The following is a 70,000-nucleotide window of genomic DNA, read 5'->3' as shown; positions in this document are numbered from 1 at the left end:
ATCTGCGGCAGGTGAGGTAGGGATGCTGCGGCAGGTGAGGTAGGGAAGCTGCGGCAGGTGAGGTAAGGAAGCTGCGGCAGGTGAGGTATAAGGAAGCTGCGGCAGGTGAGGTAAGGAAGCTGCGGCAGGTGAGGTAAGGAAGCTGCGGCAGGTGAGGTAAGGAGGCTGCGGCAGGTGAGGTATAAGGAGGCTGCGGCAGGTGAGGTATAAGGAAGCTGCGGCAGGTGAGGTAAGGAAGCTGCGGCAGGTGAGGTAAGGAGGCTGTGGCAGGTGAGGTATAAGGAGGCTGCGGCAGGTGAGGTATAAGGAAGCTGCGGCAGGGGAGGTAAGGAAGCTGCGGCAGGTGAGGTAAGGAAGCTGCGGCAGGTGAGGTAAGGAAGATGCGGCAGGTGAGGTAAGGAAGCTGCGGCAGGTGAGGTAGGGAAGCTGCGGCAGGTGAGGTAAGGAAGCTGCGGCAGGTGAGGTAGGGAAGCTGCGGCAGGTGAGGTAAGGAAGCTGCGGCAGGTGAGATGCTGCACTCATCTACTACAACTTCCACTCTACCTCCACTTACACTACCAGACGCTACCAACTAGGGTAACTGGTAGTGTATTGAACTGGGGGAGAGAATACCTGTCCATTAGTGAGCAGAGAGTCGCAGCAAGATGGGTGAGATGAGAAAGGAGTACAGTAACAAGTGGAGTACCACCGCTACCACAACTAGCTACCATACTGTTGGTAATGTTACTGTACTCCAGTACTGATGGAGAAACGGGCAAGAGTAACTTGTAAGGGGGCTCCAATGGGTAAGGGAGTACCTAAACAACAGGAAGCAGAGAGTTACTGTGAGGGGCGAGACCTCAGACTGGCGTAATGCTACTAGGAGAGTCCCCACAAGGTTCTGTACCCGGACTCAAGATCATCTGCAAGATGACCTGGACAAACTGAAGGAATAGTTCAACAAAAGGCTACAATAGTCGATACATAGAGAATAAAATCAGCGTAAAGTAATTAAAAAAGAGGTGCAGGAAGGAGGAGGCCGGACACAAGGTACCAATTGGGAGATGAAATCCTCTCAAGAGTCACGGAGAGAGGAAGATATCATGTTGATATGACACCGAATCTGTTCCCTGAAACCCACGTCAAAACGGTATCATCAGCAGCATATGCAAGGAGGGCCAACATAAAAAGAATTTTTGGAGTCTTTTGTAAGGAATCCTTTAGAACCTAGAACAGCAAATGTCAAACCATTCCTAGAGTATGCGGCTCCAGCCTGGAGTTCATATGTTGTCACAAGACGAAATTAGAGAAAGTTCAGAGGTATGACTAGTCCCGGAGCTGAGCTACGAGAAAAGGCTCCAAGAATTTAATCTTATTAGAGTTTCAGTGTCAGAGTAGTTAACAGATGGATTGCATTAGGCAGTGATGTGGTGGAGGCTGACTCCATACACAGTTTCAAATGTAGATATGATAGAGCCTAATAGGCTCAGGAATTTATACACCAGTTGATTGACAGTTGAGAGGCGGGACCAAAGAACCAGAGCTCAACCCCCGCAAGCACAACTAGGTGAGTACACGCACGCGCGCGCGCGCGCACACACACACACACACACACACACACACACACACACACACACACACACACACTCACACTCACACTCACACTCACACTCACACTCACACTCACACTCACACAAAGACAAAAGAGCCAAAGCTCAACACCCGCAAGCACAAATAGGTGAGTACACAGCGGGGAAGTAAGGAAGTGTTTACTAGAGTTGGATGTGACAATGGCTATAGGCCCAGATGGAATCTCCCCTTGGATACTAAAGGAAGGAGCAGAAGAACTGTGCCTACCACTCTCCATAGTGTATAACAAATCACTGGCAACAGGGAAACTGCCAGAAATTTGGAAAGCACCTAACGTAGTCCTGATATACAAGAAAGGGGATAGACAGGAGGCACTGAACTACAGGCCTGTGTCCCTAACCTGCATACCATGCAAGCTGATGGAGAAGATTGTGCGAAGAAAGCTAGTGGAGCAACTGGAGCGAAAGAACTTTGTAACACAGCATCAACATGGGTTCAGGGATGACAGGTCCTGCCTCACAAGGTTACTTGAATTCTACGACCAGGCAACAAAAATAATGCAAGAAAGAGAAGGGTGGGCAGATTGCATATTTTTGGATTGTCAGAAAGCCTTTGACACATTGCCACACAAGAGGCTAGTGAAAAAGCTGGAGATGCAGGCTGGAGTGAAAGGGAAGATACTCCATTGGAAAAAGGAGTACCTAAGCAACAGGAGACAACGAGTCTGTGTGAGGGGTGAGGTCTCAGATTGGCGAGACGTCACAAGTGGAGCATCGCAGTGGTCAGTCCTTGGACCTATACTGTTTCTGGTATATGTAAACGATCTCCCAGAGGGTATTGACTCATTTCTCTCAATGTTTGCTGATGATGCAAAAATTATGAGGAGGATTGAAACAGAGGATGATAGTAGGAGGCTACAAGATGACCTAGACAGACTGAATGGTCCAACAAATGGCTGTTGAAGTTCAACCCGAATAAATGCAAAGTAATGAAACTAGGCAGTGGAAACAGGAGGCCAGACACAGGATACCGAATGGGAGATAAAGTCCTATCTGAAACGGGCAGAGGGAAAGATCTAGGAGTTGATATCACACCAAACCTGTCTCCTGAAGCTCACATAAAAAGAATAACGTCTGCGGCATATGCGAGGCTGGCTAACATCAGAACGGCGTTCAAGAACCTGTGTAAGGAATCATTCAGAATCTTGTACACCACATATGTAAGACCAATCCTGGAGTATGCGGCCCCAGCATGGAGCCCGTACCTTGTCAAGCACAAGACGAAGTTGCAAAAAGTCCAAAGGTATGCCACTAGACTAGTCCCAGAACTACGAGGCATGCGTTACGAGGAAAGGCTGCGGGAAATGCGCCTTACGACACTGGTAGACAGAAGAGTAAGGGGAGACATGATTACAACCTACAAAATCCTCAGGGGAATCGACCGGGTAAACAAGGATAAACTATTCAACAATGGTGAGACGCGAACAAGGGGACACAGGTGGAAACTGAGTACCCACATGAGCCACAGAGACGTTAGAAGGAACTTTTTCAGTGTCAGAGTAGTTAACGGATGGAATGCATTAGGCAGTGATGTGGTGGAGGCTGACTCCATACACAGTTTCAAATGTAGATATGATAGATCCCAGTAGGCTCAGGAATCAGTACACCAGTTGATTGACAGTTGAGAGGCGGGACCAAAGAGCCAAAGCTCAACCCCCGCAAGCACAAATAGGTGAGTAAATAGGTGAGTACACACACACACACTGTATTTAATTTCTAATGGAGTGTGTACTCACTAAGTTGTGAGTACAACTAGGTGAGAACAACTAGGTGTGTGTGTGTGTGTGTGTGTGTGTGTGTGTGTGTGTGTGTGTGTGTGTGTGTGTGTGTGTGTGTGAGAGAGAGAGAGTGGATGCATGAGTGTGTGTACTCACCTAGTTGTGTTTGCGGGGGTTGAGCTTCGGCTCTTTGGTTCCGCCTCTTAACTGTCAATCAACCGGTGTACAAATTCCTGACGTGTGCGTGCGTGTGTGCGCGTTGGTGTGTGCCCGGGAGTGTAGGTGCAAAGTGTGGGGTGAGTATTGAATACACTTTCTTTACTGCCTCTCTCTATTGAATACTCCGTCGACTTTACTGCATCCCCCTTTTGAATACCCCTTTTTACTGCCTTCCTCTTACTTTTACTGCTTCCCCCTTCCCCTCTCTGCCTGCCGCTACCCCTTCCTGCTTACCCCTTACCCTTACTGCCTACCCCCCTACCCTCTCACTCCTACTGCCTTTTCCTTACCATCACTGCCTTCCCCTTCACATTACTGCTTCTCCCTACCCCATTAAGGCTCCTACCACATAAAGCCTCCCCCTACCACATAAAGCCTCCCCCTACCACATAAAGCCTCCCCCTACCACATAAAGCCTCCCCCCTACACCATAAAGCCTCCCCCTACACCATAAAGCCTCCCCCTACACCATAAAGCCTCCCCCTACACCATAAAGCCTCCCCCTACACCATAAAGCCTCCCCCTACACCATAAAGCCTCCCCCTACACCATAAAGCCTCCCCCTACACCATAAAGCCTCCCCCTACCACATGAAGCCTCCCCCCTACACCATAAAGCCTCCCCTACACCATAAAGCCTCCCCCTACACCATAAAGCCTCCCCCTACACCATAAAGCCTCCCCCTACACCATAAAGCCTCCCCCTACACCATAAAGCCTCCCTCTACACCATAAAGCCTCCCCCTACACCATAAAGCCTCCCCCTACACCATAAAGCCTCCCTCTACACCATAAAGCCTCCCCCTACACCATAAAGCCTCCCCCCAACACCATAAAGCCTCCTCCTACACCATAAGCCTCCCCCTACACCATAAAGCCTCCCCCTACACCATAAAGCCTCCCTCTACACCATAAAGCCTCCCTCTACACCATAAAGCCTCCCCCTACACCCTAAAGCCTCCCCCCTACACCCTAAAGCCTCCCCCCTACACCATAAAGCCTCCCCCTACACCATAAAGCCTCCCCCTACACCATAAAGCCTCCCCCTACACCATAAAGCCTCCCCCTACACCATAAAGCCTCCCCCCTACACCATAAAGCCTCCCCCTACACCATAAAGCCTCCCCCCTACACCATAAAGCCTCCCCCTACACCATAAAGCCTCCCCCTACACCATAAAGCCTCCCCCTACACCATAAAGCCTCCCCTACACCATAAAGCCTCCCCCTGCACCATAAAGCCTCCCCCCCTACACCATAAAGCCTCCCTCAACACCATAAAGCCTCCCCCCTACACCATAAAGCCTCCCCTACACCATAAAGCCTCCCCCTACACCATAAAGCCTCCCCCCTACACCATAAAGCCTCCCCTCTACACCATAAAGCCTCCCTCTACACCATAAAGCCTCCCCCCTACACCGTAAAGCCTCCCCCTACACCATAAAGCCTCCCCCCACACCATAAAGGCTCCTCCTACACCATAAAGCCTCCCCCTACACCATCACAGTACACCTGCTCTATTCCTTCCACTAATCAATAAGGCAGGAGAGGTATCGGGGTCATTAATTCAGCGTCGGTTAGGATGTAAGGAGGTGGGAAGGTGTTAGTCAATAATGTGTGTGTACTCACCTAGGTGTACTTGCCTTTTGAGCTCTGGCTCTTTGGTTCCGCCTCTCAACAGTCAATCAACTGGTGTACAGATTCCTGAGTCTACTGGGCTCTATCATATCTACATTTGAAACTGTGTAGGGAGTCAGCAATCAACACGTGGATCAAAGTAATCAACACGTGGATCAAAGTAATCAACACGTGGATCAAAGTAATCAACACGTGGATCAAAGTAATCAACACGTGGATCAAAGTAATCAACACGTGGGTCAAAGTAATCAACACGTGGGTCAAAGTAATCAACACTTGGATCGAACTCAAGGCATTTGGTGGAGGAAATCGCCTTTGGTCACAGCTTCAAGAGCAAGTGGAGCATGAAAGTGGAAGATTCGGACAATTTCTTTATAAATGATATCCAAACACCTGTAAATATAACTGATATCAACACGAGAGTAGCAGATTTTGAAAGAGAAATTGACAATATGCCCATGCACTCGGCCCCGAATCCAGACTCATGGAATTCAATATTTATAAAGAAATGCAAAGTGCCAGTAGCACAGGCACTCAGTATAGTGTGGAGGAAGAGCTTGGACACAGGGAAGATACCAGATGCTCTTAAAGCAGCAGACATAGCCCCTCTACACAAGGATGGTAGCAAAGCATTGGCAAAGAATTATAGACCAGTTGCGCTAACGTCCCACATAATAAAAGTATTTGAGAGAGTGATCAGGAGTCAGGTCACTAGATGTATGGAAACCAATGACCTCCACAATCCAGGCCAACATGGATTTAGAGCAGGAAGATCATGCCTCTTACAGCTACTTGACCACTATGACAAAATCACTGAGGCATTAGAAGAAAAACATAATGCAGATGTCGTATACACAGATTTTGCAAAGGCATTCGACAAATGTGACCATGGAGTGATTGCACACAAAATGAGGTCAATGGGTATTACTGGTAAAGTAGGACGCTGGATAATCAATTTCCTATCGAACAGTACACAAAGAGTAACAGTCAATCAAGTAAAATCGAGTCTGAGCGCAGTTAAAAGCTCTGTACCTCAGGGTACAGTCCTTGCACCACTGCTGTTCCTTATTCTCATATCAGATATAGACAAAAACACAAGTCACAGCTTCGTGTCATCCTTTGCAGATGATTAAAAAATCAGCATGAAAATTACCTCTGCGGAAGACATTGATAAACTACAAACAGATATTAACAATGTTTTCGATTGGGCAGCAGAAAATAACATGATGTTTAACGGTGATAAATTCCAGGTACTCAGATACGGTAAAAATGAGGATCTTAAACATAATACAGGGTACAAAACACAATCAAATCTGCCCATAGTAGGAAAGCAACATGTCAAGGATTTGGGAATAATGATGTCCGACGACCTAACGTTTAGGGAGCATACCCAAGCAAATATTGCGACAGCCAGAAAAATGATAGGATGGATTACGAGAACTTTCAAATCCAGGGATCCCCTCACAATGGTTGTGCTCTTCAAGTCACTTGTGTTGTCCCGTCTTGAGTACTGCTCAGTACTCACTTCCCCCTTCAGAGCAGGAGAGATTGCTGAAATAGAGAGAATACAGAGAACATATACGGCACGCATAGACGAGATAAAGCACCTAAATTATTGGGATCGTCTCAAAGCTCTCCAAATGTACTCACTAGAAAGGAGACGAGAGTAATACCAATTAATATACACCTGGAAGATACTGGAGGGCCAGGTCCCTAATCTACACAGTAAAATTACAACCTACTGGAGTGAACGATATGGAAGAAAATGCTGAATAGAACAAGTGAAGAACAGAGGTGCCATAGGCACAATCAGAGAACACTGTATAAACATCAGAGGTCCGCGGCTGTTCAACGTCCTCCCAGCGAGCATAAGAAATATTGCAGGAACAACCGTGGACATCTTCAAGAGGAAACTAGATTGTTTTCTTCAAGGAGTGCCGGACCAACCGGGCTGTGGTGGGTATGTGGGCCTGAGGGCCGCTACAAGCAACAGCCTGGTGGACCAAACTCTCACAAGTCAAGTCTGGCCCCGGGCCGGGCTTGGGGAGTAGAAGAACTCCCAGAACCCCATCAACCAGGTAAGTATGACAGAGTGGCAGTTGGACAATATTCCAGACACAATAGCTAGGAGGTTGGGTTATGTGGTAGATCTCCTCCGTAGCTAAACTCTGCTAGGAAAGCGCGCACAAACTCCAGAGGCCATTAGTAACAGGTAAAAATGCCGAGCCCATCCCGGAAAAATAGTAATAACCAACTTGGAGCTGTGCGCAGGAGGCGCGAACACACAGCTTAATGGATCAAGCTAATATCTCAGTCGTGCACCACATCCACCCAGACAGTTAAGCCAGGGTCAGCAGTCACATCCCGTCATCAGTCACATCCCACCCAGACAGTTAAGCCAAAGTCACCAGTCACACCCCACCCAGGCAGTTAAGCCAAGGTCACCAGTCACATCCCACCCAGACAGTTAAGCCAAGGTCAAGAGTCACATCTTACCCAGACAGTTAAGCCAAGGTCAGCAGTCACATCCCGTCATCAGTCACATTCCACCCAGACAGTTAAGCCAAGGTCAGCAGTCACATCCCGTCATCAGTCACATTCCACCCAGACAGTTAAGCCAAGGTCAGCAGTCACATCCCACCCAGACAGTTAAGCCAAGGTCAACAGTCACATCCCACCCAGACAGTTAAGCCAAGGTAAGCAGTCACATCCCACCCAGACAGTTAAGCCAAGGTCAACAGTCACATCCCACCCAGACAGTTAAGCCAAGGTCAGCAGTCACATCCCGTCAGCAGTCACATCCCACCAAGACAGTTAAGCCAAGGTCAGCAGTCACATCCCGTCAGCAGTCACATCCCACCAAGACAGTTAAGCCAAGGTCAGCAGTCACATCCCGTCAGCAGTCACACCCACCCAGCCAAGGTCAACAGTCACATCCCACCCAGACAGTTAAGCCAAGGTCAACAGTCACATCCCACCCAGACAGTTAAGCCAAGGTCAACAGTCACATCCCACCCAGACAGTTAAGCCAAGGTCAGCAGTCACATCCCGTCAGCAGTCACACCCACCCAGACAGTTAAGCCAAGGTCAGCAGTCACATCCCGTCAGCAGTCACACCCACCCAGACAGTTAAGCCAAGGTCAGCAGTCACATCCCACCCAGACAGTTAAGTCAAGGTCAGCAGTCACATCCCACCCAGACAGTTAAGCCAAGGTCACCAGTCACATCTTACCCAGACAGTTAAGCCAAGGTCAGCAGTCACATCCCACCCAGCCAAGGTCAACAGTCACATCCCACCCAGACAGTTAAGCCAAGGTCAGCAGTCACATCCCACCCAGACAGTTAAGCCAAGGTCACCAGTCACATCCCACCCAGACAGTTAAGCCAAGGTCAGCAGTCACACCCCACCCAGACAGTTAAGCCAAGGTCAGCAAGGACCGCTGGCGGGGGTCAGCCCCGACCCGCCTCCACGGAGCCAGACTGACGACTAAGACAATCGAGCCACTGAGGAACGGTCAGTTACGTTACATTTTGAAGTTATATTTATATTCCACAAGTTATAATAACTTTCTCCACATTATCGTTGTGTTTACAGCTGTTTAATATATTAAATAAGAACAGCTGGGATGTTCTTGTATTTTGTTTAATCAAAATCTTGTATTTTGATGATTGTTTGATCTTGTATTTTGTTTATATACTGTATAGTGTGTTTATAAAGTGCCTCACATAAGTCAACACTGTTCATACATCACTGATGATGACACACTGTTTAATGTGATGAGGTTAAAGTTTATGGTGCACTCTTGATGAATTTGTATGAGCGCTGTAGCTCTTGTTTTGATCTGTAAACTGCCTCCAGGCTTTTAGAGCTGGGAGCTACTAGATATCACAAAGTACTGGAAATGTTCGACCTCATAAGATAGCTCATAAACAAATATGTATCTGCAAAATGGATTTAGCTCTATATACTGTATATAGATATATACATATACAATATAGCTGTATAGAACAATATAACACAAGAGTTTGCAAAAGCTATCTTTAGGGTATCTTGAAATGATTTCGGGGGCTTAGCGTCCCCGCGGCCCGGTCCTCGACCAGGGCCTCCTTTTTGTTACACACCCCCAGGAAGCAGCCCGTAGCAGCTGTCTAACTCCCCGGTACCTATTTACTGCTAGGTAAACAGGTACATCAGAGTGAAAGAAGCTACCCATATGTGCCCGCTACCGCCGGGGATCGAACCCGGAACCTTAGGACTTCGAATCCCGAGCGATATCCACTCAGCCGTCAGGATAGGTGCTAGACTATGAACATCTAGCCCAAATGGTGGCGGTGCTTCCCCTTCTCACATAAAGTAAATATATTCATGGGCAAACGTAGAGCAGAGACTGCCAGGCAGGACAGAAGATAACATTTAATAGGTTCCCGGTAGTACACACGGGTTCGTTCATGTCTCACAATCGAGAATTCAGGGTTCGAATCCCGGGCGGGATGGAAATTGGTCCATCCCGGGATGGAAATGGATGGAAAGTGGTCCACCCATCACCAAATGCACCTGTTCACCCAGAAGTTAGCTTCTTGTGGAGTTGCATCCTGGGGGTGGGTCAGTAATTCCACCCTGGGAGAAGGGTGGGGGGGGGGGGGGGACGTTGATATGTGTTGATATTGATATAAGAAATATGATATTTGTTCAAAATCATTTCAACAAACATTTCATCATTAACCTGATGAACTAGGCCTCATCAGGCGATCAGTCATCCTTGCCGCTCTTTCAGATCAGTTAACAACTGTGTGTTGCACACTGTCTGATCCTCATAAACAAGGAGTCATTACAGGCTGTGAAAGTTGCAAACCAGCCTGTAAAATCCTCTCGCAAAATACTTGTTGTATATGTAAATTTAAATGTAATTTTTACTGTGCACAATTACATAATAACAATGGTGTTAGGTGAGGTCATTATCATAAGTTGTGCATGAGAGACAAACCTGTTTGGAACAGCTTTACAAATCAATTAGATACCGTACCTCACCACCGTCAATTGATCTTCATGAAGAATGGAGAAATAATAATATGAATAATTATTCAAGAGGCTCTTGCAAGAAGTGCCGGACCAACCGGGCTGTGGTGGGTATGTGGGCCTGCGGGCCGCGCCAAGCAACAGCCTGTTAGACCAAGTTATTACAAGTCAAGCCAGGCCTCAGGCCTCAGGCTCGGGGAGTAGAAGAACTCCCAGATCCCTCTCAGGCATGCTCCAGGCATGCTCCAGGCTTGCTCTAGGTATACTAAAATAATTTCAGACGCTCAGATGCTCCCAGAGCTCAATGCTGCAAAGAATAGCATCATCCGGTAAAATTATAGTGTGGTTAGTTGGACTTTTAAAACAGAGCTGCCACACCAGTGATGGGAATTTTCAAAGCACCGGTGCACCCTCGTGAGAAATATTCTTAGGTACTTACATTCCCCTTCAAGACGAATGAGAAATGTGAACTGTTATTTATGAGATCTTTATTGGCCGCAAATAATTTGTAAAGAAGTTAAATTCCTTGGATCGTCTCCGAGAAGAGATTATATACACGTGTAAAATACTTGAAGGTCAGGTTCCAAACTTCATCCTCATACTGCCAAGAGTGTGACTCATCCTCATACTGCCAAGAGTGTGATTCATCCTCATACTGCCAAGAGTGTGACTCATCCTCATACTGCCAAGAGTGTGATTCATCCTCATACTGCCAAGAGTGTGACTCATCCTCATACTGCCAAGAGTGTGACTCCTCCTCATACTGCCAAGAGTGTGACTCATCCTCATACTGCTGAGAGTGTGACTCATCCTCATACTGCCAAGAGTGTGACTCATCCTCATACTGCCAAGAGTGTGACTCATCCTCATACTGCCAAGAGTGTGACTCATCCTCATACTGCCAAGAGTGTGACTCATCCTCATACTGCCAAGAGTGTGACTCATCCTCATACTGCCAAGAGTGTGACTCATCCTCATACTGCCAAGAGTGTGACTCATCCTCATACTGCCAAGAGTGTGACTCATCCTCATACTACCAAGAGTGTGACTCATCCTCATACTGCCAAGAGTGTGACTCATCCTCATGCTGCCAAGAGTGTGACTCATCCTCATACTGCCAAGAGTGTGACTCATCCTCATACTGCCAAGAGTGTGACTCATCCTCATACTGCCAAGAGTGTGACTCATCCTCATACTGCCAAGAGTGTGACTCATCCTCATACTGCCAAGAGTGTGACTCATCCTCATACTGCCAAGATTGACTCATCCTCATACTGCCAAGAGTGTGTCACCTCAATCAGCTAAGAGCGTTTCTCACCATTCTCATAATCATAGCCAAGAGAGTATCTCATCATCATTTTCACACTTACAACCAAGACTGTCTCATCATCCTCATACTCTCAAATGTGTGTCTGTTCCTCATACACACAGTTAAGAGTGTGTCTCATCATCTTATTCACCCTTAAAAATCTACCATCATCCTCATACTCACAGCCAAGAGAGCCCCTTCATCATTCTCGACTCTGGTGATAACTCATCAACTCATGCCTCATTGTTCGCGAGTGACGGTGAGGAAAACGTGCTCAATGGGCTAATTTCCTCCTGGCAATGAGGACGTGATGGGTGAGGGCCGAGGCTGTGAGGCGAGTTAATGAGGTGAACCAGCAGGTGTTTATGGCAGCCTACACCTGCTGGGATATTAGGTGTCCAGGCTCCCTCCCTGCCTACACCTGCTGGGATGTTAGGTGTCCAGGCTCCCTCCCTGCCTACACCTGCTGGGATGTTAGGTGTCCAGGCTCCCTCCCTGCCTACACCTGCTGGGATGTTAGGTGGCCAGGCTCCCTCCCTGCCTACACCTGCTGGGATGTTAGGTGGCCAGGCTCCCTCCCTGCCTACACCTGCTGGGATGTTAGGTGGCCAAGCTCCCTCCCTGCCTACACCTGCTGGGATGTTAGGTGGCCAGGCTCCCTCCCTGCCTACACCTGCTGGGATGTTAGGTGGCCAGGCTCCCTCCCTGCCTACACCTGCTGGGATGTTAGGTGGCCAGGCTCCCTCCCTGCCTACACCTGCTGGGTTGTAAGATAGCCAGGCTCCCTCCCTGCCTATACCTGCTGGGATGTTAGGTGGCCAGGCTCCCTCCCTGCCTACACCTGCTGGGATGTTAGATAGCCAGGCTCCCTCCCTGCCTACACCTGCTGGGTTGTAAGATAGCCAGGCTCCCTCCCTGCCTACACCTGCTGGGTTGTAAGATAGCCAGGCTCCCTCCCTGCCTACACCTGCTGGGATGTTAGATAGCCAGGCTCCCTCCCTGCCTACACCTGCTGGGTTGTAAGATAGCCAGGCTCCCTCCCTGCCTACACCTGCTGGGTTGTAAGATAGCCAGGCTCCCTCCCTGCCTACACCTGCTGGGATTCAAAAGAAGAAGATTATGTATGAGATAGAGCTGAGGGCAACATATGACTGTAATTAGAAAATTATCTATAGAAAACACACTACATGTACATTGTGATGGGTCAGTAGCTAGGGATGTACAGGCAGGCTAGGGAGTACACTGACATCGGCACTGTAGATACTGTTATTGGACGCCGCTTAACTGACAATGTCTCTTCAACGCAGGTTGGACTTCAATCGGTATTAGCAGGATTACAGAAAGTAGTCATATGTGATACAAATGTGGATTTTATTGATAGTAGAGGAGCGTTGGAGTCTTTAAATAGCAGGTAACAAGTATATCAGCATATTGTGATTGAGTGTAGAAAGAATTTTAAGACACAAAGTGGCTATAAAGTAAGATTGATGTGGGTTCCTTCACATGTGGAAATATTGTTGAATGAGGCAATTAATGAGATAGCGAAGAGAGTCACGGAAATAAAATTGTCGATGTTGTATAAAAAAAAAAATGAAACAAATAAAGACAAGAATCAAGATGGTCCAAGAGGATGAAGAAAGAGCTAAGGGAACGGTAATGGTGGACAACTCGTCCTTCACTTATGGTAGAGGAAAGTCTACATGGAAGGACTCGGTTTACATGAGATTAAGAGTAGGATTACAAATATTTCTGGCAGTACGGTGTTGATGTCACTGAATGAGTGTCACTGATGATGTCACTGATGAGTGTAAATTAAGTAGTATGCCGCACGCCCACACCCTAGATCATTGTGTATCATTGTAAACTTATTGATAACTGTAGTAATAAGGATATATCTTGAGGTTATCTTGAGATGATTTCGGGGCTTTAGTGTCCCCGCGGCCCGGTCCTCGACCAGGCCTTCACCCCTAGGAAGCAGCCCGTGACAGCTGACTAACACCCAGGTACCTATTTTACTGCTAGGTAACAGGGGCATAGGGTGAAAGAAACTCTACCCATTGTTTCTCGCCGGCACCTGGGATCGAACCCAGGACCACAGGATCACAAGTCCAGTGTGCTGTCCGCTCGGCCGACCGGCTCGGATATGAGAAGTGTACCACATCAAATTGTTTGGATGTGTGATAATGGTATGATAGCCAGAATACCTGGGAGGTACACGCACTTGGCTCCAAGAGTGTAACACTTAACGCTGTGTTGACTGTTTTAACGTCTAGTGTAACATATGAGTTGTAGACTGTGATTTGTGGATTTGTACTCACTGGATTTGTGCGCCTCTTGAGGCCCCTGAAGTAGAGGAGGGTAGAAATAGCCTATCTTGAGGTTATCTTGAGATGATTTCGAGGCTTAGCATCCCCGCGGCCCGGTCCTCGACCAGGCCTCCTTTTTGTTACTACACATCCCCAAGCAGCAGCCCGTAGCAGCTGTCTAACTCCCAGGTACCTATTTTCTGTTAGTGAACAGGTGTATCAGGGTGAAAGAAACGCGGCCCATTTGTTTCCGCCTCCACCGGGGATGGAACCCGGAACCTCAGGACTACGAATCCGAAGCGCTGTCCACTCAGCTGTCAGGCCATAATCAACTTTATTCTTAAATGTCTCGATAAACGTTCTTGAACTTGAATCTCATTAGTGTGAGACACCTCAGAGTTCCTCCATTAGTCTGCGTAGAAGGACGTACTAGGATTTGCTCCCAAATTTTTGTAGAAATTCGTCGACACTCACGAAGTCGAGCCTATGTCGAGAATCGAGGGCTTAGGGAAGATGCAAGGAGAAGCCTAGTGAGCCTTTGGGAGGTGTTTTATGTCAGGGGTTTCGTAGAACTTCTCTACAGCCGACTACTGCAAGCATTACCACGACGACGACGACGGCAGTCCCGATCGGAAGGGCCAGAAGAAAATGTGAAGTCAGAACAGTACAGGAAAGCAGTGTGAGTAACTGTGAAACTCTTCACCAGCGAGACAATGTATTGAACAGCGAAGTGCTAAGTCTGCAGTGCTGATTGGTAACTTTAGGAATTGCCATTTCCGGCAGTGCAGTGACCCAGTTACAGTCAACTCCGCTGCAGAGACAGTTTGCAGTGAAATTTAGGTGAAGTGGCAGTCTGAAGCTAGAGCCACTGGATACCAGTAACAGGTGGTGACTGAGTGGAAGAGCCACACAGTCTGCAGAGACACAGTACTAGAGAGGATGAAGAGTCCTCGTCTCCACACAGCTCCTCCACAGCTCGTCTCCTCGTCTACTACAGCTGTCGCCAGGTAAATCATCCCCTGGAATAGACGGTAGATCATACCGTCTCACCCTGTGTGATGAGACGGTACCAGATCCTCACAGTTACCTCCCCCCATTGTCCCCCATATTATCAGGTTGCCAAGAAAAAGTTGTGGCTGGGATTCTTTGGACCAGGCGAGGATACAGGGACAAAGAGTCATGACGGCAGTACAAGGAGTAAAGGAAGAGGTGGCGAACACCCCCCCCCCCACACCAAGCCACTACAAGGAGCAAGGGAGTCACAAGTTACTGTTCCTGCCCCGCTACCGTGCAAGGACTCCGGGAGTCAGTGCATCGTCGTCAACACCGAACTGGAGCAAAGTAACTTCCTTCCCCTTACCCTTGAGTTAGCTTGGGTCACAGCAACCATATTAGGCTCTGCTTGTATTTGTTTACACTGTGCTAATATTTCTATGATTCATTTTCCAGTTGCATTATACACGACATTATTCACGTTTAGTGAAATTCAAATTTGATTGTAAATTTGTGTTGTCCTAGTGTGGTCTTAAGATTTCTAGTTGTGCTTTCGCCAAGTGTGTGAGCTCACTGAGGTACTGCTAGGCATGTACATAGTAATAATAATAATAATTAATAATAATAATTTATTGTGTACGCTTATATGTAGCCTAACATGGGTTAAGTTCCCTCCCCCGTCCCCAGGGCTGAACTACTGACTCTTCACAGGATGCACCCCACAACAGTCTGACTAACCCCTGGGTACCAATTTGCTGTTAGGTGTAGAGAGGTAATAGGAAACGCACACAACCATTTCTGTCCTGCTTGGAATTCGAACCCAGAATTCCTGATCGTGAGTCGAGAATGAACCCGACTGCACTACCAGGACCTTGTCTGTACCGCTGGGTGTACACATGACTGTCTGCTGCTAAGAACCTCCCAAAAAAACAGATAGTGATTTTCCTTTTAAGATGGTGTGTCTGGAGTCTCTGGTGTAATCTTTCTGTATCTGTAAAATAGAATGTGTCTCTACCCGTGTTTGTCTGTCCAAAGTAGGAGGCCAGAAGCTTGGGGATATCCTCACCTAGCTTTCCATGATGGCACATGGTGGGTATGGTAGTTTCATAGGCCAGCTGGGATCTAGCCATTTAATTGTCATCATTTAAAAAGTATGGGCTTCCTGCATTTTTCATAAACTCTGAAATTGTGGACGGGGAAAATTTCCATAGAGTTTCAGTAGCCTTTTCTGATGCGTTCCAAACACTCGGGTCCAATAGGAGAGGGGAAGGGAACTATCAGGAGAAAGCGCCAAACCATTACGACTATATAGCACTTGAAAGTGGTTTATAAGGGATTCTCTCCAATAGAAAAGAAATTACTGACTCCCAACGGCCTGAAAGCTACGATTTATTCAGATCCGAAATCTATGTACCGGGCATCCCAAAACGTCCACTAGACTGTGCGACACAGTGGTTGCAAGGATCAGGTTGGGTTACCGTTACCTGTGGCAGGTGGCTGCAGGTGACGGATCTCCCAATCCTGAGCACTCCAGGTGCAAACTCTGTGAGCAGGAACTGCGGCATGATCTCTGACTCTACATCACTGAATGCCCAGTTATCAGATCATTCAGACCTGTTGGCTTGAGGTATCTGACTTTATTAACTCTCGTGTTTTTGATGATAACCTCGTGATGTGTCCAGAGTTTGCCAGTGAAGACTACTGAACACATGGCCCTGTATGACTTATCATCCTGTGTGATGGGCATGTTTAACATTACGTAGCTAGTTCTTGACACACTCTATGTTCCCCCTTCATATAGTCTAGGGCGGCTGCATAAATGCAGATGTACCTAAATGTGTTAAGAAAGAAAATCATAATGTATGTTCTGAGAGAGAGAGAGAGAGAGAGAGAGAGAGAGAGAGAGGGCAGGAGGGAGGAGGTGGGGATATAGACCCGGGCACAGCCGGATGTCCCATTTAGTATACAACAATAAAGTATTAGCGATACTGACACCAGCTGGATAAGAACCTATTCCTAACGTAAGAAAACAAACAGTAATGTTAATGGTAGTTGGAAGTTACGGTCTCGTTCGATGAGTAAAATGACATATTACAGGTTCGCCTCTGGATGCAAGACTGTGCATTCAGTATATGATGAATAAATCCTTTATTCATTGCATGAGTCGCCCTATATTCCGTCTGAAAAGTTTAGAATTTTTGAAACAGAAGACATGTCGCTTTAATTATTTTTGTGAATATAACGTCTTGTCTGTCCAAGAAATTCCCAATCGATTTGATGTACATGTGCTGGTAGCTGAGAGGAACATCAAAGGCCTTTCTCGAGTATGAATCATGGATAGCTTTGCGTGTAGCTGTGTAGTGTTGTATGAGAAGTGTTAGAGGGAGGGTATTCTTACCTTTGGCTGGTTTTAAGAGTTCGTCTTCCGCAGTCCGCCCCAAGGCCAGGTTTCGCTGATAATAACTTGATCACGTAGCGTGTTACTGGCAGAGGACCTCAGACCTCGACTGATTCGGCAGAGCTTGTAGGAACATGTTCACAGCTTGTAGGAACATGTTCACAGCTTGTAGGAACATGTTCACATCTTGTAGGAACATGTTCACATCTTGTAGGAACAGGTTCACTTCCCTCGTGAAGACTTCAACTTTTGTTCTGGTAAGTTGTCTTATATTTCCTGGTAGAAGATGAATTGTTGTTGCCCACTGGTGTTAATAATAAAGTGCTTTTATTGTGGTGATGGAACCTCCTCTCGGTACAGTGTCCTCCAACCACTTGGGCTGGACGGTAGAGCGACGGTCTCGGTTGGGCAACATTTCTTTCCCTCCCCGTCCCATATAGTCGTAATGGCTTGGTTCTTTCCTCCCTGATTTCGGTACAGTGTCTGCATTTCCTGCATGTCTCCTACACTGGTTATAGTTACCTGTGCATATTACTAACTTGATCATTAGTGTTGTTGCTTTATAGAGCGTGAGTGCTTTAAGATGTTTCCAGGTACTTTAGGTGTAGTGCATCTTTCCGGGCAGTGTAGGATATCTTTACGCCTGCTGTTTCGGATATCTCGCCTGCCTCAGGAGGGGTTGGTAAGTACAGAGCGAGACGGCATCACCGCGGGCGTGGTACTGGCTCTAATCCTTCACCTTGTATCATTCTCCTGGCTGATGTTAGGGGTTTGCTGTGTTGTACTGGATAAGCTTTGGGGATCTTAGTGTTACATCGCCAGATCATTCTTAGATCTTTAACATGTTGTTTGTGTTGAACAGGGAGATCTGAACGAGTCTTGTATTCGGTGCAAACTTTGGATTAATTCTTTGATTAATTCCCTACAAAATTGAGAGACTCAAATCTTTTCTAAGGTCATTGGTTGCTTCACATTCCAGGAGATAGTGAAGTAGTTGCCTTTCTGTGGTTGTTTGGCAGAAGATGCATTTCCAATCACTGGGTTCACCAATCTCCCAGTTGCATCTGTAACCTAGACGTAGCCTATATAACCGAACTGCTATTTCCCTGTGGATTCCAATCGGGATATTTAGCCTGTATAACTTGGTGGCCTGAAGATACCATATTGCAGAAGGCGAACTTTCTGCTACTCTCTCTGGTGTAGATGGGCTGTGTTGAGGTGTGACAGTTTTTGGCGATGGTGTTTTTTATGTACTCTAGGCTGGGTTGGATTGTTTTGTGGATCAGTGGATGACGAGTTCCTAATTTAGCAGTTTCATCGGCTCTCATTTAATGAGATTCCAAAGTGGGATGGGATCCAGTTTAGGGTTATGTTGAGTCCCTTGCCTTTAGCTACTGCTCCTAGAACCAAAATGGTGGTAATTATTTCGATGTTGTCTTTCCACTGCTTTTTTCCTAAGTTTTGAAATGCAACTTTTGAGTCTGTGTTTATGATTGCATTTTGAGTGTTTTGTGCAATCACATACACGAATGCCTGTTATGTGGCAAACAGCTCAGTTTGGGTTGATGATACTGGTCCTCCCAGTCTCCAATATGCCTGTTCGTTGTCCGTACAAAGAGCAGCGCCAGCACACTCATATTCTGTGTCAACCGATCCGTCTGTGAAGATGTGGGTGGCTGCTGCTACTGCAATGTTGCTCATTTGCTTTTCTATGATGCGGCTGACGATGAACCACAATCTGTTAGGAGTGTGTTAATACCTGGTGATTGGAGAGGTGTGGTGGGGGTGTGACTCTAGTTCCCCCTCACCACGCCACACCTCCCTTCCACCTTATCCCACAACCTATCCCACAATCCATCCCTCCACATTGTTAATAACGCAACAGGGCGTACCTGCAACAATCACCAGACACCATTCCAGGTAAATTGAATCTGCAAATTGTCACAAATTACATCTCTCATACGAGTAAGTGGTTGTTTGGTGCTTAACAGTCCTGCTCCTGTGGTTAGACTAGTGTGATGGTGCCTGGTGTTGGGGGTGATGGTGCCTGGTGTTGGGGGGTGATGGTGCCTGGTGTTGGGGGGTGATGGTGCCTGGTGTTGGGGGGTGATGGTGCCTGGTGTTGGTGGTGATGGTGCCTGGTGTTGGGGGGTGATGGTGCCTGGTGTTGGGGGGTGATGGTGCCTGGTGTTGGGGGGTGATGGTGCCTGGTGTTGGGGGTGATGGTGCCTGGTGTTGGGGGTGATGGTGCCTGGTGTTGGGGGGTGATGGTGTCTGGTATTGGGGGTGATGGTGCCTGGTGTTGGGGGTGATGGTGCCTGGTGTTGGGGGGTGATGGTGCCTGGTGTTGGGGGTGATGGTGCATGGTGTTGGGGGTGATGGTGCCTGGTGTTGGGGGGTGATGGTGCCTGGTGTTGGGGGTGATGGTGCCTGGTGTTGGGGGGTGATGGTGCCTGGTGTTGGGGGTGATGGTGCATGGTGTTGGGGGTGATGGTGCCTGGTGTTGGTGGTGGTGTAACCTGGTGTTGAGGGTGGTGTAACCTGGTGTTGGGGGGTGGTGTAACCTGGTGTTGGGGGTGGTGTAACCTGGTGTTGGGGGGTGGTGTAACCTGGTGTTGGGGGTGGTGTAACCTGGTGTTGGGACTTACACAGACTGAACGGTGTTATTCCGTACACTGTGTGGTCCCTGGCAAGGTGTGGTCCTGGCTGAGGTCCCAGCTGGTAGCACCTGCTACCATTATAACCCCTCCCTGATACCCCTCTACCACTGTAGGTTTACCCTCTGGTGCTCTTATATATATTTCCGTAAACAGTCTACACAATATTTACACTTGAGGGTAACCTGGTGCAACTGATCTCTCACAGAACCAATGGTATGGTCAAGGAAATGATTAATCTCAATGAACTGATCTCTCACAGAACCAATGGTATGGTCAAGGACATGATTAATCTCAATGAACTGATCTCTCACAGAACCAATGGTATGGTCAAGGACATGATTAATCTCAATGAACTGATCTCTCACAGAACCAATGGTATGGTCAAGGACATGATTAATCTCAATGAACTGATCTCTCACAGAACCAATGGTATGGTCAAGGAAATGATTAATCTCAATGAACTGATCTCTCACAGAACCAATGGTATGGTCAAGGAAATGATTAATCTCAATGAACTGATCTCTCACAGAACCAATGGTATGGTCAAGGACATGATTAATCTCAATGAACTGATCTCTCACAGAACCAATGGTATGGTCAAGGACATGATTAATCTCAATGAACTGATCTCTCACAGAACCAATGGTATGGTCAAGGACATGATTAATCTCAATGAAAAAAAGGAGAAAAAATGGCTGGCATCTCCCCATTATATTCACTACTAAAAGAGTATTGATAATTACTCATTAGGTTTGATCGCCAGTGGTTCATGGGGTGGATACTATCTCGTCCTCTTGACTTGAATTATTACTGAGAAATTTCTTGTTTTGATGACATTTATGTTTAACAATTTAATACTGGAGAATTTGGGAGGTTCACACAAGGATGTTCAGCGGCCTTGATGACACTGGCACTGGCACACTGGCACTGGCACACTGGCAATGGCAAACTGGCATTTTTCCTACACTGGCAAAAATGGTAAGTAATTTAGACAATGAAAATACATTAGCGATATCACCCGTTTCCATTGACCTCGGCCTCTAAAAGCTGGAAACCCTTGGGGCCAGATTAACGAAGCAGTTACGCAAGCACTTACGAACGTGTACACCTTTCCTCAATCTTTGACGGCTTTGGTTACATTTATTAAACAGTTTGCAAGCATGAAAACTTCCCAATCAACTGTTGTTATTGTTATAAATGGCCTCCTGGTGCTTCGGAGCTCATTAACTATTTAATAATTGTGAACAAAACCGCCAAAGGTTGAGAAAAGATGTACAGGATCGTAAGTGCTTGCGTAACTGCTTCGTGAATCTGGTCTTTGGGGCTCCCACCTGGCTCTGATGACACAGCCCTTCTATCGTCGATGTTCTCACGGTACACTGAGCTCTGTCCCCCATACACAGGTTGCCTCTTGAAAACCTCACACTCAGCATTATATAAGAATTTTTAATTAAAGCTGTTTGACAAAAGTTATCCCAAACTGATCTGATTTTCACCCATCAAACTGATGGGTGAAAATACACTTGTTAATTTGATGCAAAACAACATCCTTCAGGAATTTCCTTGGGACAGTTTCGCCAGGACAGGTGGACAGAGGGGGGGGGGGGGAATTAGGAAGGGTGAGAAAAGGAGAGAGAGAGAGAGAGAGAGAGAGAGAGAGAGAGAGAGAGAGAGAGAGACGGGGAAAATTTTCCTGATTGTTACAAGGTTGCCTGTCATTCCCTGCAGTGAGCCCCCTGGTGATGCATGTTGCTCCGCCCCGCCCACTGGCGTCCTATCCCAGAGTCCTATCCCCAGACTGGGCTCTATCCCAGAGTCCAGCACCGCTCTGCGGGTCTTGTGCCGGCGGTCCTCTCTTGATGAGTGCCCCCTTTACTCCTCCTCCTGTCGCTATGTAACTGTTTAATACATATTTCCCAAGTAACGTGTAACCGGTTGGGAACGACTGTGCATTTTCCAGTTCTGTGTTGCTCCAGTCCTCACCGCACTATATTACAACATCGTCTGGAGCTTGCCAAGACACCAGTGCACAATAGTGGGAAAGAATATATAATATATATATATATATATATATATATATATATATATATATATATATATATATATATATATATATATATATATATATAATGTCTGATAATTATGTTCTTCTTTAACTCACAGGTCTGATAGTTATGCTCCTATTTAGAGCGAGTTTATTGAAGAGTTTGGGGACTTTACTGTCTATAGAATTGAATATATCCACATTGCATCCCTGCTTTTTTTGTAGAGCTATTTTGCACTAAAAATATATAAAAGGAGGCATTTATATATCTCGCCTTTTTTAATGTGATGGACTACAGATGAACAGTTGAGGTTACGTTAACAGTGACGGTCACCTCACACTCCAGTGAAGGTGACCTCACTGGAGGGTGACCTCACTGGAGGGTGACCTCACTGGAGGGTGACCTCACTGGCTCCGGAGCCCCTTAAAGCTGTTTATTGTGGCCTTCAACGCGTTCTGACAGTTACAGCGACAGCGCTGGAACCAATCATATTGGCGTTTGCCTTTCGATTGGAGACTTTCGGTGCCGTGGTGAGGGGGAGAGACCTGCTGCATGGGTAACAGCTTCTCCCTCTGTATCAACCTACCCTGGCTTTGCGCCCTGGAGAGGCCACTCCAGACCGACAACCAGAGCGCAACTCCATAGTCTCCTGAGACTGATGGACGCCTACTACTCACCAATGGCACGAGTAAACACTGGCTTAGTTCCTGAAATACAGGTCTTTCACTGCTTTGTAACCTGCTGGAGACGCTGGGAGACTGCCTTGGTACAGGTGTCATAACACCTGTGAAGCTCCATATGACACTACCTTTGTACGGGTGTTTATATACACAAATACGTTGGGGATATACACAAATATGAAGTAGCGTTACAGCTGCTGTGGCAAGCAACATATAGAATATGTAACTTGTAACATATAGAATATGTAACTTGTAACATATAGAATATGTAACTTGTAACATATAGAATATGTAACTTGTAACATGACTGAGAGTGACAAGATCAACGTCTTCAACTATCTAATGACAGTTCAATGACAGAAAATTATAACTTGCTATTAACAGTGGTCTGTGGTAAAAAAATTTAACATCATAATATTGATTATATTACTAGGGGGGGCCCTGACGGCTGAGTGGACAGCGCTTGGGATTCGTAGTCCTAAGGTTCCGGGTTCGATCCTCGGAGGAGGCGGAAACAAATAGGCAGAGTTTCTTTACCAATGATGCACCTGTTCACCTAGCAGTAAACAGGTACCTGGGAGTTAGACAGCTGCTACGAGCTATTTCCTGGAGATGTGTAACTGATAGGGAGGCCTGGTCGAGGACCGAGCCGCGGGGACGCTAAGCCCCGAAATTATCTCACGATAACCTCAAGATAGGAAGATAACCATTATAGTTGGTCGTATTGTTTTTTCAGGAAATCTTCACAGGCAGCTCCACCTGCACATGAGACTGAGTGAATGACGTCCAAAGAATTACGTCCTAAGAATTACGTCTTAAGAATTACGTCTTAAGAATTACGTCTTAAGAATTACGTCCTAAGAATTACGTCTTAAGAATTACGTCCTAAGAATTACGTCTTAAGAATTACGTCCTAAGAATTACGTCTTAAGAATTACGTCCTAAGTAGACAGCTTCGTGTGGACCTTTGCTGGTCTTTTTCGACAGCTTTCCACCGCGTTACTGCCACAAGAATCAAGATGCCTACTGTGTTGTCTTCTCTGATTTAATTTTCTCGTGTCTGCTATTTTTGCTTTTGCTATTGCACGTCTTGGGAATTTGAAGAGAACATTGTTGATCGCCACCTTGGGTTGTGATCTTGGGGGGTGATAACCCCTTGGTCTCCACTTAGATGAGTCACATGAGATAACATCTGTAGCTCTTTTCTGAATCCCACGTTGTGATCTTGGGGGGTGATAACCCCTTGGTCTCCACTTAGATGAGTCACATGAGATAAAATCTGTAGCTCTTTTCTGAATCCCAAGTTATTCTGTGGCTTTTGTGTTCAACCCTTTTCTCTCAACAATAACCCTGGAAACACAAACCGAAACTGTCTCTATTTTTCGCTTGTTACAACTTGTAATAAAGTTGTTACATCTTGGCTTAACGTGTTTATTACGTATTAGAACGTTGTTACAACTTACTATATTGGTTGTTATAACTGGTTAGGAGGTGTTAAAACTTGTTCGAACGTTGTACCAACGTCGTAGATTCGGTGTGTGTTTGGCGGGAAACGCATCAGTATATATCCGCCAGGGACACGAGTGCAGGAAAAAAGATAGAAATTTTAATGATTTATCTAAGATTTATACGGCGTTTGACAAAGCTGGACCGAAGGGCATGGTGTGAAATGGTCTGAAAGGCTGTTAAGTTCATCAAACATTCAGGGTTAATTGGTGCATTTTTTACCCAGAACTTAAGTGCTTTTTTTGTCAATCAAGAAACATATTACGCGGAGGATCTCATTAGAAACTATGAGACCAGGAATTAATAGAAGTAAATTAAATGTTTATTGCCTTGGAAATTAAAGAGAAAGTTGTCGAAAGGTGGGCTGAGGGGAGTGGTACTGGAGGGTGGGCTGAGGGGAGTGGTACTGGAGGGTGGGCTGTGGGAGTGGTACTGGAGGGTGGGCTGAGGGGAGTGGTACTGGAGGGTGGGCTGAGGGGAGTGGTACTGGAGGGTGGGCTGTGGGAGTGGTACTGGAGGGTGGGCTGAGGGGAGTGGTACTGGAGGGTGGGCTGAGGGGAGTGGTACTGGAGGGTGGGCTGTGGGAGTGGTACTGGAGGGTGGGCTGAGGGGAGTGGTACTGGAGGGTGGGCTGTGGGAGTGGTACTGGAGGGTGGGCTGAGGGGAGTGGTACTGGAGGGTGGGCTGAGGGGAGTGGTACTGGAGGGTGGGCTGTGGGAGTGGTACTGGAGGGTGGGCTGTGGGGAGTGGTACTGGAGGGTGGGCTGTGGGAGTGGTACTGGAGGGTGGGCTGTGGGAGTGGTACTGGAGGGTGGGCTGTGGGAGTGGTACTGGAGGGTGGGCTGTGGGAGTGGTACTGGAGGGTGGGCTGTGGGAGTGGTACTGGAGGGTGGGCTGTGGGAGTGGTACTGGAGGGTGGGCTGTGGGAGTGGTACTGGAGGGTGGGCTGTGGGAGTGGTACTGGAGGGTGGGCTGTGGGGAGTGGTACTGGAGGGTGGGCTGAGGGGAGTGGTACTGGAGGGTGGGCTGTGGGAGTGGTACTGGAGGGTGGGCTGTGGGAGTGGTACTGGAGGGTGGGCTGTGGGAGTGGTACTGGAGGGTGGGCTGTGGGGAGTGACGCTGGAGGGTGGGCTGTGGGAGTGGTACTGGAGGGTGGGCTGTGGGGAGTGGTACTGGAGGGTGGGCTGTGGGAGTGGTACTGGAGGGTGGGCTGTGGGAGTGGTACTGGAGGGTGGGCTGTGGGAGTGGTACTGGAGGGTGGGCTGTGGGGAGTGGTACTGGAGGGTGGGCTGTGGGAGTGGTACTGGAGGGTGGGCTGTGGGAGTGGTACTGGAGGGTGGGCTGTGGGAGTGACACTGGAGGGTGGGCTGTGGGAGTGGTACTGGAGGGTGGGCTGTGGGAGTGGTACTGGAGGGTGGGCTGTGGGAGTGGTACTGGAGGGTGGGCTGTGGGAGTGGTACTGGAGGGTGGGCTGTGGGAGTGGTACTGGAGGGTGGGCTGTGGGAGTGGTACTGGAGGGTGGGCTGTGGGGAGTGACACTGGAGGGTGGGCTGTGGGAGTGACACTGGAGGGTGGGCTGTGGGGAGTGACACTGGAGGGTGGGCTGTGGGAGTGGTACTGGAGGGTGGGCTGTGGGAGTGACACTGGAGGGTGGGCTGTGGGGAGTGACACTGGAGGGTGGGCTGTGGGAGTGGTACTGGAGGGTGGGCTGTGGGGAGTGACACTGGAGGGTGGGCTGTGGGGAGTGACACTGGAGGGTGGGCTGTGGGAGTGGTACTGGAGGGTGGGCTGTGGGAGTGGTACTGGAGGGTGGGCTGTGGGAGTGGTACTGGAGGGTGGGCTGTGGGAGTGGTACTGGAGGGTGGGCTGTGGGGAGTGGTACTGGAGGGTGGGCTGTGGGAGTGGTACTGGAGGGTGGGCTGTGGGGAGTGACACTGGAGGGTGGGCTGTGGGAGTGGTACTGGAGGGTGGGCTGTGGGAGTGGTACTGGAGGGTGGGCTGTGGGGAGTGACACTGGAGGGTGGGCTGTGGGGAGTGACACTGGAGGGTGGGCTGTGGGAGTGACGCTGGAGGGTGGGCTGTGGGAGTGACACTGGAGGGTGGGCTGTGGGGAGTGACACTGGAGGGTGGGCTGTGGGAGTGACACTGGAGGGTGGGCTGTGGGAGTGACGCTGGAGGGTGGGCTGTGGGAGTGACGCTGGAGGGTGGGCTGTGGGGAGTGACACTGGAGGGTGGGCTGTGGGGAGTGACACTAGAGGGTGGGCTGTGGGAGTGGTACTGGAGGGTGGGCTGTGGGAGTGACACTGGAGGGTGGGCTGTGGGGAGTGGTACTGGAGGGTGGGCTGTGGGAGTGGTACTGGAGGGTGGGCTGTGGGGAGTGACACTGGAGGGTGGGCTGTGGGAGTGGTACTGGAGGGTGGGCTGTGGGAGTGACACTGGAGGGTGGGCTGTGGGAGTGACACTGGAGGGTGGGCTGTGGGAGTGACACTGGAGGGTGGGCTGTGGGAGTGACGCTGGAGGGTGGGCTGTGGGGAGTGGTACTGGAAGGTGGGCTGTGGGAGTGACACTGGAGGGTGGGCTGTGGGAGTGACACTGGAGGGTGGGCTGTGGGAGTGACACTGGAGGGTGGGCTGTGGGAGTGACGCTGGAGGGTGGGCTGTGGGGAGTGGTACTGGAAGGTGGGCTGTGGGAGTGACACTGGAGGGTGGGCTGTGGGAGTGACACTGGAGGGTGGGCTGTGGGAGTGACGCTGGAGGGTGGGCTGTGGGAGTGACACTGGAGGGTGGGCTGTGGGAGTGACACTGGAGGGTGGGCTGTGGGAGTGACACTGGAGGGTGGGCTGTGGGAGTGACACTGGAGGGTGGGCTGTGGGAGTGACACTGGAGGGTGGGCTGTGGGAGTGACACTGGAGGGTGGGCTGTGGGAGTGACACTGGAGGGTGGGCTGTGGGAGTGACACTGGAGGGTGGGCTGTGGGGACTCTACGTGTTAAGAAAATGACATTCCAATGTAATGGAAAAACAATAACAGCTTCACTCAGCTTTAGAAGGTATAAGAGTGTGGTCACTGGTGTGGTCGATGATGTGGTCACTGCATGGTGTGGTCGATGGTGTGGTCATTGGTATGGTCGATGGTGTGGTCACTGGTGTGGTCGATGGTGTGGTCGCTGGTGTGGTCGATGGTGTGGTCGATGGTGTGGTCGCTGGTGTGGTCGATGGTGTGGTCGCTGGTGTGGTCACTAGTGTGGTCGCTGGTGTGGTCACTGGTGTGGTCGCTGGTGTGGTCGATGGTGTGGTCACTGATGTGGTCGATGGTGTGGTCACTGATGTGGTCGATGGTGTGGTCGATGGTGTGGTCACTGATGTGGTCGATGGTGTGGTCACTGATGTGGTCGATGGTGTGGTCACTGATGTGGTCGATGGTGTGGTCGATGGTGTGGTCACTGATGTGGTCGATGGTGTGGTCACTGATGTGGTCGATGGTGTGGTCACTGATGTGGTCGATGGTGTGGTCGATGGTGTGGTCACTGATGTGGTCGATGGTGTGGTCACTGATGTGGTCGATGGTGTGGTCGATGGTGTGGTCGCTGGTGTGGTCGCTGTTGTGGTCACTGGTGTGTGTGGTATCTGGGGTTGGGGGTTTATGAAACTAGTTTTTGAACCAAACTGATACTTTCCCTACTGACAAACAGAGACTCCAATCACTCCCTAATAAAAATATGACCGACCATGGCAACCACACTTCTGCTACCATCAGTTGATCAGTGATGGACACTGTAGTGCTTATAATAGGTTGGGAGATAACCCTGGAATTGCCTTGTTATTGGAGAGGGGTTTAGCATCACCTTTATTCAGGAATGCGGCTCCAAACTGGCGTATTGTCATGAGTACACACCCACTCGAGCCGCCGTGACTCCCCCACACTCTCCTTATTATGGGATAATCTCGTAAATCCCCCTTTGTTATGTTGCTGATCTCTGTCCACCAGTTTGCAACCGTGTCTCTCTCTCTCTCTCTCTCTCTCTCTCTCTCACTATCCAGGAAACCTCACCAGAACAAGAGCAAAAACCAGCTGTCAACAGACAAATATTTATTACATGGAAACACATACAACAAAAATATATAATATTAAATTAATGTACAGCACTCTAGGCTACTACCAACCAGTAGCACTCCAATATCATATCATAAACTGTATAAGGTTGCTTCTCTATTCTCGTCACACAACCTACTGCCCCCTCACTGCTTGGTGTCTCAATACCTGCCACATAAAATATATCCTCAACAAAAAAAGGAAACCAATTTCTCACCCTACGCTGTGTCTTTCATGCCAATATGCAATCAAACACTCCCTCATACTCAATGTGTCCATATGGTTCTATGTTCTTCCTCCTGAGGCCCACTATCAAGAACATCTGTCTGGGTCCTCAGTCAGGTAGGTAGGTACTCTTGCAGTTCTTCCAGTTTGCTGCACATGAAGTCCCAGGACTTCATGTGCACTTGGTAACTTGGCAGGCTTTGCTCCAATATTCACAAAGCTCCTCTAAACGGCTTCACACAAGAAACGTGTAGCTCCCTTACACTTGAAGTTCTACTACATTCATGGGGTTCTGCTCCTGAACTTGGTTTTGCTCCACACTTGCCGCTCAGCTGTGCACTTCGAGTTCAACATATAATCTTCCTCAGATGCACTGTTTCTTCATTAACTTCTATACAAACCGCAGAATTCTAGGATGTGATGATGCTGACTCTGATGCTCCAACATGGCGTCACACTTGGTTGTCCACCAAAATCACTTTAGGACTGCCTCACAGAGCTTCTTTCAGGCCTGACTTGTGCACATGAAGTCGCCTTCACACAGAAAAGCTGATGTAACCACTGGAGGCTGGTGTAACTTCTGGAGGCTGGTGTAACCACTGGAGGCTGGTGTAACTTCTGGAGGCTGGTGTAACCACTGGAGGCTGGTGTAACTACTGGAGGCTGGTGTAACCACTGGAGGCTGGTGTAACTTCTTGAGGCTGGTGTAACCACTGGAGGCTGGTGTAGCCACTGGAGGCTGGTGTAACCACTGGAGGCTGGTGTAACCACTGGAGGCTGGTGTAACCACTGGAGGCTGGTGTAACTTCTGAAGGCTGGTGTAACCACTGGAGGCTGGTGTAACCACTGGAGGCTGGTGTAACCACTGGAGGCTGGTGTAACCACTGGAGGCTGGTGTAATCACTGGAGACTGGTGTAATCACTGGAGGCTGGTGTAACCACTGGAGGCTGGTGTAACTTCTGATGGCTGGTGTAACTTCTGATGGCTGGTGTAACCACTGGAGGCTGGTGTAACCACTGGAGGCTGGTGTAATCACTAGAGGCTGGTGTAACTACTGGAGGCTGGTGTAACTTCTGATGGCTGGTGTAATCACTGGAGACTGGTGTAATCACTGGAGACTGGTGTAATCACTGGAGACTGGTGTAACCACTGGAGGCTGGTGTAACCACTGGAGGCTGGTGTAACCACTGGAGGCTGGTGTAACTTCTGATGGCTGGTGTAATCACTGGAGGCTGGTGTAACCTCTGGAGGCTGGTGTAACCTCTGGAGGCTGGTGTAACCTTTGGAGGCTGGTGTAACCACTGGAGGCTGGTGTAACCACTGGAGGCTGGTGTAACCACTGGAGGTTGGCGTAACCACTGGAGGCTGGCGTAATCACTGGAGGCTGGCGTAACCACTGGAGGCTGGCGTAACCACTGGAGGCTGGTGTAACCTCTGGAGGCTGGTGTAACCTCTGGAGGCTGGTGTAACCTCTGGAGGCTGGTGTAACCACTGGAGGCTGGTGTAACCACTGGAGGCTGGTGTAACCACTGGAGGCTGGTGTAACCACTGGAGGCTGGTGTAACCACTGGAGGCTGGTGTAACCACTGGAGGCTGGTGTAACCACTGGAGGCTGGTGTAACCACTGAAGGCTGGTGTAACCACTGAAGGCTGGTGTAACCACTGGAGGCTGGTGTAACCACTGAAGGCTGGTGTAACCACTGGAGGCTGTTGTAACCACTGAAGGCTGGTGTAACCACTGGAGGCTGGTGTAACCACTGGAGGCTGGTGTAACCACTGAAGGCTGGTGTAACCACTGAAGGCTGGTGTAACCACTGGAGGCTGGTGTAACCACTGGAGGCTGGTGTAACCACTGGAGGCTGGTGTAACCACTGGAGGCTGGTGTAACCACTGAAGGCTGGTGTAACCACTGGAGACTGGTGTAACCACTGGAGACTGGTGTAACCACTGGAGGCTGGTGTAACCACTGGAGGCTGGTATAACCACTGGAGGCTGGTGTAACCACTGAAGGCTGGTATAACCACTGGAGGCTGGTGTAACCACTGAAGGCTGGTGTAACCACTGAAGGCTGGGGTAACCACTGAAGGCTGGTGTAACCACTGGAGGCTGGTGTAACCACTGAAGGCTGGTGTAACCACTGAAGGCTGGTGTAACCACTGAAGGCTGGTGTAACCACTGAAGGCTGGTGTAACCACTGGAGGCTGGTGTAACCACTGGAGGCTGTTGTAACCACTGAAGGCTGGTGTAACCACTGGAGACTGGTGTAACCACTGGAGGCTGGGGTAACCACTGGAGGCTGGTATAACCACTGGAGGCTGGTGTAGTTTTCGTTCTACTCTAGTTTTGCTTGAGAGATCAGTAAGCCTGATTACTTAATAATTACTCTATTCATGGCATATCAATTAAAAAGGAATGGACAAAACTCAAGACTGTTATTCTGCAACTAGATTTTGTTTGCAACTAAATACACCAAAATTAATTCCATTCTTAGCCACTGAATGGTCACTGGAACAAAACTCTAGGTTTGCACTTCTGAACCCTTTGCAAATTTCTATATTAACATTGAATTAATTAACACAAGAAATCAACCACTCCACACTCCTCTCATACTTGGATTCTTGGCTCAGACTATACTTATTAACCAACACTTTGGTCACAGACAATGTATTACTGACACTCTTACCTCTTAATTCAGGTGGAGGTTTTCACACCCAAGATGTTCACCCCAAAGTGGGTAACTGGCACTCATCAAGGGTGGAAGACTTGAGAATGGTCCAGAACGGACCGAAACGTCGTCGTCCCTTCACTTTCTTGTGTGTGGTCTAGTCAACAAGGGTGGAGGAGCTGTGTTGTTGTCTACTCCCTCCCAAGGCTCTACTCTTACTGAATCCATAAGCCCACTGTGGGGAAGGCTGTATTCTCGCCTCTTGACCATATAATGACTGAAACATGCTAATATGACTCTTACAGGACCAAGTTGGCCCATAAGGCTCCGTTATTATATGTACTGCTGACACAGCAGGTGCCAGCCAGCCAGCCTCGCTCGCCTCACCACCTCACACGGTCTACAACACACGCACACACATTACTACTCACAATTATAACATGGAACAGGGTAATAAACCTGCACTGTTACACATTCGTAGGTCCTCAGTTTGGTGAGGTTCGGGCAGGTTGGTTCTTCAGTTTAGTGACATTGTGAACGCTGGAGAGGACGGGCTAATGGGTGACTGTACGGATGGCCAGTAACTGTTTGAGTGACCCCCTTGATGGCCAGTAACTGTATGAGTGACCCCAGCGATGGCCAGTAACTGTATGAGTGACCCCAGAGATGGCCAGTAACTGTATGAGTGACCCCAGCGATGGCCAGTAACTGTATGAGTGACCCCAGAGATGGCCAGTAACTGTATGAGTGACCCCAGCGATGGCCAGTAACTGTATGAGTGACCCCAGCGATGGCCAGTAACTGTATGAGTGACCCCAGAGATGGCCAGTAACTGTATGAGTGACCCCAGAGATGGCCAGTAACTGTATGAGTGACCCCAGAGATGGCCAGTAACTGTATGAGTGACCCCAGAGATGGCCAGTAACTGTATAAGTGACCCCAGAGATGGCCAGTAACTGTATGAGTGACCCCAGAGATGGCCAGTAACTGTATGAGTGACCCCAGCGATGGCCAGTAACTGTATGAGTGACCCCAGCGATGGCCAGTAACTGTATGAGTGACCCCAGAGATGGCCAGTAACTGTATGAGTGACCCCAGCGATGGCCAGTAACTGTATGAGTGACCCCAGAGATGGCCAGTAACTGTATGAGTGACCCCAGAGATGGCCAGTAACTGTATGAGTGACCCCAGAGATGGCCAGTAACTGTATGAGTGACCCCAGCGATGGCCAGTAACTGTATGAGTGACCCCAGAGATGGCCAGTAACTGTATGAGTGACCCCAGCGATGGCCAGTAACTGTATGAGTGACCCCAGAGATGGCCAGTAACTGTATGAGTGACCCCAGAGATGGCCAGTAACTGTATGAGTGACCCCAGCGATGGCCAGTAACTGTATGAGTGACCCCAGAGATGGCCAGTAACTGTATGAGTGACCCCAGCGATGGCCAGTAACTGTATGAGTGACCCCAGAGATGGCCAGTAACTGTATGAGTGACCCCAGAGATGGCCAGTAACTGTATGAGTGACCCCAGCGATGGCCAGTAACTGTCTGGTGCTCCACATTTATGTCGACCACCGGCCTGGGACGCTAGCAGCTCCCCCAGGGACCGTCGACCACCGGCCTGGGACGCTAGCAGCTCCCCCAGGGACCGTCGACCACCGGCCTGGGACGCTAGCAGCTCCCCCAGGGACCGTCGACCACCGGCCAGGGACGCTAGCAGCTCCCCCAGGGACCGTCGACCACCGGCCAGGGACGCTAGCAGCTCCCCCAGGGACCGTCGACCACCGGCCTGGGACGCTAGCAGCTCCCCCAGGGACCGTCGACCACCGGCCAGGGACGCTAGCAGCTCCCCCAGGGACCGTCGACCACCGGCCTGGGACGCTAGCAGCTCCCCCAGGGACCGTCGACCACCGGCCTGGGACGCTAGCAGCTCCCCCAGGGACCGTCGACCACCGGCCTGAGACGCTAGCAGCTCCCCCAGGGACCGTCGACCACCGGCCTGGGACGCTAGCAGCTCCCCCAGGGACCGTCGACCACCGGCCTGAGACGCTAGCAGCTCCCCCAGGGACCGTCGACCACCGGCCTGGGACGCTAGCAGCTCCCCCAGGGACCGTCGACCACCGGCCTGAGACGCTAGCAGCTCCCCCAGGGACCGTCGACCACCGGCCAGGGACGCTAGCAGCTCCCCCAGGGACCGTCGACCACCGGCCAGGGACGCTAGCAGCTCCCCCAGGGACCGTCGACCACCGGCCCGGGACGCTAGCAGCTCCCCCAGGGACCGTCGACCACCGGCCTGGGACGCTAGCAGCTCCCCCAGGGACCGTCGATCACCGGCCTGGGACGCTAGCAGCTCCCCCAGGGACCGTCGAGCACCCCCGGAAGATTACAAAGTAGAATGAGGCGATCACAAAGACGACTCCAGTCCCTAACTGTACTGGAGGGCGTCGTCCTCAGACACTGCAGGCGGGTGGGTGTTGAGCCCGCTCACCCAGTGCCCACTCCGCGCGCACTGCACCCAGTGCCCACTCCGCGCGCACTGCACCCAGTGCCCACTCCGCGCACACTGCACCCAGTGCCCACTCCGCGCGCACTGCACCCAGTGCCCACTCCGCGCACACTGCACCCAGTGCCCACTCCGCGCGCACTGCACCCAGTGCCCACTCCGCGCGCACTGCACCCAGTGCCCACTCCGCACGCACTGCACCCAGTGCCCACTCCGCGTGCACTGCACCCAGTGCCCACTCCGCGTGCACTGCACCCAGTGCCCACTCCGCACGCACTGCACCCAGTGCACGTTGTCAGATAGTCGGGAAGACAAGGCTAACCTATACTTTGGTAAACTCAGGCTCAGGAGATTATTCTCAGGCGTGAGAGAGACCACCATGGGTATACCACTTCCCTCCACACTCTGTAACACCAACCTTAAGTGTACCACTATAATGGAACACCACTATAATGGAACACTACTTATCCTGAGTAACACTTCCCCATTGGTTGCACTTGGTAACACTGTTATGGGCTGACATATGATGGTTACACCGGGACTACAAAGTACACTGCCAACAAGGAGATGTTAACACAGGATGAAATACGCTGCCACCATCTGCCTTTGACCATTGAGACTATATCAAGCAACGAGGCAAGAAACATTGCTTGACTTGGAGAGTACGTTCTATGACTGTCATTAATTATGAAAACGGTTGTTAGCCACTATATCCAAAAGGCTAAGAGGATTCAACAATTGACACAGACGGGAAATTTAACATGATTTATTAAAGACCAAAATTATGTCAATCACCACTTATATATCCAACTCTAACACTGGCAAAAAGTTAAGAAATTTGGACATGGAACAAAAACTCAGAGATCACACACATTACCTTAAGATATCTGTCTCTCCCTGGCTGAGATGATCTTCACAGCCCTCTCTGGACCCCGGTGTCCCGCACTCTGAGTTCCCTAAGTCCCTAAAGGACCTCTATATACAACCCCCACAGGGGGAGGGGGAGATCTGCTGTTGCTACCCACCAAGAGTGTACAAACACTAAAGAAATATTTCAAAAAGCTTGTTTGACATTCACCATACACTCTTCAAGAGAGGAGTTATTAATTACGTGTGTGACTGACCTCTGACGTGGCCAAAAGGGGGAGATCCAAGGATGTTTACACATAAGAATCTGGAGTCTAATTCCCTTGCATGAAATATTACATACTTGAAACTATGCTGACTAAGACTAACCCAGGAATTTTTAATCAATATACAAGATAAACAAGGAGGTCATCTGGGCTGACCTCTTGGAGAAGGCTTCCCTGGGTGTGAACTCTAAGGGGGGGGGGGGAGGTCCTGGGTGTTACAACACCCAGGACCTCCCCCCCCTTGTCAAATGAATGTCAAACAAGCTTTTTGAAATATTTCTTTAGTGTTTGTACACTCTTGGTGGGTAGCAACAGCAGATCTCCCCCTCCCCCCTGTGGGGGTTGTATATAGAGGTCCTTTAGGGACTTAGGGAACTCAGAGTGCGGGACACCGGGGTCCAGAGAGGGCTGTGAAGATCATCTCAGCCAGGGAGAGACAGATATCTTAAGGTAATGTGTGTGATCTCTGAGTTTTTGTTCCATGTCCAAATTTCTTAACTTTTTGCCAGTGTTAGAGTAGGATATATAAGTGGTGATTGACATAATTTTGGTCTTTAATAAATCATGTTAAATTTCCCGTCTGTGTCAATTGTTGAATCCTCTTAGCCTTTTGGATATAGTGGCTAACAACCGTTTTCATAATTAATGACAGTCATAGAACGTACTCTCCAAGTCAAGCAATGTTTCTTGCCTCGTTGCTTGATATAGTCTCAATGGTCAAAGGCAGATGGTGGCAGCGTATTTCATCCTGTGTTAACATCTCCTTGTTGGCAGTGTACTTTGTAGTCCCGGTGTAACCATCATATGTCAGCCCATAACAGTGTTACCAAGTGCAACCAATGGGGAAGTGTTACTCAGGATAAGTAGTGTTCCATTATAGTGGTGTTCCATTATAGTGGTGTTCCATTATAGTGGTACACTTAAGGTTGGTGTTACAACTCTTCCTCCAAGGTGTACAGGCTACCTTGTGACGTATACTGTAACTCCTCTAGCCAAGCCTACCCCCTCCCCCTACACACATGTGGAGCAAGTATATTATGTCAGTAATATACTTGCTTTTAATGGAATTGCTAGAGTCTATTTAATATACAGTAAGTGTATTATGTCAGTAATATGGTAGGCATTCGTCAATCCCGTGGGGTTATGGAGTTGTGTCCTGTGTGTCTAGTTGGATGCAGCGCCTACTGTAGCTGTGAGGTTCAACCCAAGAATGACAGTCCCGACCACAGCGAGTGCATAAAATCGCCGAAGTGGTTGCGTCCGTTAATGGTCGAAACTGCTTCTGAAGTCTCTCTTCCTCCCCCTGCCTCTTCAGTTCGCCCTTGAATTGCTGGAGTTTCTTCTGCACTTTGCATCTCCAGGCAGGTCTGTCCACAGCTGCTGCCTCCCAAGTGTTCATGTCGATGTTCAGCTGCTTGAGGTCGCGTTTGCAGACGTCGTTGAAACACAACTGGGGTTTTCCGGTGGGTCTCTTTCCTGATGTCAGTTCTCCATACAAGAGGTCCTTCGGTATACGGCCATCTTTCATGCGTGTGACATGTCCCAGCCATCGCATGCATCTCTGCTTCGGGAGAGCGAACATTGAAGGGATTCTTGTTCTCTCGTGCACTGTGTTGTGGGTGACGTGGTCTCTCCATGTGAAGTCGAGGATGCGTCTCAGGTTCCGCAAGTGAATGGTATTAAAATTAAGCCATCTCTCCTGGCGAGAGCGCAGGGTCCAGGAGTCTAAGCCGTAGAGAAGTGTACTCACCACACATGCCATGTAGACCTGCGCCTTGGTGTGCACTGTCAGTTTGTCATTTTCCCAAACGCGCTTTGTGAGCCTTGCCAATGTTGTTGCAGCCTTCCCGATATGCCTGTTGAGCTCAGTGTCCAGGGAAAGGGTGTCTGAGATTGTGGAGCCCAGGTACACAAACTCATAGACTGCCTCCACCCCGTAGTCTGTGATGTTTATACAAAGTAACTCATTGAGGTCTTGTCCCATCACCGGTGTCTTCTTCAGGCTGATTGTCAGGCCGAAGTGGAGCAGACTGTAGCAAAGCGGTTGAGTAGCTCCTGCAGACCTGCTGTGTGTGTGGTGATGGCTGTGTCGTCGGCGAAGAGAAATTCCCTGAGGATTCTCATCTGTATTTTCGTCTTTGCTCTGAGTCTGGATAGATTGAAGAGCTTACGGTACACGAGGTAACCCTGGGCTAACACCCATTCACCGGGGACTTGATATTGTGACTTGTAGCCACAACCTAGATGGCATTGATCGTGATATGCCACCTACCAGAAGTCATCCACATCGACCTCCTCTTCGGACTGGAGGCTGGAAACTGGAACTTTCTACCGATACCACGCCACCACCAACAGATAGCGCCCAATACTAGGGGAGTTGGAGTGCAGACCCATAGATGGCGCTGAAATCGCCACTTCACACTCCGACGATGGTGTCGATACTGTAACAATGTTGAATGGTCAGAAGTTGAGCCGTCGTACACGTCCGTGCCCTTCATGTCCTCGTGGAGTGATTGTATCATGCTGAGTAGGGTGGGTGGGCAGCCAATTTTGGCCAAGATCTTGAAGAGTCCGTCCCTGCTCAGGTGGTCGAAGCCTTTGTAAGGTCAATGAAGACGATGTACAGGGCTTTTCTCTGCTCCTTGCACTTTTCTTGAAGCTGTCTCAGGGAGAACACCATGTCAGTGGTCGACCTCTCTGCTCGGAAACCACACTGAGACTCTGGGTACACTCTTTGTTTGATTGTTTCAAACATGGGTTGGACAAGTATATAAGTTTGATTGGGTGGTTATAAATAGGAGCTGCCTCGTATGGGCCAATAGGCCTTCTACAGTTACCTTAGTTCTTATGTTCTTATGTTCTTTCAGCAAGAAACTGGAGCCAAACCAAGACGACCCTGACGAAGAGTTTGCCAACGATGCTGAGGAGGGAGATGCCGCGATAGTTGTTGCAATTGCTTCTGTCACCTTCATTTTTGTAGAGTGATGATATTCGCGTCTCTCATGTCTTGTGGCACCGATCCCTCCCTCCCAGCACTGGCACAGAAGTTCCTGAAGCTCAGTTTTAAGTGTTCCTCGAGCGCACTTGAGAACGTCAGGCGGAATGCCATAGTCTCCTGGGGCCTTCCCTGGGGAAGTGAATCCAGTGCATTCTCAACTTCTTTCCCCTTCTTACCTCTCCTCTCCGAGCTCGGCCTGAGGCCAGGCTCTTGAATGTCGCAAAATTGAAAACTGAGCCACAACTCAAAGCAAAATTACTAAGGCTATGTTGACAACGGTACCTTTATGTCAGCTGTAAGCTCACATAACTGGTCTGAGCACACATGCTAAGAGTCGTCCTAGCCAGCAGACTCGCGGAGTCGTCCTAGCCAGCAGACTCGCGGAGTCGTCCTAGCCAGCAGACTCGCGGAGTCGTCCTAGCCAGCAGACGCGCGGAGTCGTCCTAGCCACCAGACTCCCGGAGTCGTCCTAGCCAGCAGACTCGCGGAGTCGTCCTAGCCAGCAGACTCGCGGAGTCGTCCTAGACAGCAGACTCGCGGAGTCGTCCTAGCCAGCAGACTCGCGGAGTCGTCCTAGCCAGCAGACTCGCGGAGTCGTCCTAGCCAGCAGACTCGCGGAGTCGTCCTAGCCAACAGACTCGCGGAGTCGTCCTAGTCAGCAGACACGCGGAGTCGTCCTAGCCAGCAGACTCGCCCTAGCCAGCAGACTCCCAGAGTCCCCCCTAGCCAGCACACTCCCGGAATCCCCCTAGCCAGCACACTCCCGGAATCCCCTTAGCCAGCAGCCTCCCAGAGATTCCCCTAGCCAGCAGACTCCCGGAGTCCACTTAGCCAGCAGACTCCCGGAGTCCCCCTAGCCAGCAGACTCCCGGAGTCCCCCTAGCCAGCAGACTCCCGGAGTCCCCCTAGCCAGCAGACTCCCGGAGTCCCCCTAGCCAGCAGACTCCCGGAGTCCCCCTAGCCAGCAGACTCCCGGAGTCCCCCTAGCCAGCAGACTCCCGGAGTCCCCCTAGCCAGCAGACTCCCGGAGTCCCCCTAGCCAGCAGACTCCCGGAGTCCCCCTAGCCAGCAGACTCCCGGAGTCCCCCTAGCCAGCAGACTCCCGGAGTCCCCCTAGCCAGCAGACTCCCGGAGTCCCCCTAGCCAGCAGACTCCCGGAGTCCCCCTAGCCAGCAGACTCCCGGAGTCCCCCTAGCCAGCAGACTCCCGGAGTCCCCCTAGCCAGCAGACTCCCGGAGTCCCCCTAGCCAGCAGACTCCCGGAGTCCCCCTAGCCAGCAGACTCCCGGAGTCCCCCTAGCCAGCAGACTCCCGGAGTCCCCCTAGCCAGCAGACTCCCGGAGTCCCCCTAGCCAGCAGACTCCCGGAGTCCCCCTAGCCAGCAGACTCCCGGAGTCCCCCTAGCCAGCAGACTCCCGGAGTCCCCCTAGCCAGCAGACCCCCGGAGTCCCCCTAGCCAGCAGACCCCCGGAGTCCCCCTAGCCAGCAGTCCCCCGGAGTCCCCCTAGCCAGCAGACTCCCCGAGTCCCCCCTAGCCAGCAGACTCCCCGAGTCCCCCCCTCTAGCCTGCAGACTCCCCGAGTCCCCCCCTCTAGCCAGCAGACTCCCCGAGTCCCCCCCTCTAGCCAGCAGACTCCCCGAGTCCCCCCCTCTAGCCAGCAGACTCCCCGAGTCCCCCCTCTAGCCAGCAGACTCCCCGAGTCCCCCCCTCTAGCCAGCAGACTTCCCCGAGTCCCCCCCTCTAGCCAGCAGACTCGCGGAGTCCCCCCCTCTAGCCAGCAGACTCCCGAGTCCCCCCCTCTAGCCAGCAGACTCGCGGAGTCCCCCCCTCTAGCCAGCAGACTCGCGGAGTCCCCCCCTCTAGCCAGCAGACTCGCGGAGTCCCCCCCTCTAGCCAGCAGACTCGCGGAGTCCCCCCCTCTAGCCAGCAGACTCGCGGAGTCCCCCCCTCTAGCCAGCAGACTCGCGGAGTCCCCCCCTCTAGCCAGCAGACTCGCGGAGTCCCCCCCCTCTAGCCAGCAGACTCGCGGAGTCCCCCCCTCTAGCCAGCAGACTCGCGGAGTCCCCCCCTCTAGCCAGCAGACTCGCGGAGTCCCCCCCTCTAGCCAGCAGACTCGCGGAGTCCCCCCCTCTAGCCAGCAGACTCGCGGAGTCCCCCCCTCTAGCCAGCAGACTCGCGGAGTCCCCCCCTCTAGCCAGCAGACTCGCGGAGTCCCCCCCTCTAGCCAGCAGACTCGCGGAGTCCCCCCCTCTAGCCAGCAGACTCGCGGAGTCCCCCCCCTCTAGCCAGCAGACTCGCGGAGTCCCCCCCCTCTAGCCAGCAGACTCGCGGAGTCCCCCCCTCTAGCCAGCAGACTCGCGGAGTCCCCCCCTCTAGCCAGCAGACTCGCGGAGTCCCCCCCCTCTAGCCAGCAGACTCGCGGAGTCCCCCCCCCTCTAGCCAGCAGACTCGCGGAGTCCCCCCCCCCTCTAGCCAGCAGACTCGCGGAGTCCCCCCCCCTCTAGCCAGCAGACTCGCGGAGTCCCCCCCCCCTCTAGCCAGCAGACTCGCGGAGTCCCCCCCCCCTCTAGCCAGCAGACTCGCGGAGTCCCCCCCCCCTCTAGTCAGCAGACTCGCGGAGTCCCCCCCCCCCTCTAGCCAGCAGACTCGCGGAGTCCCCCCCCCCCCTCTAGCCAGCAGACTCGCGGAGTCCCCCCCCCCTAGCCAGCAGACTCGCGGAGTCCCCCCCCCCCTAGCCAGCAGACTCCCCGAGTCCCCCCCTCTAGCCAGCAGACTCCCCGAGTCCCCCCCCTCTAGCCAGCAGACTCCCCGAGTCCCCCCCTCTAGCCAGCAGACTCCCCGAGTCCCCCCCTCTAGCCAGCAGACTCCCCGAGTCCCCCCCTCTAGCCAGCAGACTCCCCGAGTCCCCCCCTCTAGCCAGCAGACTCCCCGAGTCCCCCCCTCTAGCCAGCAGACTCCCCGAGTCCCCCCCTCTAGCCAGCAGACTCCCCGAGTCCCCCCCTCTAGCCAGCAGACTCCCCGAGTCCCCCCCTCTAGCCAGCAGACTCCCCGAGTCCCCCCCTCTAGCCAGCAGACTCCCCGAGTCCCCCCCCCTCTAGCCAGCAGACTCCCCGAGTCCCCCCCTCTAGCCAGCAGACTCCCCGAGTCCCCCCTCTAGCCAGCAGACTCCCCGAGTCCCCCCTCTAGCCAGCAGACTCCCCGAGTCCCCCCCTCTAGCCAGCAGACTCCCCGAGTCCCCCCCTCTAGCCAGCAGACTCCCCGAGTCCCCCCCTCTAGCCAGCAGACTCCCCGAGTCCCCCCTCTAGCCAGCAGACTCCCCGAGTCCCCCCCCTCTAGCCAGCAGACTCCCCGACCTCTAGCCAGCAGACTCCCCGAGTCCCCCCTCTAGCCAGCAGACTCCCCGACCTCTAGCCAGCAGACTCCCCGAGTCCCCCCTCTAGCCAGCAGACTCCCCGAGTCCCCCCCTCTAGCCAGCAGACTCGCGGAGTCCCCCCCCTCTAGCCAGCAGACTCGCGGAGTCCCCCCCTCTAGCCAGCAGACTCGCGGAGTCCCCCCCTCTAGCCAGCAGACTCGCGGAGTCCTAGTCCCCTCTAGCCAGCAGACTCGCGGAGTCCCCCTAACCAGCAAGCGGCCAGAAAGTGCAGGCGGTGACTCCCTCCTCCTCTCGTGTACTGATGGCGTGTTGTTCACCTACTCCTGCACTCTTGCACTGAGGTCTTGACTCTTCGTTCCTCGCCTCCATCAAATCAAAAATAAAAATGCTGCAACGCTTCTTTTTCTGGGCGACCGGATAATTACGTGAAGGGAATGGGGGCGGTAACTCGTTCCTGTCAGTGTCTCACCACTCGAGTACCACTCCAGGAGTTGGAGTCTTACCGAGGAATGGTCCCCAACCACTTGGGCGGGACGGTAGAGCTTCATGCAGGTCGCGAAGTTCAATCCCCGATCGACCAAGTTGTTGGGCACCATTCCTTCCCATCCCATATCCTTATCCTGACCCCTTCCAAGTGCTATATAGTCGTAATGGCTTGGTGCTTTCTCCTGGTAATTTCCTCCTGCTCCTCCAGGAGCTGGACCAGTCAACCTGCCGAAAACTGCAGGTAAACAGCATGTGATCTGGGGCCCCACGAGGCCCTCTCTGCAAAACTGTGTCACTGTAGGCTGTGTTGCTCTTTCTTCTAGCTAACACCTCACGCGTCACTGGTGCCTAATGACTCTACAATTAGTGTCATTAGGCCGCCACTTAACATAAATATCAACGTAACTTGTCACTGCTACACTTAAGTGGCCTGTCACTGGATCACTGCACTACTCAGTCACAAAATTCACCAAGTTAGGGAAACTCCGCTCAATGGAATGGGGGGCACCACGACCCCCATTCTGGGATAGATGGTAGATAGACTGCCGCCTCCAGAATTTCTTAAAACTTCAATTTCTTCTAAACATTGCGACTTGCACCGTTTGTGTTTGAACTGAAATGACCCCTGGACCGTCAAGTAGGTAGAAGAGCTTGGACAAAAATGACACTGGATTAGGTATGAACGAGACGGAAATCATACCAATGGATGACAGCTCAAATGGCCAGTAACTGTTTGTGTGACTGAGCGGATGGCTAGTAACTGTACGGGTGGCCGCATGGACCGCCAGTAAAGGAATGGGTAACCGTGCAAATTACGGCCTTGACCTTTCACTAGGGGAAACCTTGACAAGCGCAACCATATCTGCCCCAGTGCTGTTCTGGGGGATCAATATCACCAGGAGGCCCGGTCAGAGCTCCCGGCTGGTGGTCTGGTCAAACCAGATGCCGCTGGGAGCAATCTGAGTCACAGCTCAGTTGATCACGTATCGTTTGGAAGCAATCTGTCTCCGACCACAGCGAAACCGAAGCAAACAACATTTATACATAAGGGGGGAGACAGGTGACAAAAATGGCTAACCTGGGGGTAAAATAGGATGGAGAAGCGCAGACTGGACTCGGGCGAAGGGTTGTCGATAGTTGCATTTGCATATTTTGACCAAAGTCCGTGTAAATCACGAGCATGTCACCTGTGAAGGCTCCCAGGACCTTGTTGTGTCCCTGGGGGGCCTGGCTGCTTTTCTTCCCCTGCTGCCTTCCTCTCCTCTGCTGTCTTCCTCCCCCCTGCTGTCTTCCTCCCCCTGCTGTCTTCCTCCCCCTGCAGTCTTCCTCCCCCTGCTGTCTTCCTCCCCCTGCTGTCTTCCTCCCCCTGGTGCTTTCCTCCTCCTACCTCGCCCCCCCCCCCCCAAGGCCCTGCCTGCCTCACTCTTGGTTCGTTATCGTAAGAGGTAAAAATGCCTCTCACATTCCTCTTGTGGAACCCGGCGCCTAAGAACTTAGTTCCACGCCAGGTCCGTATTATCGAAAGTTACATATTGGAAAACTTGGTCAGTATTTTAAAGTTTCGTTTCCTGAGAGTCGAATCTTTTACAACGGCTCAATGGTGTGGCGTTTGTCGCGGTGAGGCGCCGGGCTGGTCAAGGGTGAGGCGCCCGGCTGGTCAAGGGTGAGGCGCCCGGCTGGTCAAGGGTGAGGCGCCCGGCTGGTCAAGGGTGAGGCGCCGGGCTGGTCGAGGGTGAGGTGCCGGGCTGGTCAAGGGTGAGGCGCCTGGCTGGTCGAGGGTGAGGCGCCGGGCTGGTCGAGGGTGAGGCGCCGGGCTGGTCAAGGGTGAGGCGCCGGGCTGGTCAAGGGTGAGGCGCCGGGCTGGTCGAGGGTGAGGCGCCAGGCTGGTCAAGGGTGAGGCGCCTGGCTGGTCAAGGGTGAGGCGCCTGGCTCGTCAAGGGTGAGGCGCCGGGCTGGTCGAGGGTGAGGCGCCGGGCTGGTCGAGGGTGAGGCGCCGGGCTGGTCAAGGGTGATAGTGAACACAAGGGTGGCACTCTGGTCAGAGTGCACAAGGCCAGGAGATACACTCCCTGCTCCTCACAAGGGTAATCCCACCACACACTCCTGGAGGGTCGCCATAGCCTATGGTCATGTCTCTTGGGGAATTCATAACCCCCCATCCCCCCTCCTCTCCAACCCCCCCCCCCCGTCCCACAAGGCTGGCTGTACCCGCTGTTCTTTGTAGCTGTAACTGCCTGTACCCGCTGTTCTTTGTAGCTATAAATGCCTGTACCCGCTGTTCTTTGTAGCTGTAACTGCCTGTAACCTCATTTTGGTTGAGATCCACAGAGAACCTGACCACAGGCATTAAGCAACTGTCATAACTGGGGGGTTCCCAACAAACAAGCAAGCACCATCTAGCACAATTAGAGGGAGCGGGGGGGGGGGGGGGGGGGGGAAGAATCAGAGGTGATGCGCCACTTTTGAACAAAATATGACTAAGAGTCCCCTGTAATTACCCTTCAATTAACTTTATTTTACCTGTTGGTAAGCTCAGGTAGGTCATAGGTCGAGATGAAGAATGGTCACGTTACAGTGCCTTCACCTGGTTGATACCTGGTTGATGGGGTTCTGGGAGTTCTTCTACTCTCCCAAGCCCGGCCCGAGGCCAGGCTTGGTTACCTGGGGTCAACTGGTTACAATTTTCTGACTTTAAGGAGAAATTGTTAATTTCCCAATTTTTTTTTATTATATATATATATATATATATATATATATATATATATATATATATTTATAAATATATATATTTATATATATATATATGTATATATATATGTATATATATATATATATATGTATATATATATATATGTCGTACCTAGTAGCCAGAACTCACTTCTCAGCCTACTATTCAAGGCCCGATTTGCCTAATAAGCCAAGTTTTCCTGAATTAATATATTTACTATAATTTTTTTCTTATGAAATGATAAAGCAACCCTTTTCTCTATGTATGAGGTCAATTTTTTTTTATTGGAGTTAAAATTAACGTAGATATATGACCGAACCTAACCAACCCTACCTAACCTATCCTAACCTATATTTATAGGTTAGGTTAGGTTAGGTAGCCAAAAAAAAGCTAGGTTAGGTTAGGTTAGGTAGGTTAGGTAGACGAAAAAACATTAATTCATGAAAACTTGGCTTATTAGGCAAATCGGGCCTTGAATAGTAGGCTGAGAAGTGCGTTCTGGCTATTAGGTACGACATATATATATATATATATATATATATATATATATATATATATGTCTATATATATATATATAAGCTTTTTGAAATATTTCTTTAGTGTTTGTACACTCTTGGTGGGTAGCAACAGCAGATCTCCCCCTCCCCCTGTGGGGGTTGTATATAGAGGTCCTTTAGGGACTTAGGGAACTCAGAGTGCGGGACACCGGGGTCCAGAGAGGGCTGTGAAGATCATCTCAGCCAGGGAGAGACAGATATCTTAAGGTAATGTGTGTGATCTCTGAGTTTTTGTTCCATGTCCAAATTTCTTAACTTTTTGCCAGTGTTAGAGTAGGATATATAAGTGGTGATTGACATAATTTTGGTCTTTAATAAATCATGTTAAATTTCCCGTCTGTGTCAATTGTTGAATCCTCTTAGCCTTTTGGATATAGTGGCTAACAACCGTTTTCATAATTAATGACAGTCATAGAACGTACTCTCCAAGTCAAGCAATGTTTCTTGCCTCGTTGCTTGATATAGTCTCAATGGTCAAAGGCAGATGGTGGCAGCGTATTTCATCCTGTGTTAACATCTCCTTGTTGGCAGTGTACTTTGTAGTCCCGGTGTAACCATCATATGTCAGCCCATAACAGTGTTACCAAGTGCAACCAATGGGGAAGTGTTACTCAGGATAAGTAGTGTTCCATTATAGTGGTGTTCCATTATAGTGGTGTTCCATTATAGTGGTACACTTAAGGTTGGTGTTACAACTCTTCCTCCAAGGTGTACAGGCTACCTTGTGACGTATACTGTAACTCCTCTAGCCAAGCCTACCCCCTCCCCCTACACACATGTGGAGCAAGTATATTATGTCAGTAATATACTTGCTTTTAATGGAATTGCTAGAGTCTATTTAATATACAGTAAGTGTATTATGTCAGTAATATGGTAGGCATTCGTCAATCCCGTGGGGTTATGGAGTTGTGTCCTGTGTGTCTAGTTGGATGCAGCGCCTACTGTAGCTGTGAGGTTCAACCCAAGAATGACAGTCCCGACCACAGCGAGTGCATAAAATCGCCGAAGTGGTTGCGTCCGTTAATGGTCGAAACTGCTTCTGAAGTCTCTCTTCCTCCCCCTGCCTCTTCAGTTCGCCCTTGAATTGCTGGAGTTTCTTCTGCACTTTGCATCTCCAGGCAGGTCTGTCCACAGCTGCTGCCTCCCAAGTGTTCATGTCGATGTTCAGCTGCTTGAGGTCGCGTTTGCAGACGTCGTTGAAACACAACTGGGGTTTTCCGGTGGGTCTCTTTCCTGATGTCAGTTCTCCATACAAGAGGTCCTTCGGTATACGGCCATCTTTCATGCGTGTGACATGTCCCAGCCATCGCATGCATCTCTGCTTCGGGAGAGCGAACATTGAAGGGATTCTTGTTCTCTCGTGCACTGTGTTGTGGGTGACGTGGTCTCTCCATGTGAAGTCGAGGATGCGTCTCAGGTTCCGCAAGTGAATGGTATTAAAATTAAGCCATCTCTCCTGGCGAGAGCGCAGGGTCCAGGAGTCTAAGCCGTAGAGAAGTGTACTCACCACACATGCCATGTAGACCTGCGCCTTGGTGTGCACTGTCAGTTTGTCATTTTCCCAAACGCGCTTTGTGAGCCTTGCCAATGTTGTTGCAGCCTTCCCGATATGCCTGTTGAGCTCAGTGTCCAGGGAAAGGGTGTCTGAGATTGTGGAGCCCAGGTACACAAACTCATAGACTGCCTCCACCCCGTAGTCTGTGATGTTTATACAAAGTAACTCATTGAGGTCTTGTCCCATCACCGGTGTCTTCTTCAGGCTGATTGTCAGGCCGAAGTGGAGCAGACTGTAGCAAAGCGGTTGAGTAGCTCCTGCAGACCTGCTGTGTGTGTGGTGATGGCTGTGTCGTCGGCGAAGAGAAATTCCCTGAGGATTCTCATCTGTATTTTCGTCTTTGCTCTGAGTCTGGATAGATTGAAGAGCTTACGGTACACGAGGTAACCCTGGGCTAACACCCATTCACCGGGGACTTGATATTGTGACTTGTAGCCACAACCTAGATGGCATTGATCGTGATATGCCACCTACCAGAAGTCATCCACATCGACCTCCTCTTCGGACTGGAGGCTGGAAACTGGAACTTTCTACCGATACCACGCCACCACCAACAGATAGCGCCCAATACTAGGGGAGTTGGAGTGCAGACCCATAGATGGCGCTGAAATCGCCACTTCACACTCCGACGATGGTGTCGATACTGTAACAATGTTGAATGGTCAGAAGTTGAGCCGTCGTACACGTCCGTGCCCTTCATGTCCTCGTGGAGTGATTGTATCATGCTGAGTAGGGTGGGTGGGCAGCCAATTTTGGCCAAGATCTTGAAGAGTCCGTCCCTGCTCAGGTGGTCGAAGCCTTTGTAAGGTCAATGAAGACGATGTACAGGGCTTTTCTCTGCTCCTTGCACTTTTCTTGAAGCTGTCTCAGGGAGAACACCATGTCAGTGGTCGACCTCTCTGCTCGGAAACCACACTGAGACTCTGGGTACACTCTTTGTTTGATTGTTTCAAACATGGGTTGGACAAGTATATAAGTTTGATTGGGTGGTTATAAATAGGAGCTGCCTCGTATGGGCCAATAGGCCTTCTACAGTTACCTTAGTTCTTATGTTCTTATGTTCTTTCAGCAAGAAACTGGAGCCAAACCAAGACGACCCTGACGAAGAGTTTGCCAACGATGCTGAGGAGGGAGATGCCGCGATAGTTGTTGCAATTGCTTCTGTCACCTTCATTTTTGTAGAGTGATGATATTCGTGTCTCTCATGTCTTGTGGCACCGATCCCTCCCTCCCAGCACTGGCACAGAAGTTCCTGAAGCTCAGTTTTAAGTGTTCCTCGAGCGCACTTGAGAACGTCAGGCGGAATGCCATAGTCTCCTGGGGCCTTCCCTGGGGAAGTGAATCCAGTGCATTCTCAACTTCTTTCCCCTTCTTACCTCTCCTCTCCGAGCTCGGCCTGAGGCCAGGCTCTTGAATGTCGCAAAATTGAAAACTGAGCCACAACTCAAAGCAAAATTACTAAGGCTATGTTGACAACGGTACCTTTATGTCAGCTGTAAGCTCACATAACTGGTCTGAGCACACATGCTAAGAGTCGTCCTAGCCAGCAGACTCGCGGAGTCGTCCTAGCCAGCAGACTCGCGGAGTCGTCCTAGCCAGCAGACTCGCGGAGTCGTCCTAGCCAGCAGACGCGCGGAGTCGTCCTAGCCACCAGACTCCCGGAGTCGTCCTAGCCAGCAGACTCGCGGAGTCGTCCTAGCCAGCAGACTCGCGGAGTCGTCCTAGACAGCAGACTCGCGGAGTCGTCCTAGCCAGCAGACTCGCGGAGTCGTCCTAGCCAGCAGACTCGCGGAGTCGTCCTAGCCAGCAGACTCGCGGAGTCGTCCTAGCCAACAGACTCGCGGAGTCGTCCTAGTCAGCAGACACGCGGAGTCGTCCTAGCCAGCAGACTCGCCCTAGCCAGCAGACTCCCAGAGTCCCCCCTAGCCAGCACACTCCCGGAATCCCCCTAGCCAGCACACTCCCGGAATCCCCTTAGCCAGCAGCCTCCCAGAGATTCCCCTAGCCAGCAGACTCCCGGAGTCCACTTAGCCAGCAGACTCCCGGAGTCCCCCTAGCCAGCAGACTCCCGGAGTCCCCCTAGCCAGCAGACTCCCGGAGTCCCCCTAGCCAGCAGACTCCCGGAGTCCCCCTAGCCAGCAGACTCCCGGAGTCCCCCTAGCCAGCAGACTCCCGGAGTCCCCCTAGCCAGCAGACTCCCGGAGTCCCCCTAGCCAGCAGACTCCCGGAGTCCCCCTAGCCAGCAGACTCCCGGAGTCCCCCTAGCCAGCAGACTCCCGGAGTCCCCCTAGCCAGCAGACTCCCGGAGTCCCCCTAGCCAGCAGACTCCCGGAGTCCCCCTAGCCAGCAGACTCCCGGAGTCCCCCTAGCCAGCAGACTCCCGGAGTCCCCCTAGCCAGCAGACTCCCGGAGTCCCCCTAGCCAGCAGACTCCCGGAGTCCCCCTAGCCAGCAGACTCCCGGAGTCCCCCTAGCCAGCAGACTCCCGGAGTCCCCCTAGCCAGCAGACTCCCGGAGTCCCCCTAGCCAGCAGACTCCCGGAGTCCCCCTAGCCAGCAGACTCCCGGAGTCCCCCTAGCCAGCAGACTCCCGGAGTCCCCCTAGCCAGCAGACTCCCGGAGTCCCCCTAGCCAGCAGACCCCCGGAGTCCCCCTAGCCAGCAGACCCCCGGAGTCCCCCTAGCCAGCAGTCCCCCGGAGTCCCCCTAGCCAGCAGACTCCCCGAGTCCCCCCTAGCCAGCAGACTCCCCGAGTCCCCCCCTCTAGCCTGCAGACTCCCCGAGTCCCCCCCTCTAGCCAGCAGACTCCCCGAGTCCCCCCCTCTAGCCAGCAGACTCCCCGAGTCCCCCCCTCTAGCCAGCAGACTCCCCGAGTCCCCCCTCTAGCCAGCAGACTCCCCGAGTCCCCCCCTCTAGCCAGCAGACTTCCCGAGTCCCCCCCCTCTAGCCAGCAGACTCGCGGAGTCCCCCCCTCTAGCCAGCAGACTCCCCGAGTCCCCCCCTCTAGCCAGCAGACTCGCGGAGTCCCCCCCTCTAGCCAGCAGACTCGCGGAGTCCCCCCCTCTAGCCAGCAGACTCGCGGAGTCCCCCCCTCTAGCCAGCAGACTCGCGGAGTCCCCCCCTCTAGCCAGCAGACTCGCGGAGTCCCCCCCTCTAGCCAGCAGACTCGCGGAGTCCCCCCCTCTAGCCAGCAGACTCGCGGAGTCCCCCCCTCTAGCCAGCAGACTCGCGGAGTCCCCCCCTCTAGCCAGCAGACTCGCGGAGTCCCCCCCTCTAGCCAGCAGACTCGCGGAGTCCCCCCTCTAGCCAGCAGACTCGCGGAGTCCCCCCCTCTAGCCAGCAGACTCGCGGAGTCCCCCCCTCTAGCCAGCAGACTCGCGGAGTCCCCCCCTCTAGCCAGCAGACTCGCGGAGTCCCCCCCTCTAGCCAGCAGACTCGCGGAGTCCCCCCCTCTAGCCAGCAGACTCGCGGAGTCCCCCCCTCTAGCCAGCAGACTCGCGGAGTCCCCCCCTCTAGCCAGCAGACTCGCGGAGTCCCCCCCTCTAGCCAGCAGACTCGCGGAGTCCCCCCCCTCTAGCCAGCAGACTCGCGGAGTCCCCCCCCTCTAGCCAGCAGACTCGCGGAGTCCCCCCCCTCTAGCCAGCAGACTCGCGGAGTCCCCCCCCCCTCTAGCCAGCAGACTCGCGGAGTCCCCCCCCCCTCTAGCCAGCAGACTCGCGGAGTCCCCCCCCCCTCTAGCCAGCAGACTCGCGGAGTCCCCCCCCCCTCTAGCCAGCAGACTCGCGGAGTCCCCCCCCCCTCTAGTCAGCAGACTCGCGGAGTCCCCCCCCCCCCTCTAGCCAGCAGACTCGCGGAGTCCCCCCCCCCCTCTAGCCAGCAGACTCGCGGAGTCCCCCCCCCCCTAGCCAGCAGACTCGCGGAGTCCCCCCCCCCCTAGCCAGCAGACTCCCCGAGTCCCCCCCTCTAGCCAGCAGACTCCCCGAGTCCCCCCCTCTAGCCAGCAGACTCCCCGAGTCCCCCCCTCTAGCCAGCAGACTCCCCGAGTCCCCCCCTCTAGCCAGCAGACTCCCCGAGTCCCCCCCTCTAGCCAGCAGACTCCCCGAGTCCCCCCCTCTAGCCAGCAGACTCCCCGAGTCCCCCCCTCTAGCCAGCAGACTCCCCGAGTCCCCCCCTCTAGCCAGCAGACTCCCCGAGTCCCCCCCTCTAGCCAGCAGACTCCCCGAGTCCCCCCCCCTCTAGCCAGCAGACTCCCCGAGTCCCCCCCTCTAGCCAGCAGACTCCCCGAGTCCCCCCTCTAGCCAGCAGACTCCCCGAGTCCCCCCTCTAGCCAGCAGACTCCCCGAGTCCCCCCCTCTAGCCAGCAGACTCCCCGAGTCCCCCCCTCTAGCCAGCAGACTCCCCGAGTCCCCCCCTCTAGCCAGCAGACTCCCCGAGTCCCCCCTCTAGCCAGCAGACTCCCCGAGTCCCCCCCCTCTAGCCAGCAGACTCCCCGACCTCTAGCCAGCAGACTCCCCGAGTCCCCCCCTCTAGCCAGCAGACTCCCCGACCTCTAGCCAGCAGACTCCCCGAGTCCCCCCTCTAGCCAGCAGACTCCCCGAGTCCCCCCCTCTAGCCAGCAGACTCGCGGAGTCCCCCCCCTCTAGCCAGCAGACTCGCGGAGTCCCCCCCTCTAGCCAGCAGACTCGCGGAGTCCCCCCCTCTAGCCAGCAGACTCGCGGAGTCCTAGTCCCCTCTAGCCAGCAGACTCGCGGAGTCCCCCTAACCAGCAAGCGGCCAGAAAGTGCAGGCGGTGACTCCCTCCTCCTCTCGTGTACTGATGGCGTGTTGTTCACCTACTCCTGCACTCTTGCACTGAGGTCTTGACTCTTCGTTCCTCGCCTCCATCAAATCAAAAATAAAAATGCTGCAACGCTTCTTTTTCTGGGCGACCGGATAATTACGTGAAGGGAATGGGGGCGGTAACTCGTTCCTGTCAGTGTCTCACCACTCGAGTACCACTCCAGGAGTTGGAGTCTTACCGAGGAATGGTCCCCAACCACTTGGGCGGGACGGTAGAGCTTCATGCAGGTCGCGAAGTTCAATCCCCGATCGACCAAGTTGTTGGGCACCATTCCTTCCCATCCCATATCCTTATCCTGACCCCTTCCAAGTGCTATATAGTCGTAATGGCTTGGTGCTTTCTCCTGGTAATTTCCTCCTGCTCCTCCAGGAGCTGGACCAGTCAACCTGCCGAAAACTGCAGGTAAACAGCATGTGATCTGGGGCCCCACGAGGCCCTCTCTGCAAAACTGTGTCACTGTAGGCTGTGTTGCTCTTTCTTCTAGCTAACACCTCACGCGTCACTGGTGCCTAATGACTCTACAATTAGTGTCATTAGGCCGCCACTTAACATAAATATCAACGTAACTTGTCACTGCTACACTTAAGTGGCCTGTCACTGGATCACTGCACTACTCAGTCACAAAATTCACCAAGTTAGGGAAACTCCGCTCAATGGAATGGGGGGCACCACGACCCCCATTCTGGGATAGATGGTAGATAGACTGCCGCCTCCAGAATTTCTTAAAACTTCAATTTCTTCTAAACATTGCGACTTGCACCGTTTGTGTTTGAACTGAAATGACCCCTGGACCGTCAAGTAGGTAGAAGAGCTTGGACAAAAATGACACTGGATTAGGTATGAACGAGACGGAAATCATACCAATGGATGACAGCTCAAATGGCCAGTAACTGTTTGTGTGACTGAGCGGATGGCTAGTAACTGTACGGGTGGCCGCATGGACCGCCAGTAAAGGAATGGGTAACCGTGCAAATTACGGCCTTGACCTTTCACTAGGGGAAACCTTGACAAGCGCAACCATATCTGCCCCAGTGCTGTTCTGGGGGATCAATATCACCAGGAGGCCCGGTCAGAGCTCCCGGCTGGTGGTCTGGTCAAACCAGATGCCGCTGGGAGCAATCTGAGTCACAGCTCAGTTGATCACGTATCGTTTGGAAGCAATCTGTCTCCGACCACAGCGAAACCGAAGCAAACAACATTTATACATAAGGGGGGAGACAGGTGACAAAAATGGCTAACCTGGGGGTAAAATAGGATGGAGAAGCGCAGACTGGACTCGGGCGAAGGGTTGTCGATAGTTGCATTTGCATATTTTGACCAAAGTCCGTGTAAATCACGAGCATGTCACCTGTGAAGGCTCCCAGGACCTTGTTGTGTCCCTGGGGGGCCTGGCTGCTTTTCTTCCCCTGCTGCCTTCCTCTCCTCTGCTGTCTTCCTCCCCCCTGCTGTCTTCCTCCCCCTGCTGTCTTCCTCCCCCTGCAGTCTTCCTCCCCCTGCTGTCTTCCTCCCCCTGCTGTCTTCCTCCCCCTGGTGCTTTCCTCCTCCTACCTCGCCCCCCCCCCCCAAGGCCCTGCCTGCCTCACTCTTGGTTCGTTATCGTAAGAGGTAAAAATGCCTCTCACATTCCTCTTGTGGAACCCGGCGCCTAAGAACTTAGTTCCACGCCAGGTCCGTATTATCGAAAGTTACATATTGGAAAACTTGGTCAGTATTTTAAAGTTTCGTTTCCTGAGAGTCGAATCTTTTACAACGGCTCAATGGTGTGGCGTTTGTCGCGGTGAGGCGCCGGGCTGGTCAAGGGTGAGGCGCCCGGCTGGTCAAGGGTGAGGCGCCCGGCTGGTCAAGGGTGAGGCGCCCGGCTGGTCAAGGGTGAGGCGCCGGGCTGGTCGAGGGTGAGGTGCCGGGCTGGTCAAGGGTGAGGCGCCTGGCTGGTCGAGGGTGAGGCGCCGGGCTGGTCGAGGGTGAGGCGCCGGGCTGGTCAAGGGTGAGGCGCCGGGCTGGTCAAGGGTGAGGCGCCGGGCTGGTCGAGGGTGAGGCGCCAGGCTGGTCAAGGGTGAGGCGCCTGGCTGGTCAAGGGTGAGGCGCCTGGCTCGTCAAGGGTGAGGCGCCGGGCTGGTCGAGGGTGAGGCGCCGGGCTGGTCGAGGGTGAGGCGCCGGGCTGGTCAAGGGTGATAGTGAACACAAGGGTGGCACTCTGGTCAGAGTGCACAAGGCCAGGAGATACACTCCCTGCTCCTCACAAGGGTAATCCCACCACACACTCCTGGAGGGTCGCCATAGCCTATGGTCATGTCTCTTGGGGAATTCATAACCCCCCATCCCCCCTCCTCTCCAACCCCCCCCCCCCCGTCCCACAAGGCTGGCTGTACCCGCTGTTCTTTGTAGCTGTAACTGCCTGTACCCGCTGTTCTTTGTAGCTATAAATGCCTGTACCCGCTGTTCTTTGTAGCTGTAACTGCCTGTAACCTCATTTTGGTTGAGATCCACAGAGAACCTGACCACAGGCATTAAGCAACTGTCATAACTGGGGGGTTCCCAACAAACAAGCAAGCACCATCTAGCACAATTAGAGGGAGCGGGGGGGGGGGGGGGGGAAGAATCAGAGGTGATGCGCCACTTTTGAACAAAATATGACTAAGAGTCCCCTGTAATTACCCTTCAATTAACTTTATTTTACCTGTTGGTAAGCTCAGGTAGGTCATAGGTCGAGATGAAGAATGGTCACGTTACAGTGCCTTCACCTGGTTGATACCTGGTTGATGGGGTTCTGGGAGTTCTTCTACTCTCCCAAGCCCGGCCCGAGGCCAGGCTTGGTTACCTGGGGTCAACTGGTTACAATTTTCTGACTTTAAGGAGAAATTGTTAATTTCCCAATTTTTTTTTATTATATATATATATATATATATATATATATATATATATATATATATATATATTTATATATATATATATTTATATATATATATATGTATATATATATGTATATATATATATATATATGTATATATATATATATGTCGTACCTAGTAGCCAGAACTCACTTCTCAGCCTACTATTCAAGGCCCGATTTGCCTAATAAGCCAAGTTTTCCTGAATTAATATATTTACTATAATTTTTTTCTTATGAAATGATAAAGCAACCCTTTTCTCTATGTATGAGGTCAATTTTTTTTTATTGGAGTTAAAATTAACGTAGATATATGACCGAACCTAACCAACCCTACCTAACCTATCCTAACCTATATTTATAGGTTAGGTTAGGTTAGGTAGCCAAAAAAAGCTAGGTTAGGTTAGGTTAGGTAGGTTAGGTAGACGAAAAAACATTAATTCATGAAAACTTGGCTTATTAGGCAAATCGGGCCTTGAATAGTAGGCTGAGAAGTGCGTTCTGGCTATTAGGTACGACATATATATATATATATATATATATATATATATATATATATATATATATATATATATATATATATATATATATGTCGTACCTAATAGCCAGAACTCACTTCTCAGCCAACTATGCAAGGCCCAATTTGCCTAATAAGCCAAGTTTTCATGAATTAATTGTTTTTCGACTACCTAACCTACCTAACCTAACCTAACCTAACTTTTTCGGCTACCTAACCTAACCTAACCTATAAAGATAGGCTAGGTTAGGTTAGGTAGGGTTGGTTAGGTTTGGTCATATATCTACGATAATTTGAACTCCAATAAAAAAAAATTCACCTCATACATAATGAAATGGGTAGATTTATCATTTCATAAGAAAAAAATTAGAGAAAATATATTATTTCATGAAAACTTGGCTTATTAGGCAAATCAGGCCTTGCATAGTAGGCCGATAAGTGCGTTCTGGCTACTAGGTACGACATATATATATATATATATATATATATATATATATATATATATATATATATATATATATATATATATATATATATATATATATATACAAGAGTTCTTACAGTCTTGTACAGCCACCAACACGCGTAGCGTTTCTGGCAAGTCCTTAATCCTAATTTTCCCCGAATACGACCCGCCAAATCGTTTAACAACTAGGTACCCATTTTACTGCTGAGTAAATAGAGGCTACAGTTAAGGATAGGGACCCAGTCAATCCTCCCCGGCCAGGATACGAACCCAGGCCAAAGTGCTCGCGAAGCGCAGTGCGAGTGTCATCCCACTGCGCTATGGGGACTGCCAATCTGATTTTAGATAATATAATATATAATTATAATAAATTTGAGTCTAGGTTATACAGTATAGTGTATAATATGTATTATACAGGACAGTTGCTTATTATAATAACGTGATGTTGTAGCCATGACCTCCTCGTATGTAAATAATGGACTGAAATTATTATGAAATTGAAATTGAAATTGAAATAAGTTTATTGAGGTAAAATACACACAAAGGGATGAGGTAGCTCAAGCTATTCTCACCCCGTTCAGTACAACGTGTTAGTACATACATAGACACACATCACAAACAATAAACCTGTTACCAAACATTCTGAGAGATAAACATGTACATTTCCTCCTTCACAAGTGGTATGGTATCAGACGTACACACAAATACTTTTATGACCTAGTTATACGGATAATTCAACAAAATATTACAGTCTTGGTGCAAAATTCTTATATCTCTCAAGAATATCATCAACCTTTCCTTTGTGACACATCCAGGCTATTTGCTCAGGAACAGTCCTTATCTCAGTGTTTCTATATACATTAATCAACGGACAATCAAGAACATAATGGGCAAGGGTGTGAGACCTTAACATACCACATAGTTTACACTTCGTGTCATTATCATGAACACCTGTACCATATTCCCAGTAATATTTGTACCCAAGCCTGAGCCGCATGTACACAGAGTCACTCCAAGCATTTCTCCTTTTACCATAAGTGAAATGGGTGTTTTGACTCACATACATGTAGTGTTGCATGGTTAGACTTCTCTCATACATTATCCCTCTCCTCTCCACTCCTGCTTGTGCCTGAATATTTCTGATTTTGCTTCTTATTTGTCTCATTGTGAATTCACATTCAATGTCAATTTGTGGTTTTGATGTGGCACGTTTGGCCAAGTCATCCGCCACCTCGTTGAGCACTAGTCCAACATGAGATGGAATCCACATGAATTTCACACTATGACCTTTCAGCTGTATCTCAGTTATTCTTCTCTTACAATCCTCAACTATAGACATGAAGACTGGGTTTCGACTGTTTAAGGACTCCAGTGCTCCTCGGCTATCGACAAATACAAAAACATTTTTGTCGTCATGACGTACTTCCTCCAAACACGCCAGAATGGCCTGCAGTTCAGCTTGTGTGGATGATATATAATTACTAAGCCGGAGTTCAATTATCCTGTCCACAGTCCCAAACTCCGTATATTCCCTTATTAGGACACCACACCCTGCCCTGCCATCCTCCGCCACCGGCCCGTCGCAATATACATGTAAACTGTTGCCTCTTGGTAACCGAGATATCATGCTTCCATACAAACACCGTAATTGTCCCGGTTCATGATGAATCTTTTTCACCTTGAGGGGTACAATTTCGACGTCTATTTTCTGTACTTTCCAGGGAGCAGACATATTACACTGTCGAGAGGGTTTACAGCAGTCAAGTACATCGTATTCCCTGAGGTCATGAGCTAATCCCCTCGTGTAGCGTGTCTCCCTCAGTTTCCTGGAAGTGTGTACGTCACTCAAGCAGGTCTGAACGCTCTCAAACAACTTATCCCCACCTTTTCTCCGCATGAAACGAATAGCTACTCTAGTGTTAATGTCACGGACTCTATCACACACACTCTGTAAATTTAATTCCATTCTCATTATTTCAATCATTGCATTTCTTTGACATCCAAGAATAATCCTCATAGCCTCGTTCTGTATCAGCTCTATTTTTTTAATTCTGCCTTGGCCTGTGTAAGACAAAACGGGTGCTGCGTAGTCTATCAGGGACCGAACAGTGCTTATGTATAACATCCGTAAGATAGGTACCCCAACACCTTTACCAGAAAAAGCCAGTGCTTTTAGAGGATGCAGACGGGCTTTACATAAGGTGCTGATATGATTTATTTCAGCATTTTTACTCTCACATGTGTATCCAACATACATGCCCTGATACTTGTACTTCTGAACACGGCTCAGTTCCACACCATTTAGAGTGTTATATTTCTTCGTTTCCTATACTCATATTTGGTTTTATCTGCATTTATAACTAAGCCTAACTTGTGACAGGTTGTACCAAGTATGTTAAGTGCAGTTTGATTTTTGTTCCCGGAAGTGCCTTGTATAAGAATGTCATCAGCATATATGATCGTCGTGACCCCTGGAGGATACATCTCTGATGCTAATCTGTTCATTAATACATTGAATAAGGTGGGACTTAATACTCCCCCTTGTGGGGTACCTAACTGAAACCTCCGTTCCTCAGACATGTATCCCTGATAATACACCTGACCTTTTCTGCCTTGTAGATAATCCCTTATCCAGTGTAGCAATCTCCCTGTTATTCCCAGATTGGCTAATTCGTATAAGATTACTTCCCCATTGGCTTTATCAAATGCTCCTTGTAGATCAACAAAAACTCTACAATTGTCATCCATATTAGACAAACACTTTAAGAGACAATCCGCAGTACTTTTGCCTTTGATAAAACCAAAGAGATTACTGGACATGTTATCACCTACAAGGCAGAGTAGCCTATTTAACAAAATCCTTTCCATCATTTTACAAAAGCAGGATATTAAGGAGACAGGTCTGTAGCCTCCGTTTGACTTAGGGATAGGAATGATGACAGCCTCTTTCCATTTTCTTGGTAACTTTCCCTCTCTATAACTCATATTAAACAAATCAAGTAAGGGACTAGGTTTCATACCGGCTAAATAATTAAGAATGTCATACGTTACTCCATCATTATGTAAACTCACAAATGTACAGCCATTTATGACCAAGTTTTTGAGACGATTTATTAAATCTAATTAATTCATTTTATGGCATTGATGTTATGTAGAGAGTGAGTCAAGAGATGAGTAAGATGGGCGGCGGGGTAACTGATGATGAGTTGTGGCGTCCAAGACGTCAATCATCAGTAGCCCAAATTGATGATTTTGATTCACTCATCCTTGCAAACACGAAGCTCAAGAGACTGCTTAATGCAAGTGTTAATAATTTATATAATTGCTTGAGATTATTGATGCAGTAACATCATGTATTTTTTGTTAATTACTGGTAAAGTGTTATTTGTTTATGGAAGAAAAATAAACTTGAGAAGAAGTGTCTTGGAAGAAGAATTTATTGTTTCTTTGCAAAATAATGAAGTAAATCCTTACGTTGTTAGCGACGCCAACCAGCTCGTTCGTTGCTTGACGTCGTTAGTGTGCGTTTGTATTATCATGGTTGTAAACCCAACGTTGGGTGCTTGTTTAGGGGGGGGGGCAACCGTTTACCATCACCGTGATGATTGTCACCATCACCATATTGTCGTCGTCACCATCACTACCACCACCACCACCACCACCACCCTCACCACTATCAGGGTACCACCATCACCACCACCACCATCACCATCACCACCATCAGGGTACCACCACCACCATCACCACCACCAGGGTAGCACCATCACCACCACCACAATCACCACCATCACCACCACCACCACCACCACCACCACCAGGGTAGCACCACCACCACCACCACCAGGGTACCACCACCACCACCATCAGGGTAGCACCACCACCACCACCACCACCAGGGTAGCACCGTCACCACCACCATCAGGGTAGCACCACCACCACCACCACCACCAGGGTAGCACCACCACCACCACCAGGGTAGCACCACCACCACCACCACCACCAGGGTAGCACCACCACCACCACCACCACCAGGGTAGCACCGTCACCACCACCATCAGGGTAGCACCACCACCACCACCACCACCACCACCACCACCACCAGAGTAGCACCATCACCATCACCACCACCAGAGTAGCACCATCACCATCACCACCACCAGGGTAGCACCATCACCACCACCAGGGTAGCACCACCACCACCACCACCACCAGGGTAGCACCACCACCACCACCAGGGTAGCACCACCACCACCACCACCACCAGGGTAGCACCGTCACCACCACCATCAGGGTAGCACCACCACCACCACCAGGGTAGCACCACCACCACCACCAGGGTAGCACCACCACCACCACCAGGGTAGCACCACCACCACCAGGGTAGCACCATCACCACCACCAGGGTAGCACCGTCACCACCACCACCAGGGTAGCACCATCACCACCACCACCACCAGGGTAGCACCGTCACCACCACCACCAGGGTAGCACCATCACCACCACCACCACCACCAGGGTAGCACCATCACCATCACCACCACCACCAGGGAAGCACCATCACCATCACCACCACCACCAGGGAGGCACCATCACCATCACCACCACCACCAGGGTAGCACCATCACCATCACCACCACCACCAGGGTAGCACCATCACCACCACCAGGGTAGCACCATCACCACCACCAGGGTAGCACCACCACCACCACCAGGGTAGCACCACCACCACCAGGGTAGCACCATCACCACCACCAGGGTAGCACCGTCACCACCACCACCAGGGTAGCACCGTCACCACCACCACCAGGGTAGCACCATCACCACCACCACCACCAGGGTAGCACCGTCACCACCACCACCAGGCTAGCACCATCACCACCACCACCACCACCAGGGTAGCACCATCACCATCACCACCACCACCAGGGTAGCACCATCACCATCACCACCACCACCAGGGTAGCACCATCACCACCACCAGGGTAGCACCATCACCACCACCACCACCAGGGTAGCACCGTCACCACCACCACCAGGCTAGCACCATCACCACCACCAGGGTAGCACCATCACCATCACCACCACCACCAGGGTAGCACCATCACCACCACCAGGGTAGCACCACCACCACCACCAGGGTAGCACCACCACCACCACCAGGGTAGCACCACCACCACCAGGGTAGCACCACCATCAAACATTGACCTAAAGGAAGCAGCAGGGTGTTGGGGCGGCAGTTAGGGCGGCCAGGGAACACAGGGGGCGCTATTCCTTCATAAATATACAATGAACCCCCGGCAGCTACAAGGGCTTGTGCCGACCTCGTGTTGTGCTGCTGCAGGGTCTTACCGTCAGCGCCGGGGCGGGGCGGGTGTGGGGCGGGGTGGTGCTGGGCGGGTGGGGGCGGGTGTGGGGCGGGGTGGTGCTCCCGGGGTGGGACCAGGGGACGGGCAGGGCAGGGGGACCGGTTAATGGTTACCTTGAGCAAATATTTATAATGTGGAACAAGGATAGCACATGCGGATGTCAAGGCATTCAGAATGGGGTCCTACGATAATTTCTTGGCCTGATGTTGGCTGTGTCTGTCTGTCTCTGTCTCTCTCTCTCTCTCTCTCTCTCTCTCTCTCTCTCTCTCTCTCTCTCTCTCTCTCTCTCTCTCTCTCTCTCTCTCTCTCTCTCTCTCTCTCTCTCTCTCTGTCTCTCTCTGTCTCTCTCTGTCTCTCTCTCTCTCTCTGTCTCTCTCTGTCTCTCTCTGTCTCTCTGTCTCTCTCTCTCTCTCTGTCTCTCGCTCTCCTGTCTCTCTCTCTCCTGTCTCTCTCTCTCTCTCTCTCTCTCTCTCTCTCTCTCTCTCTCTCTCTCTCTCTCTCTCTCTCTCTCTCTCTCTCTCTCTCTCTCTCTCTCTCTCTGTCTTTCTCTCTCTGTCTTTCTCTCTCCTCTCTCTCTCTCTCTCTCTCTCTCTCTCTCTCTCTCTCTCTCTCTCTCTCTCTCTCTCTCTCTCTCTCTCTCTCTCTCTCTCTCTCTCTCTCTCTCTCTCTCTCCCTCCCCCCCCCCTTCCTCCCTCCTCACACTATAATATCCAGGGAAATAGCACACGATATTGCCTTTGACTATGTGAAAAAAGTATTGCCAATTTTTGTTTTCTTTGTCACGGAGAGGCTTTCTTTCCTTGCCAGTATGGCGGATATTCCACAAACTTTCTCTTGGTAAAGAGTGAGTTCTTCCTCCACGACATCTCGAAGAAGTGCGTTTTGGTGAAGATGGCGTATATTGTTGTTGGTGATGGTAGCTCTTGTTAGCTCTTGGTAGCTCTTGCCTGGTAGCCTGGTGGATAACGCGCAGGACTCGTAATTCTGTGGCGCGGGTTCGATTCCCGCACCCGGCAGAAACAAATGGGCAAAGTTTCTTTCACCCTGAATGCCCCTGTTACCTAGCAGTAAATAGGTACCTGGGAGTTAGTCAGCTGTCACGGGTTGTTTCCTGGTGTGTGTGTGTGTGTGTGTGTGTGTGTGTGATCTGGGGGATAAAAGTTAGTAAACAGTTGAGAGGCGGGCCGAAAGAGCAAAGCTTAACCCCCTCAAACACAACTAGGTGAATACAGTATTGGGCAGCGCCACTCATCCTGTCAGTGGACACACCACCATAGTGACAGTATTGGGCAGCGCCACTCATCTTGAGAGTGGACACACCGCCATAGTGACAGTATTGGGCAGCGCCACTCATCCTGTGAGTGGACACACCACCATAGTGACAGTATTGAGCAGCACCACTCATCCTGTGAGTGGACACACCGCCATAGTGACAGTATTGGGCAGCGCCACTCATCCTGTGAGTGGACACACCGCCATAGTGACAGTATTGGGCAGCGCCACTCATCCTGTGAGTGGACACACCGCCATAGTGACAGTATTGGGCAGCGCCACTCATCCTGTGAGTGGACACACTGCCATAGTGACAGTATTGGGCAGCGCCACTCATCCTGTGAGTGGACACACTGCCATAGTAACAGTATTGGGCAGCGCCACTCATCCTGTGAGTGGACACACCGCCATAGTGACAGTATTGGGCAGCGCCACTCATCCTGTGAGTGGACACACTGCCATAGTGACAGTATTGGGCAGCGCCACTCATCCTGTGAGTGGACACACTGCCATAGTAACAGTATTGGGCAGCGCCACTCATCCTGTGAGTGGACACACTGCCATAGTGACAGTATTGGGCAGCGCCACTCATCCTGTGAGTGGACACACTGCCATAGTAACAGTATTGGGCAGCGCCACTCATCCTGTGAGTGGACACACCGCCATAGTGACAGTATTGGGCAGCGCCACTCATCCTGTGAGTGGACACACTGCCATAGTAACAGTATTGGGCAGCGCCACTCATCCTGTGAGTGGACACACTGCCATAGTGACAGTATTGGGCAGCGTCACTCATCCTGTGAGTGGACACACTGCCATAGTAACAGTATTGGGCAGCGCCACTCATCCTGTGAGTGGACACACTGCCATAGTAACAGTATTGGGCAGCGCCACTCATCCTGTGAGTGGACACACTGCCATAGTAACAGTATTGGGCAGCGCCACTCATCCTGTGAGTGGACACACTGCCATAGTGACAGTATTGGGCAGCGCCACTCATCCTGTGAGTGGACACACCGCCATAGTGACAGTATTGGGCAGCGCCACTCATCCTGTGAGTGGACACACCGCCATAGTGACAGTATTGGGCAGCGCCACTCATCCTGTGAGTGGACACACCGCCATAGTGACAGTATTGGGCAGCGCCACTCATCCTGTGAGTGGACACACCGCCATAGTGACAGTATTGGGCAGCACCACTCATCCTGTGAGTGGACACACCGCCATAGTGACAGTATTGGGCAGCGCCACTCATCCTGTGAGTGGACACACCGCCATAGTGACAGTATTGGGCAGCGCCACTCATCCTGTGAGTGGACACACCGCCATAGTGACAGTATTGGGCAGCGCCACTCATCCTGTGAGTGGACACACCGCCATAGTGACAGTATTGGGCAGCGCCACTCATCCTGTGAGTGGACACACCGCCATATTGACAGTATTGGGCAGCGCCACTCATCCTGTGAGTGGACACACCGCCATAGTGACAGTATTGGGCAGTGCCACTCATCCTGTGAGTGGACACACCGCCATAGTGACAGTATTGGGCAGCGCCACTCATCCTGTGAGTGGACACACCACCATAGTGACAGTATTGAGCAGCACCACTCATCCTGTGAGTGGACACACCGCCATAGTGACAGTATTGGGCAGCGCCACTCATCCTGTGAGTGGACACACCGCCATAGTGACAGTATTGGGCAGCGCCACTCATCCTGTGAGTGGACACACCGCCATAGTGACAGTATTGGGCAGCGCCACTCATCCTGTGAGTGGACACACTGCCATAGTGACAGTATTGGGCAGCGCCACTCATCCTGTGAGTGGACACACTGCCATAGTAACAGTATTGGGCAGCGCCACTCATCCTGTGAGTGGACACACCGCCATAGTGACAGTATTGGGCAGCGCCACTCATCCTGTGAGTGGACACACTGCCATAGTGACAGTATTGGGCAGCGCCACTCATCCTGTGAGTGGACACACTGCCATAGTAACAGTATTGGGCAGCGCCACTCATCCTGTGAGTGGACACACTGCCATAGTGACAGTATTGGGCAGCGCCACTCATCCTGTGAGTGGACACACTGCCATAGTAACAGTATTGGGCAGCGCCACTCATCCTGTGAGTGGACACACCGCCATAGTGACAGTATTGGGCAGCGCCACTCATCCTGTGAGTGGACACACTGCCATAGTAACAGTATTGGGCAGCGCCACTCATCCTGTGAGTGGACACACTGCCATAGTGACAGTATTGGGCAGCGTCACTCATCCTGTGAGTGGACACACTGCCATAGTAACAGTATTGGGCAGCGCCACTCATCCTGTGAGTGGACACACTGCCATAGTAACAGTATTGGGCAGCGCCACTCATCCTGTGAGTGGACACACTGCCATAGTAACAGTATTGGGCAGCGCCACTCATCCTGTGAGTGGACACACTGCCATAGTGACAGTATTGGGCAGCGCCACTCATCCTGTGAGTGGACACACCGCCATAGTGACAGTATTGGGCAGCGCCACTCATCCTGTGAGTGGACACACCGCCATAGTGACAGTATTGGGCAGCGCCACTCATCCTGTGAGTGGACACACCGCCATAGTGACAGTATTGGGCAGCGCCACTCATCCTGTGAGTGGACACACCGCCATAGTGACAGTATTGGGCAGCACCACTCATCCTGTGAGTGGACACACCGCCATAGTGACAGTATTGGGCAGCGCCACTCATCCTGTGAGTGGACACACCGCCATAGTGACAGTATTGGGCAGCGCCACTCATCCTGTGAGTGGACACACCGCCATAGTGACAGTATTGGGCAGCGCCACTCATCCTGTGAGTGGACACACCGCCATAGTGACAGTATTGGGCAGCGCCACTCATCCTGTGAGTGGACACACCGCCATATTGACAGTATTGGGCAGCGCCACTCATCCTGTGAGTGGACACACCGCCATAGTGACAGTATTGGGCAGTGCCACTCATCCTGTGAGTGGACACACCGCCATAGTGACAGTATTGGGCAGCGCCACTCATCCTGTGAGTGGACACACCGCCATAGTGACAGTATTGGGCAGCGCCACTCATCCTGTGAGTGGACACACCGCCATAGTGACAGTATTGGGCAGCGTCACTCATCCTGTGAGTGGACACACCGCCATAGTGACAGTATTGGGCAGCGCCACTCATCCTGTGAGTGGACACACTGCCATAGTGACAGTATTGGGCAGCGCCACTCATCCTGTGAGTGGACACACTGCCATAGTAACAGTATTGGGCAGCGCCACTCATCCTGTGAGTGGACACACTGCCATAGTAACAGTATTGGGCAGCGCCACTCATCCTGTGAGTGGACACACCGCCATAGTGACAGTATTGGGCAGCGCCACTCATCCTGTGAGTGGACACACTGCCATAGTAACAGTATTGGGCAGCGCCACTCATCCTGTGAGTGGACACACTGCCATAGTGACAGTATTGGGCAGCGTCACTCATCCTGTGAGTGGACACACTGCCAAAGTAACAGTATTGGGCAGCGCCACTCATCCTGTGAGTGGACACACTGCCATAGTAACAGTATTGGGCAGCGCCACTCATCCTGTGAGTGGACACACTGCCATAGTAACAGTATTGGGCAGCGCCACTCATCCTGTGAGTGGACACACTGCCATAGTAACAGTATTGGGCAGCGCCACTCATCCTGTGAGTGGACACACCGCCATAGTGACAGTATTGGGCAGCGCCACTCATCCTGTGAGTGGACACACCGCCATAGTGACAGTATTGGGCAGCGCCACTCATCCTGTGAGTGGACACACCGCCATAGTGACAGTATTGGGCAGCGCCACTCATCCTGTGAGTGGACACACCGCCATAGTGACAGTATTGGGCAGCACCACTCATCCTGTGAGTGGACACACCGCCATAGTGACAGTATTGGGCAGCGCCACTCATCCTGTGAGTGGACACACCGCCATAGTGACAGTATTGGGCAGCGCCACTCATCCTGTGAGTGGACACACCGCCATAGTGACAGTATTGGGCAGCGCCACTCATCCTGTGAGTGGACACACCGCCATAGTGACAGTATTGGGCAGCGCCACTCATCCTGTGAGTGGACACACCGCCATATTGACAGTATTGGGCAGCGCCACTCATCCTGTGAGTGGACACACCGCCATAGTGACAGTATTGGGCAGTGCCACTCATCCTGTGAGTGGACACACCGCCATAGTGACAGTATTGGGCAGCGCCACTCATCCTGTGAGTGGACACACCGCCATAGTGACAGTATTGGGCAGCGCCACTCATCCTGTGAGTGGACACACCGCCATAGTGACAGTATTGGGCAGCGTCACTCATCCTGTGAGTGGACACACCGCCATAGTGACAGTATTGGGCAGCGCCACTCATCCTGTGAGTGGACACACCGCCATAGTGACAGTATTGGGCAGCGTCACTCATCCTGTGAGTGGACACACCGCCATAGTGACAGTATTGGGCAGCGCCACTCATCCTGTGAGTGGACACACCGCCATAGTGACAGTATTGGGCAGCGCCACTCATGCTGTGAGTGGACACACCGCCATAGTGACAGTATTGGGCAGCGCCACTCATGCTGTGAGTGGACACACCGCCATAGCAGCATGTACAACACTCCCCAATAGGAAGCAAACCCTAATACCAGTACGAAACCAGAATTACTCTTAACATAAGTAGTGTTCAACGCCATTGAAATTTCCTTCTCCAGGTGCCAAAACGGCTTAAGAATGCTCTCCATATCCGAGTTTGTCACGAATGCAATCCTTTTGATATATGCCCCTAAGTGTATTTGTTTTTCTTAGAATGTTGCCTTCAATTTATTGTGTGTTAACTACGATTTCTCCTCAACCCTGTCTATAGTCTCGTTACCTTGCATTTGTTTGGGTTAAAATTAAGTAGCCATTTGTCCTGGATCATTCTGTAATCCTCCATTTCCTGATTATTTTCACCGGGTTAGTATTCTCTTCACATATTATCACGCAGGTTCGCGTCCTACCACTCCAATAAAGTTATTAACACTTGTCAGGGGTTTCAAGTGAGTGCGGAAACTGATCCCTGCTTCAAGGAAGTTTTATCTCACCGAATACAGCACTTTTCAGTTTCTTCAATCAACCTATCGGTCTCCTGTTGGAATACTGTCTTCTTGTAGTAGATCTCTAATAGGTTAGGTAGGACTTACCTGAACATTAGACACCACGTAGCCAAACACTTTAATTACTGGGACTGTCTAGAGGCGTTCAGAATGTCCACGGCAGAGGAGGCGAAACACAGATAACACAGCATATTCGTCCTTCTGATGTGAAGATGACTATGACTTCAATATATCAGGTCGAAGGTCGGAGGCTGTGTGGTATATGATGGAGGACACATGTGGGTGTCGCCCACACACGGGACACATGTGGGTGTCGCCCACACACGGGACACATGTGGGTGTCGCCCACACACGGGACACATGTGGGTGTCGCCCACACACGGGACACATGTGGGTGTCGCCCACACACGGGACACATGTGGGTGTCGCCCACACACGGGACACATGTGGGTGTCGCCCACACACGGGACACATGTGGGTGTCGCCCACACACGGGACACATGTGGGTGTCGCCCACACACGGGACACATGTGGGTGTCGCCCACACACGGGACACATGTGGGTGTCGCCCACACACGGGACACATGTGGGTGTCGCCCACACACGGGACACATGTGGGTGGGGACCGCTGCAAAGATGGCGGTTGCTCTAGTTTTCCGCGCGGCACGTTTCCTCGGGGCCTCTTCAGTCTGTCTATTTTCTGCCGCACGCTCCCCCCATGGTGACTTGGCTTGATGTATGGATTGATAGATGGGTGGATGTATTGATGGATGGATTATATTGGATCATTGGATAGATCGATAGATGGATAGAATGATGGACGGACAGATGGGAGAAAGATAGACCCGGGCAACCCCAGTTACCCATCCTCTACTACACTATAAGGAGAACGTCTGTCTGTCCAAATTTGCAGGGAATATGGTCTGGGGTACGGGATGGACGTAGGATGGTCGGAGTATAGGCCTAAGATTAAAGAAATATTAGCAATTATTCACTCCCCCCCCCCTTCCCCACATCTGATTTTCACGATTGGGGACGAGGGAGGAGGAGGGGGGAGGGGGGGAAGGGAAGGTGATGGGAAGGGGACCCCCCAGCCCCTTCCTCCCCCCCCCCCTTTACCCCCCCCCCCCCCCGCTGAGCCCCACTACCCTTTCATAAAATATAATATTAGGGGGCATACTCGGGGATGGCCGGAATATTCTGTCTCTCCCACACTGGTGCTGGGTGCCACACTGGTGCTGGGTGCCACACTGGTGCTGGGTGTCACACTGGTGCTGGGTGCCACACTGGTGCCGGGTGCCACACTGGTGCTGGGTGTCACACTAGTGCTGGGTGTCACACTGGTGCTGGGTGCCACACTGGTGCTGGGTGTCACACTGGTGCTGGGTGTCACACTGGTGCTGGGTGCCACACTGGTGCTGGGTGCCACACTGGTGCTGGGTGCCACACTGGTGCTGGGTGTCACACTGGTGTTGGGTGCCACACTGGTGCTGGGTGCCACACTGGTGCTGGGTGTCACACTGGTGCTGGGTGCCACACTGGTGCTGGGTGTCACTGGTGCTGGGTGTCACACTGGTGCTGGGTGCCACACTGGTGCTGGGTGTCACACTGGTGCTGGGTGTCACACTGGTGCTGGGTGTCACACTGGTGCTGGGTGTCACACTGGTGCTGGGTGCCACACTGGTGCTGGGTGTCACTGGTGCTGGGTGTCACACTGGTGCTGGGTGCCACACTGGTGCTGGGTGCCACACTAGTGCCGGGTGCCACACTGGTGCTGGGTGCCACACTGGTGCTGGGTGCCACACTGGTGCTGGGTGCCACACTGGTGCTGGGTGCCACACTGGTGCTGGGTGCCACACTGGTGCTGGGTGCCACACTGGTGCTGGGTGCCACACTGGTGCTGGGTGTCACACTGGTGCTGGGTGCCACACTGGTGCCGGGTGCCACACTGGTGCTGGGTGCCACACTGGTGCCGGGTGCCACACTGGTGCTGGGTGCCACACTGGTGCCGGGTGCCACACTGGTGCTGGGTGCCACACTGGTGCCGGGTGCCACACTGGTGCTGGGTGCCACACTGGTGCCGGGTGCCACACTGGTGCTGGGTGCCACACTGGTGCTGGGTGCCACACTGGTGCTGGGTGCCACACTGGTGCCGGGTACCACAATGATGTTAGTGGTTGCCTCAAGTTGTCATGTTGACGCTAATTTCCAATACTGTGTTATGGGGAGCCGATCGGCCGAGCGGACAGCACGCTGGACTTGTGATCCTGTGTTTCCGGGTTCGATCCCGGGCGCCGTCGAGAAACAATGGGCAGAGTTTTTTTTCACCCTATGTCCCTGTTACCTAGCAGTGAAATAGGTACTTGAGTATTAGTCAGCTGTCACGGGCTGCTTCCTGGGGGTGGAGGCCTGGTCGAGGACCGGGCCTCGGGGACACTAAAGCCCCGAAATCATCTCAAGATAACCTCAAGATGCTTGAAAGCAGTGATGACCTGTGTAAATATAGTATATACGCCTCTGTTAACCCTCGTAGCCTGCATGCGAAACATAAAGGTTTTTCCAGTGAGAATTTTTCATTTTTTATTTTCAAATAAATTTATATACTAGAATTTTTGTGCACTTTTTTGTTGGACTCGAAATGTATCTGGTAGTTTTTGATGGTAACTCCGTTATCTTGAGGTCACCTTGAGATGATTTCGGGGCTTAGTATTCCCGCGGCCCGGTCCTCGACCAGGCCTTCTTTTTGTTACACACCCCCAGGAAGCAGCCCGTAGCAGCTGTCTAACTCCCAGGTTCTTATTTACTGCTAGGAAACAGGGGCATTAGGGTGAAAGAAACATTTTGCCCAAATGTGTCTGCCTCCACCGGGGATCGAACCCGGAACCTCAGGACTACGAATCCGAAGCGCTGTCCACCCAGCAGTCAGGCGCCCCAAGTGTTGACCTCGTCTACTGGTGCCTGGTGTAAACACTCGCTCATCCTCCTGTTAAGGTATATGCTGGTTAGCATTGTAAATGTGTGGCCACGTCTGTGGTAGAAAATAATAATAAAAAAAAAAAAAAAAAAAAAGGTAGTAACGATATTTAC

At 51.4% G+C, this 70,000-nt stretch overlaps 3 protein-coding genes across 3 annotated transcripts; all 3 read left to right on the top strand.

Moving 5' to 3' along the window:
• Positions 1–20,099: 20,099 nt before the first annotated feature.
• Positions 20,100–20,609, top strand: LOC138368421 (uncharacterized). Its single transcript, XM_069330933.1, has one exon. It carries the CDS (start codon positions 20,100–20,102, stop codon positions 20,607–20,609), a length of 510 nt encoding a protein of 169 aa, XP_069187034.1.
• Positions 20,610–32,630: 12,021 nt separating this feature from the next.
• LOC138368420 (uncharacterized) lies at positions 32,631–33,491 on the top strand. The gene has a single exon (XM_069330932.1). The coding sequence runs from the start codon at positions 32,631–32,633 to the stop codon at positions 33,489–33,491; it is 861 nt and encodes a 286-aa protein (XP_069187033.1).
• A 1-nt stretch (position 33,492) lies between these two features.
• On the top strand, positions 33,493–33,903 carry LOC138368419 (uncharacterized). The gene has a single exon (XM_069330931.1). The coding sequence runs from the start codon at positions 33,493–33,495 to the stop codon at positions 33,901–33,903; it is 411 nt and encodes a 136-aa protein (XP_069187032.1).
• The last annotated feature ends 36,097 nt before the right edge of the window (positions 33,904–70,000 follow it).

The sequence above is a fragment of the Procambarus clarkii genome, chromosome 25 (assembly GCF_040958095.1).
Source record: "Procambarus clarkii isolate CNS0578487 chromosome 25, FALCON_Pclarkii_2.0, whole genome shotgun sequence".
NCBI lineage: Eukaryota > Metazoa > Arthropoda > Malacostraca > Decapoda > Cambaridae > Procambarus > Procambarus clarkii.
This window is presented reverse-complemented; position numbering and strand designations above follow the sequence as displayed.

Bases quoted from the DNA above. Each gene is read 5' to 3' on its own strand.
- LOC138368421 (XM_069330933.1), top strand. From the start codon at position 20,100: ATGGTCAAGGAAATGATTAATCTCAATGAACTGATCTCTCACAGAACC.
- LOC138368419 (XM_069330931.1), top strand. From the start codon at position 33,493: ATGAGGCGATCACAAAGACGACTCCAGTCCCTAACTGTACTGGAGGGC.
- LOC138368420 (XM_069330932.1), top strand. From the start codon at position 32,631: ATGGCCAGTAACTGTCTGGTGCTCCACATTTATGTCGACCACCGGCCT.